The 72,089-nt window shown below is 38.7% G+C and overlaps 3 protein-coding genes across 3 annotated transcripts; all 3 read left to right on the plus strand.

The window, feature by feature from the left end:
• Positions 1-31,381: 31,381 nt before the first annotated feature.
• On the plus strand, positions 31,382-35,335 carry LOC143587817 (peptidyl-prolyl cis-trans isomerase CYP21-1-like). The gene is made up of 7 exons (XM_077068996.1): positions 31,382-31,691; positions 32,446-32,524; positions 32,648-32,695; positions 32,811-32,834; positions 33,268-33,450; positions 33,551-33,626; positions 34,936-35,335. Exons 1-7 carry the CDS (start codon positions 31,590-31,592, stop codon positions 35,117-35,119), a joined length of 696 nt encoding a protein of 231 aa, XP_076925111.1. The 5' UTR covers positions 31,382-31,589; the 3' UTR covers positions 35,120-35,335.
• An 8,786-nt stretch (positions 35,336-44,121) lies between these two features.
• Positions 44,122-44,772, plus strand: LOC143587816 (uncharacterized). The gene has a single exon (XM_077068995.1). The coding sequence runs from the start codon at positions 44,122-44,124 to the stop codon at positions 44,770-44,772; it is 651 nt and encodes a 216-aa protein (XP_076925110.1).
• Positions 44,773-56,060: 11,288 nt separating this feature from the next.
• On the plus strand, positions 56,061-58,722 carry LOC143587818 (actin-depolymerizing factor 5-like). The gene is made up of 3 exons (XM_077068997.1): positions 56,061-56,175; positions 56,431-56,690; positions 58,452-58,722. Exons 1-3 carry the CDS (start codon positions 56,155-56,157, stop codon positions 58,600-58,602), a joined length of 432 nt encoding a protein of 143 aa, XP_076925112.1. The 5' UTR covers positions 56,061-56,154; the 3' UTR covers positions 58,603-58,722.
• Positions 58,723-72,089: the final 13,367 nt, after the last annotated feature.

Consider the following 72,089-nt stretch of genomic DNA (forward strand, 5'->3'; position numbering starts at 1 on the left):
ATGGTGAGCCACTATCCCTATATCTAGCTATATCACGTAATCTCGTGAGCGTTGTGCTAGTTAAGGTTCATGAAGGGCAATAACATCATATCTACTATGTAAGTAAAAGCTAGCTTGATGTTGAAACAAGGTATTCACATTTAGAAAAAACTAATTTTAGCTTTAGTAATGGCCACTACCAAACTAAGACACTATTTTGAGTCACATTCTATTCGTGTTAAAACTAATTATCCTATAAAAAATGTATTGAGAAAACCAAAGATGTATTGTAAGATGGCCAAGTGGTATGTTAAGTTGAGTGCTTATGATCTTATCTATGAGCATAAAATAACAATCAAATACCAAGCTCTAGCTGACTTTGTGGCTGATTTCCCTATTGATTTCCAACTAGAGGTTGACCAGGAAGCTCAACAACTAGATCAGGATAAGGATAAATGGATATTATATACTGATTGGGCCTCACATTTCAGAGGAGCAAGGCTAGGGAACATCCTGGAAATTGCCACAGGGGGACATAATACTCCAAGCAATTAGATGTGATTCCCAACTACCAACAATGAAGCTGGGTATGAAGCTTTAATTTTGACCTTCAACTATCTAAGGATATTGAAATTAGAAATATTCATGTATTTGTGGATTTGATGTGCGAAAATATATATAAATATATATATATATATATATATATATATATATATATATAAATAAAACACAAGTCGCAACTAAGCTTTAAAAACCAAACAACCTATCATAGTTCACACAAACGGCAAGTGTACCGGTCGCGTATAGCACAGATGAAGAAAGTCCGGATATCGAACTCGAAGACACGTGAAAACGTTTATAATCACTAAACTCTAACCAAGAATCACCAAAATATTTAATTGATTTTTTTAAGATTTAATTTAACTATTTAACTTAACTAAATGAAAACTTTTGACAAAACATCGGAAACTTTGACTGCAGTGATAAAAACGTCTACCTAGATAAGAATCATATTGAAGGAGATAACAAGACAATGGATTGAAAACTCTCACGACACCGGTTCTAAAGGATGACACAACTAAGGTTCGTCAAGAAGGTCAGATCACCTCTCGGTCTCACCAACAAACTCTAACTTATCTTAGTTGATTTTAAGAACAAACCGGGAAAACTAATTATTAACGTGTTCTAATGCCGACTCACCTCTCAGTCTCACCGACACACTAGCCTAATGGAAACGAATACTACGCAACCAAGGATAGAGGAACAATTCAACTTAATTTAAACTAGACCAACTAATCGCTCAAACACCCAAACCCGACAAGAACAAAACACGCTCTCACGCGATCTTAATTCTAACAAGTAAAAGTAATGAGACGAGTTTACTTCTTATCACCTCTCGGTCTCTAAGAAGGTGTTTCACAACTGATTTTATCTAATTAATTTACCCACTTATCCCTATGGTTGTACTTCCCGCAAATAAACCCTAAACACAAAGTAAAGAGCCTTAAACATGCAACAACTAATCAAAACCGATTCAATTAATTAAAGCACGAGGTTATTAGGTATAATCAAACAAAACACAGCCACTAAACACAATCTAATTTACTATTAAATCAAACTTTACATTAACAATTTAAGTCATGATCATTAACAATCCATATTACTAGTCAAAACCTAACAATATTCATCAAACCTAGGTAGAACTAACAAGATTAGCTACTCATTAAGTTTGGACAGCCATTAACATTCAAGTTAATTAACTGTAGGGCTTACATGTAGCGTGTCCCTTGTGGTCCGTTTCTTAATGGTAATGAGACGCGAGCAAGGGTACCCCACATGGCTAACAGCGTGGATGATCAAGTCTGTAGTGTATTTGTACTTTTGTACTTTTGTGATCATGTTTATAGACTTATAAGGGTTTGCTCTTTGGCTTTATTTTAAATATCCACAACCCCACTTAGGAATTGTGAATACCCAGATAAATAGATTGCATACAGACCCATGGTCTCCGGACCCGAAGCATCCCATCAATACAGGATTTAAGGTTATAAAACCATACGCCAATGAGGTGTAAAACACTAAACTAGCAGTTTAAGATTTATATCACAGGCTACACGGCATACTCTAACGTTAAACCTATCCAAGCATCATATGATAACGTATTCAAATTTTTAAAACTCATGATATTTCCACTTTTTCATACCAAAATTTGAGGCTTGAGTATGGCCCGACCTTTCATTGCTTATTTTCCACGGACAAAACGCTTTACCCACAAAAGATTTCCGTTTAACCGTTTTATCAAATTTGCCCTTTCATTTTCAAGGCTGAGCCTACCGACACATCCCAAGTTAAATGCGTTTTCTTTTATTTATCTCATATTATTAGTAGTTTCAAAAACCGATTTCCGATAAATATCATCATCTCCCACTTTAATGCAAAAGAAACTAAAAACAAGGGACATTTTTTTTAACATAAACAACGTACGAAAACGAAAAACAAGTGAAAACTTTTTATTTTTTAAATTTTTTTTCTACAACTAAGTAAAATAAATTCTCATCCCCACACTTAGAACGAAATCGTCCTCGATGAGAACAAGGAAAAGAAACAAAATAAAAATAAAACGTAAAGCATAAAATTAAAACTTGAAAGAGCAGAAATTAAAATAGAGAACGGGTTACTCCCCTGGTTTAGATGCAGATTCTTTATCAGCTGTGTATGACTCGAACGAACGACCGTATAGCATTTCATTTGCGGCCGCAACCTCGGGTGAACCAGTTCCAAAACGCCATCAGAGCTACCATGCGCATAATAATAACTGTAAAAACTCAAACTCGCTCGCATGTAGCGGCGTACGAAACAGAAAACAAAAACATAAGAAATAAACATATTTTTGTGTTTTTGAATTTTTTAATTTTTTGATTTTTATTAAATATTTATTTTTATTTTTTTTATAAATATAAATAAGAATAAAACAAATAAAAACAGATAATAAATAGAATCATAATACAAACTCTACAACTCGGGCTGTCTCCCGAGTGATGCATCCATCACGCCTATTTCTCGGTGAATTAGTCAAGGTAGAACACCTCGACTGTCTGATCAGTTATCGGCTCTCCTATGTAGTGCTTCAATCTATGGCCATTCACCTTAAACTTCCCGCTTCGATCTTGTATCTCAATCGTGCCATACGGGAAAACCTCGGTGACCGTAAACGGTCCCGACCATCGGGATTTCAACTTTCCTGGGAATAACCTCAACCGTGAGTTATACAGTAAAACCTTATCCCCACACTTGAACTGCTTATTACCCTTCAATTTCCTGTCATGCAGTTCCTTCGTATGCTCCTTATACCGAAATGATTGCGCGTATGCGTGATCCCGGAGCTCCTCTAATTCGTGTAATTGATGGAAACGATTACCCTCTGCGGTGGGTAAATCAGGATTAACCCTTTGAAGGGCCCATGAAGCGCGGTGTTCCAATTCAACAGGAAGATGACAGGCCTTCCCATAAATCATCCGAAATGGTGTGGAACCAGTCGGAGTCTTGTAGGATGTACGGAAGGCCCACAGAGCGTCATCTGATTTGTCGGACCAATCCCGACGATTTGAACCAACCGTTTTCTCGAGAATACGTTTGATTCCCCGTTTACTCACTTCTACTTGCCCACTAGTCTGTGGCTGGTAGGCGGTCGCAAGCCGATGGGTGACCCCACAACGCTTCAACGCCTTATCCATCTGCGAGTTGCAAAAGTGAGTATCTCGATCACTGATCAAGGCTTTCAGGACTCCAAAACGAGCAAATAGACTTTTTAGAAAACGGACTTCCACTCGGGCATCATTGGTGGGTAGAGCTTTGGCCTCAACCCACTTAGACACGTAATCGACGGCCACGAGTATGTATTTGTTTCCACGCGAAGATGGAAACGGTCCCATGAAATCAATACCCCGAATATCAAAAACCTCACAAACTTGAATGGCATTCTGGGGCATTTCGTTTCGCGAAGAAATGTTGCCGACACGCTGGCAACGATCACAACTCTTAACGAACAGATGAGCATCCTTAAAGATAGACGGCCAGTAAAAACCAGAATCAAAGATATTCTTTGCCGTAGAACTCACACCGTGGTGACCTCCAGTCGGTCCCACATGACAATGGCTCAAAATTTGCCATCCTTCCTTGACATCTACACACCTTCTAATAAGCTGATCAGCACCAATGCGGAAAAGATATGGATCGTCCCAAAGGTAAAATTTGATGTCAGCAAAGAATTTCTTCTTTTGCTGGTAAGGCATCTTTGGGAAGTATCCGTCAGCAAGATAGTTCCCGAAATCAGCAAACCATGGAAAACCTTCCTCTTGTGCAGTAGAAAACATCAGACTCTCCGTCGGAAAATGATCGTCGATCCGAACCCCCGAATCTCCTAAATCAACTCCCTCTAGACGTGAAAGATGATCAGCCGCCACATTCTCGGCCCCCTTTTTATCACGGATCTCTATATCGAACTCTTGAAGCAACAGGATCCATCGGATAAGACGAGGCTTAGCATCCTGCTTGCTGAAAAGATATCTAATAGCGGCATGATCCGTATAAACAATCTTTTTGGACAAAACCAGATAGGAACTAAATTTGTCGAAAGCGAACACCACAGCTAAAAGCTCTTTTTCGGTGGTGGTATAGCTTTCCTGTGCGCCATTTAAGGTCCGGCTCGCATAGTAGATCGGATGGAAATGTTTATCCTTCCGTTGTCCAAGAACCGCTCCGACTGCGAAGTCGCTCGCGTCACACATCAACTCGAATGGTAACGACCAGTCGGGAGCAACCATGATTGGGGCGTTAACGAGTTTGTCTTTTAGAAGATCAAACGCCTTGATACACTGCTCAGAAAAAACAAATGGAGCATCCTTCTCCAACAGTTTGGTCATAGGTCTCGCGATTTTAAAAAAATCTTTGATGAATCGGCGGTAAAACCCGGCATGACCTAGAAAGCTACGAATTGATCTCACAGAAGTAGGCGGGGGAAGTTTAGAAATGGTCTCGACTTTTGCCCGATCAACCTCTATCCCTACACTTGAGATCCGATGACCTAGAACAATGCCCTCGCGAACCATGAAATGACACTTCTCCTAGTTAAGGACTAGGTTGGTGTCAACGCAGCGGGACATCATCCTCTTGAGATTTGATAAACAATGATCGAAGGAACTCCCAAATATGGAAAAATCGTCCATGAACACCTCCATGGAGTCCTCGATCATATCATGGAAAATGGCCACGATACACCTCTGAAATGTGGTCGGAGCGTTACAAAGTCCGAACGGCATACGTTTGTAAGTAAACGTTCCGTAAGGGCAGGTGAAAGTGGTTTTCTCCTGGTCGTCGGGAGCTATCGGAACTTGGAAGTACCCGGAGAAACCATCTAGGAAGCAGTAGTACTGCTGACCTGCTAAACGCTCTAACATCTGATCAATGAATGGGAGAGGAAAGTGGTCTTTCCTGGTGGCATCATTCAGTCGGCGATAGTCGATGCAGACTCGCCATCCCATCACAGTCCTCGTGGGAATAAGCTCGTTCCACTCGTTGGTGATGACAGTCGTGCCACCCTTTTTAGGAACCACTTGGACTGGACTCACACGAGCACTATCAGAAATGGGGAAAATGATCCCCGCATCAAGGAGTTTAATGATCTCCTTCTTTACGACCTCTTGCATTTTCGGGTTAAGCCGCCGTTGCGGCTGGACGACAGTTTTGAAATTTTCCTCCATGAGGATTTTATGAGTGCAAAACGACGGGTGATACCCTTGATGTCGATAATCTTCCAAGCAATAGCCTCCTTGTGCTCTCGTAGCACCCTCAACAACTTCTCCTTCTCGACCTCGGTCAAAGCAGATGCAATGATAACCGGAAGCTTCCTCTCTTCATCTAAAAATGCATACTCAAGGTGGGAAGGTAAATCCTTAAGCTCTAAGGAAGAATGAGGACTCTCGACCGAAGGTCGGTCCATCGGATCGTCTCGTACGATCTCAGCAGACACGCCAGATTCAGGGGTATGCGACTCGGTGTCGTCATTTAAGGACTGACTGGTTACGGCAACCATTTCAATCTCCAAAATCTCCCTATCGAGAATTTGGGTGTCGGAGGCAGATCCTCCACAAATTTCGCTGAGAAACTCCCCAACATGCTCCATGATGGTATCAATGAAGTATAAGGAGTCATCAGCAGACTTGGGGTGTTTCAGAGACTGTCGAACGTCAAAGGTGACGTTCTCATCCCCAACTCATAAGATTAATTTACCCTCGCAGACATCGATCAATGCATATGCAGTGGCAAGGAATGGTCGGCCCAAGATGAGTGGGACACTATCGTCATCGTTCATGTCCAGGATGACAAAGTCCACCGGGAAGATGAACTTGTCGACATGAACAAGCATATTCTCGACCACCCCTCGGGGGTATTTCACAGAACGATCAGCAAGCTGGATACTCATACGGGTAGGCCTCGGTTCGCCTAGACCCAACTTGCGATACACTGAATACGGCATGAGATTAATACTGGCACCAAGATTAATACTTGCGCATGGACGACCGTATTATCACTCAAGATGCAGAGAATTGTGAAACTCCCAGGATCGGACATCTTTTCTGGTAACTTTCTCTGCAAGACTGCAGAGCAACCAGCACTCAGAGGAATGGAAGAGACTTCAGCTAACTTCTCTTTGTTCGAAATAATATCCTTAAGAAACTTTGCGTATTTGGGCATTTGCGTAAGTGCCTCAAGGAAAGGAATATTAAGATGAAGTTTCTTCAGAAGATCAAGAAATTTGGAGTTCTGCTCCTCGTCTCTATCCCTACGGACTCTCCCGGGATATGGGAGTCTAGGTTTGTAGAATCTCGGTGGTGTGCTGGGTAATGGTTGGTTCTCAGCCTGTGCTGAACTTCCGGGGCTGTGCCTCTGATGCACCTTGGCCGGTGGAGACTCCAACTGAATCTCCTCGTCTACCTTCTCCTCTACATCTACCGCAGGCTCGTTAACGACTCCTCTCGTCGTCTCTTGAATCACGGGCTCGCTACGTGCCCCTGCACCGCTCCTTGTCGTCACAGCCTTCGCGAACGCCTTCGGATTTTGTTCAGTGTTACTTGGAAGTGTACCTGGCGACCTCTCATTTAGATGACTTGCTATCTCTCCCATATGACGATCAAGATTTTGAATTGACGCTCCTAGATTTCTCATGAATGACTCGTGCTACCGGAATTTCTCTTGAGTTTCTTTGTGACGGGAGTCCTCTCGAGTCATGAGTTGCGACAGCATCTGTGTCTGCTGTGCCATCATCTCCTCTAACGTGGGCTTCTTCTCCCCACTACTCGTTCCCTCACCGGAATCCTGGAATAGGCTCTGAAGTTGCTGGAAGCCGGAGTGATTTCCGTTCCTCCAGTTGGAATTTTGGTTACCTCTCCACCCCGATTTATAAGAATTGAAAGAATGTTGATTTCGGTTTGGATTATTAACGAAGTTGACTGCATCCTCCAGGAAACCTACGGGGCACTTAACAGTATCATGTCCCCCTCTACAAATCTCGCATAACTTACTTTTCCTTCACGATCTTTGCTAACGCTTCAACTTGTGCCGCAAGTGCGGTGCTCGTGTCGACCGAATGCATGCCGCGTGATAGGGAATCGACGGTTTTGGTACTCTTAACTGGTGGTCGCTAGTATCCAGTCATGGCTAAACCGTTAAACAAGGCAATGCACTCATCCGTATCCTTCGTTGTCAGTAGGTTACCTCCCGCAGCTATGTCGAGCATACTCTGAGTTGCGTACGTCACTCCGTTGTAGAACTTCTCAACAACCGCCCAGTCTTGTAGGCCGTGGTTTGTACATAACGCAAGTAGATTTTTGAACCTTTCCCACGCCTCGTAGAAGCTCTCGGTGTCCTCCATCTGGAAAGAATGAATTTGGTTACGAAAATGAGCGGCCTTAGCCGGAGGATCGTATTTTTCAAGAAATTGGGTCTGCATGGCAGCCCAAGTAGCAATGGATCCCTGTGGGAGGGACTCAAGCCACAGACTCGCATGATCAACGAGTGAGAACAGAAAGATTCGGAGTTTGATGGCGTCTTCGGATACGCCGGCAAGATGAAACGTGTCGCAAATTCGTGTGATGCGAGTGATATGAGCATGTGGGTTCTCATGGAGTAACCCGTGAAATTGAGCAGAATGAGCAATCGTGTTCAAAACATTAGATGGAATCTGCCAAGTCGTTTGAACTCTATAGCTGGTGGAGCAATGCTGGATCTCGCGCCAGCATCGACCGGACGGGCCCGGTCTGCAACTGTCCTCCTCGGTGGTGGATTCGCGTCGCCCAAATTCCTATCCCTAATGACGGGTTCAGAAAATGTAGGAGAAGAGAACGTATTACCGACGGATGTAGATGAACTGGAAGACGGTTTTGTACGACGTCTCTCAAAAAGCTCTCTCTCTAGTTCGGGAAATCCTTCAATTTTTGGTGGTCATAGAGATCGAGTACGTCGCATACAACTATTAAAATAAATAAAAGAAACTATAATTAGCTAAACTATTTTAAACTAACAAACAAAACAAATAAGAAAGACAAGTAGTAAACAAGGCAAGTCCTAACTCGAGTCGTTCTTAATACGCCTCAAACCGTGTCCCCGGCAACGGCGCCAAAAACTTGATGTGCGAAAATATATATATAAATATATATATAAATAAAACACAAGTCGCAACTAAGCTTTAAAAACCAAACAATCTATCCTAGTTCACACAAATGGCAAGTGTACCGGTCGCGTATAGCACAGATGAAGAAAGTCCGGATATCGAACTCGAAGACACGTGAAAACGTTTATAATCACTAAACTCTAACCAAGACTCACCAAAATATTTAATTGATTTTTTTTAGATTTAATTTAACTACTTAACTTAACTAAATGGAAACTTTTGACAAAACTTCGGAAACTTTGACTGCAGTGATAAAAACGTCTACCTAGATAAGAATCATATTGAAGGAGATAACAAGACAATGGATTGAAAACTCTCACGAAACCGGTTCTAAAGGATGACACAACTAAGGTTCGCTCAAGAAGGCCAGATCACCTCTCGGTCTCACCAACAAACTCTAACTTATCTTAGTTGATTTTAAGAACAAATCGGGAAAACAAATTATTAACGTGTTCTAATGCCGACTCACCTCTCGGTCTCACCGACACACTAGCCTAATGGAAACGAATACTACGCAACCAAGGATAGAGGAACAATTCAACTTAACTTAAACTAGACCAACTAATCGCTCAAACACCCAAAACCGACAAAAACAAAACACGCTCTCGCGCGATCTTAATTCTAACAAGTAAAAGTAATGAGACGAGTTTACTTCTAATCACTTCTCGGTCTCTAAGAAGGTGTTTCACAACTGATTTTATCTAATTAATTTACCCACTTATCCCTACGGTTGTACTTCCCGCAAATAAACCCTAAACACAAAGTAAAGAGCTTTAAACATGCAACAACTAATCAAAACCGATTCAATTAATTAAAGCACGAGGTTATTAGGTATAATCAAACAAAAACAGCCACTAAACACAATCTAATTTACTATTAAATCAAACTTTACATTAACAATTTAAGCCATGATCATTAACAATCCATATTACTAGTCAAAACCTAACAATATTCATCAAACCTAGGTAGAACAAACAAGATTAGCTACTCATTAAGTTTGGACAGCATTAACATTCAAGTAAAACATTATAAACATCAATATAAACATAATCAAACTCATTCAAAATCCAAGAATAACTAAATCAAAGTCAAACAATCAATTACTTGCAAAACAATCCAAAGAAAAAGATCAATTCAACTAGTTAGGGTTCTTGAACAAGAAACAAAGTTTATGAGTGATTACTTAGGGTTTATAAGCTGAGTTTATCAGTGTTTATGATGCCTAGCAGCTGCACAAGACTCTCCTTGGTGTTCTTCTTCCTCTCCAGCCGTCTCTGTAGCCACCACAGCTGCCACAAGCTTCTTTTCTTTTCTCCTTTGCTGCTGCCGATCGCAAGTTGTAGGAGTTAGGGTTTTTATTTTTTGATTTCGGTTTTAGGGCTGGATAATGGCTGAAAATTAAGTTAATTAACTTAATATAATATCATGTAAGGCTTATAACTTGTGGGCTTGGGTCGGGCCTTGAGTTGTAGCTTTGAAACTTGACCAAAAAGGCCCCTAAAGTCTTCCAACTTAACTCTTTTTTCACCATCTTTCATAAACCTACAATTAACATTTAAACTTTGTAAATTATTGCACTTAACCCCCAATACTTTCATAAAATAAACAATTAAGCATAAAAACCATGATAAAATCATAAGGAAAGTAAGTATGTTTTACAACACATCAGGATTCATTGTTTCTTTCTAATCACTTCCATGGATCCTATGTTGTCAAAAGTGAGAAACTAACCGAATATCTCTAGATAGGTAAAAGTGTGGCAGAAAAGTTCGAATCCTTTATCGTTAAGTATGTACCAAGAGAGGAAAATGTTGAAGCTGACACTTTGGCAAACCTTGGCCCGACCTTTAGGCTCCCGACGGAGATAAAACTCCAATCACACATATCCTAAACTAAGCAATATATATGCCTTAGTATAATGAGAAAAAAGTGATGAACATTGAAGATGATGTTGATCAGGATCTCGAAGCCATTCATAAATCTTGGACCAACCTATCAAAAAAATTTACAACACAACGAGATCCCTAAGTGCGAAAATTCCAAAGAGTTTCATATAAAGGTATCTTGATTTGGTATCTTACATAATACCCTCTACAAAAAATTTGTTTCAGGTCCATACTTAAGATGCTTTGAGGATCCCAAAATCCAAGAAGTCTTGAAAGACATCCACGAAGGTGATTGTGGGAATCACACTAGAGGCCGATCTTTGATTTCCAAAATCCCGAGTAAGAAGGGAATGCATTCGTAAGGGTTGGCCACCTCTCTACGTTTAAGGTTCTAATCCCTTCTAATGTTTAAAGGTTTTCACCTTTCTAAGAATTGGGTTTAAACATTCCGCATGGGTGCACGTTATCTACAAATACATGAATATTTCTAATTCTCGTATTCTTAGATACTTTAAGACCAACAATTAAAGCTTCATACTTAGTTTCATTGTTGGTAGCTTGGAAATCACATCTGATTGCCTGGGGTATTATGTTCCCATGTGGAGATTTCAGGACGATCCTCAGGCATGTCTCTATGACATTTAAGGCCCCATTAGTATACAATATCCATTTATCCTTGTCATGCTATAGTTGGTGAAATTCCTTGTCAACTTCTAGTTGGATATCACTACTAAAATTAGTCACAACATCAGCTAAAGCTTGGGACTTAGTTGATGTTCTAGTTTTATAACCAAGATCATAAGCACTCAACTTACCAGACCATTTAACCATTCTACCAGACATTTCGGGTTTTCTCAAAACATTTTTAATGTGATAACTGGTTTTAACATGAATAGTATGGGTTTCAAAATAATGTCTTAACTTGGTAGATGCTATTATTAAAGCTAAAATTAAGTGCCCTTTTCCTGTAAAGTAGTAACTACCTGAGCCACAAAAAATGTGTTTTGACCAATAGCTACATAAACGCATATTACATTTTGGCCTTGTTGATTAAGAATTGTACTTGTTGCTACTGCTATTTTAGCGGTTTGTATATCCCCAAAAATTAATTCTCACTTACCACGTCCTCTGGGAATCATTGAATCAATAGAAATAAGCCTTGTTCAGTTAAAGTAAGAATTGCTTTTGGTCCAATCATCTAGTTTCCTTTTCCGGGACGTGGTTCATTTCAAGATTCGTCGATTTGAATCCTATTTTTAGGCTGCCATCCTGGATTTGAACCAGAGACCTCTCTCGTGAAGTAAGTCATCGCACATATGGTCCAACCAATTAAGAGAGAATCAATAGATTCCTTTTCAGAAGCGATTCATCCTTCCTGAACACAACATAGAACTCTCTGTTATATTGCGCTCTCCTAGTGGGCCTCCCCCCCTTCCTTATGGCAAGTCTTTGTGAAAAAACTCTGATGAGAAGAAAAATAAAGGCGTTAAGAGACCCTCTTGGCCCAGCCCTAGACACTCTAAGGTCATTTTTCAATCTTGCTCCCATTTCGAGTCAAGAGATAGAAAAATAGACACATCACATTTGATTTCAGCTTTCACCAGACCTTGGGGAAAAGCATGAAAAAAAGGCTCAAATGGTATGATCCCTTTGTCACCCGAGAATGAAAGGGGTGATCTAGTAGTTCTTTGTCTGTGAAGATGCGTTGTTAGGTGCTCCATTTTATTTTCCCATTGAGGTCGAACCTAAACCTATGCTTGAGAGATAGATGTCCATACAGTGATACATATATAAGTGAGATTACATGGTTTCAGAATCAAGCAAGGTCTTACTTACATACTATATAGGATGTTGTTGGAATTTATGATCCTTGGCTAGTACTGCATTTATTGTATCTCGATATACTGCTATATATATGAATAGTGGCTCACCAAATTCAGGCTTCATGAGTGCTGATATAAGTAAATGCCTTCTCATGCTTTTATCCCCACTCAAACTTCTTTTTCTTCTTCAGGATGTCGTAGAGTTCTTTACGTCTTGAAAAGGATCTTAAGATGAACTTGTTCAAAGCTACTATCATGTTAGTTAATCTTTGAACATCCTTGACATTGACTGAGGCTTCAGGTTTGTGATGGCTTTGATATGTCATGGACTTGCTTCTGTTCCTCTCTTGGTGACCATGTACCCCAAGAACTTTGTTGTCCCCACTCCAAAATGGCACTTGGACGGGTTCAACCGCCGAGGGGCTTCATGGAAATCCTAGTGATGATCCCCATTTTTCTTTTACTTCACCACTATATCCTCGATGTAGACCTGCATTTTGTCCCACAACTTTACCTTGAAGATCATGTTGACTAGCCTCTAGTATGTTGCACCTACACTTTTTAATCCAAGAGCAGAGAAATATAATAATATATACCTGTAGGGGTCATGAATGCAGTATCCTCCTTGTTCGATGGTTCCATATGAATTTGTTGAAATCCCGAGGACGCATCAATGAATGTTAATATTGCTTGTCCTACGCTTGCATCTACCATCGAATCTATGGCATGCACAAACTAATACCGAAAGAAGTTAGAGCATCAATAACACATAACTTCTGGATAGAGTTACCCTCTTGACATAGACGAGTAAATTATTCTCTCCAAATGTGCTCCTTGCCTCACCACTGAAACCCACTAGGTTCGAGGATCTTGTCACAATCTCATATTCGATTCAAAAATGTTCATCCTCTTCAACGTTTGAAACTAGATGATAATTACTAAGCTACCTCCAACCACCAGGATCCTGCATACAAAACATTTAAATACAAAGTAATAACCAAAACATCATGATGATCATTATCTCGGTCTTCTTCGCTGAATGATACTTCTCTTCTATTTGTTACTGATGTCTCTTGTTGGTACTTTTGGTCTTTCAGTCTTGGCTACTTTTACATGCTTCTATGCTATTAAGGTTCCACATATGTTGGATCCTCCTGACATGAAATTCACTACGCTGGAGGTGGGGATTCTACCCTTCTAGATGTTTTATCAGGATTCTGGATCGTGTCCTCCTTTTTTCTTAAAATCTCCTCCAGATGACATTTGCTTAAGTAATAGCGTATCTCTTTTCGCAAGGAAATGAAATCTTCAGTTATATGGCCAAAGTCCTCATGGAATTCTCACCATATGGACCTATCCTTCAATACATAGCTTCTATTATTCTTCATGAGCCATATAGCTTTGTCACCAAGATCCTGCATAGCATACATAAGACCTAGAATATCAACAGAAAAATAATCAATTATTTTAGGATATTTTTTCATGTTATCCTCATCCTTTACAAATTGATCCTATAGTTGTCAGGTTTTGAGTATGGCTTTGACTTATGAAATTTATAGGATAATGATTTTGATTTTCGATTGAGATGATCATACTTGTTGGATGCATCAAGTCTTCGTTGAATCATCTTATCTTCCCTAAGTCTTATGATTCTCATCGCTCGATTCCAGACTTTATCAAGATTCCTACAGGGATTCATAAGAAGATCTTCACAGAATGTGCAATCTGTCTTCAACTCAATCTTGAAGGCTTGAATCGCAATGGCCATGCCAAGGTTTGGAATTTCTAGATATTCCTTGCTAAACTTGCTCATGAAATCTCTAAGAGGCTCATCGGGATTCTGAGTTTTCTGTGCAAATCACTTGTTAGTCTTTTTAAACTCTTGTTTCAAGGAAATTGGTTATTGAATAGATTAATCAAGTGAGAAAATGATTTAATAGAAAAGGCAGGGACACTTGTGCCATTTTAAAGCAGTTGTTGTCATAGTAGAACTAAATCCTTTGCATAAGTAGGCCTCCTTGAGATGCAACGGGGGGTGCGGGTGATTGATCTCCATTCTTTCACGATATTGAGCAATATTGTCCTCAGAATCCGTGGTATCATCATTCAGAATCATTCATATTCGGAATATGGAACCGCTTCGGGATCTCGGCGTCACATATAGGGGGTGTGGATCTTAAGATCCTGTGATTACTTCGAGCTACTTCTGGTATCCGTTGGACTATCCCATGGATTCTATAGGTCAACTCTTTGAGTTTTTTCAACTCTTTCTGCACCACTGGACTTATACCAGTATCATGCGAAGTTTCAACATTACTCATGGGCATAGAAATATTATTATTGAGGATACCAGCTGAGGATCCTGGAACAACACCGAAATCCCAAGTGGCAGCAATTCTTGTAGCTTGAACAGAATCACTTGTTCTTGTCGCAGATTGGATGGGTAGGAAATCATTCTAATGATTTCCCATGGATCTTTACGCCTCAAAAATCAGGGTTCTTGGCTGCAATGGAGTGAAAGAATCTTCCACCGGTTTCTTCCCTTGCATCGGATATATCGGAGTTCCTTCATCAAGGAGTTGTTCGTCTCCTTTTGTTGTTCCATGTGTTCCTTCATCTGCATTAAAACATCAAGTATTTCATTGTTAGACATGAGGACATGAATCACGTTAGAGGGTCCTGATCCTTGAGGCAGCACACCTGTGGAAGGCCTTACTGTTGGTGCAGGCATGCCACTTGAACCCCCGGATCCCAAGATGTTCATGTCGGCGTTGGTTGTCTTTATCTGAGCAGCATGTAGAGGAGGAAGTGGTTGAGAAACTTTAAAAGTTGAGGACGGCATGGATGAAGATGTGGGTTTGGATTGAGATGCCATTTTTTAGTAAGTTTTGCAAGGTAATGGTTAAAAAGAAGTTTAAGGATGGATTTGAATATGAAAAAGACCACTTGACCCATGGTGGCGCCCCAAACTTTTTTGCTCAAAAATTATGGAAGCAATTAAGTGATCAAACTTAGTATGCGAAGTAGTGTGTTTTTCACAATAATGACAAGTAATTGCGGTAATGTAAATGGCTGACACATGATATAGCGAGGAAAAACCTTAGATCCTGGTGATGATCCTTGGAAAAAAACCTCAGGAGGGGAAAATTATCCCCTGCCTCGGATTTATTAAGTAAAAGACAATTACTACTCAACAACCGGTTGCAAACGACGTCGAGAGTACTGATTTAAGTGTTATGAGTGAGTACAATGTGTCATATATCGTTCGCAAAGTCTCCTTATGTAGAAAAAGAAAAAAAAAACTATGCGAATAACCCGGAATCCCTAGCCTTGTGGCGGTTTGAGCCTTGTTGCACACTTTCATCACATGTTTATTGACTATAACTCTGGTTCTTTAGGTAGACTTAGTCAATTAGCCGTTGTATAACAGTTCACATAGAGTAGCCTGTAAGTGTAATTAGTAAATAGAAGTAACTAACTTCGAGGATCCTGAAGCTTTACTTGGTCAACACTTTTATCCACTATAACTCTTTTCAAGATGATTTTCATTAGTTTTTTAGTGAGCTTTTATCGTGAACTACGTCACCACCGTTCAGCTACAAGTATAAATCAACGCCAAGATCAAAATCAACCGTTAGTATCCAGGATCCTAGAAAAAGGATCCCGACAAGGATCACGAGGAGATTAGGGATCATGTAGAATCAGGGATCCTGAGTCATAAAATTAACCCACAAAAATTATCTATTATATATGATGAACTCTTATAAAGCCCATTCCTTTTCATCAATTCAAGATTTTGTAAAGCTGCTTATATTTGGGGGTATATCAATATAATTATATTAGGTTTGTACGTAAATGGAATATATATATGTATATATATTGAAATGTATATTCTAGTGGAAAAAGGTATTAACACCAGTTGTAGCCTTTTGTTAAAAGTTTTAAACACCGGTTAGTTGCCCGTTCTAATTCTTTCTCAACAAGGTCAATATTTCATTTAATTTAGCTAGTATACAATGGTTTATTAACGTTGTAAATTACAAATATATACACCGGTTAGAGGCCTGTTGTAATTTTTTAGTACCATCGTTAATTGTTAACTAGTCGCTTAGATATAATACATCGGCTGTCGAACGGTTTCAAATATCATATACTATCTTTTGCAATGCAACATATATAACGGTTTATAGACTGTTTCAAAAACTCTAAATAATCGTTTTTGAAGAAACGTGGATCTACTCACTGGTAGCAGATCTACTTTCCTCGGGTGTGATTATACTATTTCACCGATGGTTCTTCTGGATCTGTGTTCTTCCACCTACAAAATGAACAGCGCCGTTACTTACCCCTCAGAAAGGGACAGAGGGGTCCTCTTTGGGGTAACCCTCCGGCGTGAGAATAAGTATATGTAGGAGAAGATGATAATGTGAGAGTAAGGGAATTTGGAAAGTATTGCTTAAAATGCTGAATACTTTATGTTACTCTGTATGATTGTGTGATTGAATATGCTTCAATGTGAATCAATGTGTCTGTAACTGTGTACGTTATGATGTATTTATAGTGCTAGGGTTTCCACTGATTGAGCTGAGACCAGATTAGGGTTTTGTTGGCCTCCTCCAATCGATTTGCGCCACGTGTCCTCGGAGACACCTGGTGCTTTTTCATTGGCTATAATCACGTGGTAACCCATGAGTCATGCTGAGCTGTCCACCTTTCATTTAGCAGCTGTCAACATCAGCATATCCTTATTCCTTAAAAAGATGCCTTCTGGAAGGTTGTCTGACGTGCACAATCAAGGTTGCCCTAATCCTGATTTGGATAAGGACGAGGTTGATTATGTGCATGTGTGATATGCGCCCATCCTGAGGATGCGCGAGGTCTTCTCTTTATTCTCACGCGCAGATGTGATACGCACAAGCATGTGATACGCGTCAAGCGCGGATGCCCCACGCGCAGATATGGGTGGGCATGTATGATGCGCGAGCATGTGATATGCGCCGCGCGCGGATGCGCCACGCACGATGTGATATGCATAAGCATATATGATGCGTGAGCATGTGATGCGCGCGAGCATATGTGATGCGTGAGCATATGTGATGCTTGAGCATATGTGATGTGCGCTGTGCGCATAAGTTTTGGCTTTGTGCCTTGATAATATCTTTGATTTCTAATGTCTTGTATATATCTTGTGGGTTGACCCGCCCCGCTCGATGTTGAGGCGGGTACATACCTCTTCAAGCCCCCCCCAGTCTAATGTGTGTCTTATCTCGCGCGAGCGCGATAAGATAGATATTAGACTTACTGATTTGGTCTTTTAATGGGGTTTTGTCGTTTTGTTGGTTGTTTCCACCGTTGCGCGAAGTTCTATCCATTTGGTTGAAACGAAGGGTCCAAACACGTGGTTAGTTGGTGGTGACGTGCGCCGTAAACGTGTCAGACGTTTCGTGTGCTCGAGGTGCTACAGTTGCCTTTCATGTCCCCTCGCACAGCTGTCTTGAACACGTGTCGCGCTCGCATTGGTTTGCACCTGCGAGTGGGGGCGCGTCTCTGCTCCGTGGCAGTTCCGTTACGTTTTTATGTCCCCTCAACAGTGTTAGTGACACGTGCCGCGCCCGTGTTGGCTTACACCTGCGAGTGGGGGCGCGTGAAATCCGATCAGTTGCCAATTTTCTCTCTCCTGGGCCTATAAAAGCAGGCCCTTAGGAAAAATTTTTATCTTCATCTTCATTGTTGTGTACTCCAAAGCTTCTATCTTTCCGATTTTCTGGTTATTGCTTCCAAATACCCTGTTATCTGTTGCTGTTGTTATTGTATGTCTGATAGCTCAGACTCCTCTAACCCCTCAATCACCTCTATTGCCTCTCGAAGACGCCGTGTGAAATCTGTGGTGATGTCGACATTGAAGCAAAAGGGCAAGGGGAAGAGGGTTGTTGAGACCACATCGGAGGAAGTAGGGAGGACCAAGGCCACAAAAAGGTGGAATGAAATCCCCTGCAAATTGAGGCAGGCCGATCTCGACAGCCTCATCGCCTCTCAGGGCTTTCCCACCCTGTTTGGCTGCATGTTGCCTGGGGCCGGGCAAACGGCGGCGGACCAGCCTCCCGGCTATATTTCACTGTACACCCATTTTTTCACCCACTGCAACCTTCGTCTTCCGATGACAAGGTTTGTAGGCGCGGTGTTACGGTTTTTCGGGATTCATATATCCCAAGTCCATCCGTTTGGACTTGTGCGCATGAATCATTTCGAGTTCATGTGCAAATCACAGCGCGAGGAGCCCACCCCTCGGCGCTTTCAATTTTTTTACAAGCCCAAGCTCCAAGATTCTTGGATCTCCTTTATTCCTCGCAGTCAGAAGGTTAAGTGCAGCACCGTATCATTCAAGAGCCATCATGACTGGTCTGAGAGGTTCTTCTACATCAGGGCTGGTGTAATCCCCATCCGCATGACGATGCGCGCGATCGATTCTGCGCCCGCGGATGCGGATGTTATTAAGAACCCAACCGGCGCCTGGGTTAAGAAACTGACCGCCGAACCATCCCCCGCCAAGAAAATTCGCGAGGAGGCGCTGGTGGGGGTCGGCATGAGTAAGCTGTGGGCCGACAGCGCGCTTGAGCCCGTTATCCAAGTCGACGGGTTGTGTAAGTTTATTTCATTGCTTTATTTCTTTTTCTGCGCGAACATGATTCTTTTTGCTGATATCACTTGACTTGTTTTTGTGCAGTCACCAAGGATTATATCCACGCCGCTTATGATGATCAAGTGGAGGGTGGCTCCGTCGCGCTTGGCGCTGGGGAGGTTGGTTTCCCAGATCGCTTCGATGACATGTTCATCCCTGTGGATCTGGAATTTGATTTTGATAGCGACGCGCCTGGTAAGCCTTCGCACTTATGCTTATTCCTTTAGAATACCAAAGTTTATTAACAGTTCTGTTGCTTGTATTTGCAGATGCGCTCGAAAACTACGAGCTGGAGCTCGCGGAAGAGGAGGAGGAGGAAGAGGAGGCGACCCCACTAAAACGCAAAGCTAAGGGGAAATCTGGCGCAGGGGCCAGTAAGAAACAGAAGAAAGATGACACCCCTGTCGCTCATCCCCATGCTCAAACGAAGGGACCTAAGGAAACCCAGGTGTTTACCACCAAGGTTTCTTTAGCTTCCCTGCCTGTGAGAGTGGGCAGACCTCCTGTCCACTTTAGGTATGGTGGCGTCACCTCCTCCGTTCGCGCGGCTGAAGAGAGAAGCAGTGCCGCGCCTGCAACAGGTATACTTTGCTTATCTTCATCTGATTGAATTATTATTAAATCTTTTCGCATTTGAATGTTTGCAGGACCGGCGACGGTAGCAGATCAGCCGCAGGCGCAACAAGGTGCTGAGGCTGCGCCGGGGGCTGCTTCGAAATCCCCTGTTCTACCCTCGGAAAGGGGTAGAATAAACTTTATGGCGATGTTCGCCGCACGAACAGAATTGCGCCAAGGTATGTTTTGCGCATTTGTCTTTTGAATTTTTTGTTTTGATCAAGTCATAAACCATTTTTTGTTGTTGATTTGTTCATAGGAGTTGCAGCTGGCGTACAAGCTGCTGGTGACACTCCTGGCGCCGTTGCCGGCGCCGTTGCCGGCGCCGCTGGTTCTGCTCCTGCTCCTGCTAGTGCTGAGTCTCCCCTTATTGGGATTACAAAGGAGCAGGAAGCCGTATTGCGCGCCGAACTGGCGGCGTCGAGACCTCCCTCGCCTCCTCCTACGCGCAGCCCTCCCCGCGAGACTGGTTTGGAGCCCTCCAGGTCGCAGGAGAAGAGGCCTATTGAAGAAGATGAGGAGGATGAGGGGGCTCAAGCTGAAGACTCCTTGGGAGACCGCGCTAGCCCTGCGATGCCACAAGACTTCGCAGCGCAGACTTCTGGTGGGGCTGGCGCTGACTTTTCTGCTTCATCCCCGCAAGTATGTTATAATTTGTTGCTCCGCTGCGCGTACCTCCATATAAGTATGTTTTATGACTTAGAACATTTTTTTGTGTTTTGCAGGAAGGTGACCACGTTTACCGCCCGAGATGGAATATTAACGAAGACAGTTCCTTCCAATCCATGGGTGTATGCGAGGACTTCTGGGCTCATGCCGTGCCTCCTACTGAAAGGAGGTATCAGGAGGGGCGCACCCGCACTGACTTGCTCAACGATCACATTTTCGCTGGGTCGGCTTTCTTTGCTGCCTCCCAAGAGCTTCATCGTGATTATATTAAAGTACGCAATGCTCTTGTGGCAGCCCAGCAAGAGGCTAAGGTGGCCGCCTGGAACCTTTCTGATGCTCGCGCACGAGCTGAGAAACTCCAGGCGGAGCTCAGCGAAAACCGAGCAAGTGCCAACACCGCCTTTATTAAGCACGGGCATGAGCTCCAAGCTGCGCGGGAGAAGCAGCAGGTGGCGGAGGCCGAAGTTGCCAAGTACGCGCGGAGAGTGCGTGTCTTGGAACAGCAGGCGGAGGCGCGTGACCAAGCTATCGTCCAGAGTATTACTGAGAAATCATCACTGGAGAGTGAGGTTGCGCGCCTGAAGAAGGAGTTGGCGGCCGCGCAGGCCGATAGAGATGAGGCCTTGGCGACGGCAGCGTCTAGCCAGGAAGCACTTGATGCTGCGCAGGCGGAAAAAGAAAAAATTTTGGCGGCTAGCAGCGTCTGATAAAGAGGAGCTAAAAAATACCAAGGAAACTGTTGAGTTATTAAACTCCCAGGTTCCTGCCCTCGAGACGTCTGTTGCTGGCCTCGCGCAGGATCGCCAATGGCTGGTGTCACAGGGCATGACTCGTTGCGCTTTGGCGATGAAATATTCTGCCGAGTTTCAGGCCCTTGTGATGGACTGCAATGCTGCCGCGCGCTTGGTGGGTCGAGCTGAAGGGTTTACGGATGGGTATGAATATGGCATGTTGAAGAAGAACCCATCCGAGTACCCTTACAAGAGCGACGCGGCCTGCGCGGACATGGCCGCGGTGGGGGAGAAGTATATGAATACTCCCATCCCCATCCTTATGCAGGTACCTTGACCTTAATGAGTTTTACTTGATTAATTTTCCAAGTGTTTTGTACTTAATACTTTTCTAATGATTTGCAGATAGCTGCGCTTGCTGACCAGCCCGACCTCGGCGCGCTAAAGAAGTTGCTCGATGAATGCGAGAGGGCTGGTGGCGATGATGGTGGCGCGGGGGATGTTGCCCCTGCCAGCGGCTCTGGCGCGGCGAAAGAATCTGCTCCTGACACCGTCGTGATAGAAGACTCCATTGAGGAGGAAGAACTTGACTATGGTCAGTTCGGAGATGAGGAGCGGGCCGCGCCAGATGCTGAGGGAGATGATGAGGGTGATGAAGTGGCTGATGTCGACGTGGAGACTTGAGAAGCCCTTCATCAAATTTTATATATATTTTTTTTTTTGTTATACTTGTAATTTGTAACTCATCATACTTGTAAATTTCAATGCTATGGAATGAAACTTGTTTTCCCTTTTTCACATCTTGCGCATTTCCATTCATCTCTTCATGTTTGCTTGTATAGATATAAGATATGCTTGCACGTTAAAATAAGAACAAGGTTGTAAGGGAATTATTCACTTAACCATAGTCCTATTTTGTAAGTGGTTTCGCAGTATCTTGATTATGCTGACACGCGCGATGACTTTTCACTATTCCTTTTTTGCGCGTCGTGGTCGCGCGTTTTTTAAATGGAATTATGAGTTTTAGCCATTACATGTCAGCATGTGTTACTCAGATATCCACTTTGATTCCGCGCGCGACCTCGACCTGAGACCTCAACAACTATGATTTGGCATGTGCTTTGCCTTAGTTGTGTTTAGGGATTTTTATGATCAGGCTGCGCGGGATGTAAGATGGATGTTTGTGAGTGTTTTGAGCTAAGGCTCTTTGTTTTGGGCTAAGGCCCTGACGTTTTTAGAGTTAAGACTCGTTAACGTGTTTGAGCTACGGCTCGTAGGTTTGGGCTAAGGCCCTGACGTTTTAGAGTTAAGACTCGTTAACGCGTTTGAGCTAAGGCTCGCGCATGTATGTTTTACTTCGTTTTATTTTGTTTTGAAGTCAATATAGTGTTGTCATATTGCTCCAAATTAATAAAGGAAGTGTGAAACATGTATGCAAAGGTAATAGAACAAATATTGAAAGATAGCGCGAATCATCATTCATGATGGCTTAAAAGCCTTGATTACATATACGAATTTTTACATGAAGCATTTTCTAAGCTGTGCTGCGTTCCACGCGCGCGGTATCTTTTTTCCATTCAAATCTTTTAAAGTGTACGCGCCTTTCCCCAATTCTTCTTAAATTTGATAAGGTCCCTCCCAATTGGGGGACATTTTTCCTGGGGGTATCGCGCGGCTAGCTTCATTGTTTCGAAGGACAAAATCATTTTTCTTGAAGTGGCATTCTTTAACGCGCTGATTATAATATTTTTCCAGCTTTTTCTTGTATTTGGCTTCATTGATGATAGCCGCTTCTCTGCGCCCTTCAAGCAAGTTGAGATCTAACCTTCTTTCGCGCTCGTTATCAGTCTTGCTCATCATGAGTACCCTATGGGATGGGCATCCAATTTCTGCTGGGATCATAGCCTCTGTCCCATAGGTTAGGCTGAACGGGGATTCACCATTGCTAGTTTTGCTTAATGTCCTGTGCGCCCACAGGACATTAGGTAACTCTTCGACCCAAGAATGGGATTCTCCCTCCAACCTTTTCTTCAGCCCATTTAACAAACTTTGATTCGCGCGCTCCACTTGGCCATTCCCCTGAGGGTGGTAGACCGAAGTGAAGATTTGGTTGATGTGCAATTCTTTGAGCCAGCTGGATATCTTCCTGTCAGTGAATTGTTTGCCATTGTCGCTCACAATTTCCATAGGAAGGCCAAAACGGCAAATGATGTGGCTCCAGATAAATTGCTTCATCGCCTCAGCTGTGATTTTTGCTAGTGGCTTGGCCTCAACCCATTTTGTGAAATAGTCTACTGCCACTACCAAAAATTTCACTCGCCCTTGCGCTTGCGGCAGGGGCCCCACAATATCAATGGCCCATTTGTGGAAAGGCCATGCGGAGGTTACTGGAATCAAGTTGTTCTTTGGCCGCATGGTGTTTGGCGCGTAGCTCTGACATGCCTTGCATTTTTGGATTTCTTTTAGCGCATCCAAGTACATGCCTGGCCAATAGTAGCCTAAGCTCATTGCCTTGGCAACCACCATGCGCGGGACAGCGTGTATTCCGCAGATTCCTTCGTGAATCTCCCTAATCACATAGCTTGCTTCTTCAGCATCCAGGCATTTCATAAGCGGTCCAAGATAAGAGCGTCGATATAATGTACCATCAAGTAGTTCATAGTTCTGCGCCTTGTGTCTTATCTTTCTCGCCTGTGCGCGATCGTCCGGTAACTTCCCCTCCTTCAGGAATTCCATTATTGGAGTTATCCAGGATGAAGGGGTTGTATGAATTACAAGGACAGATTGCGTTTGCACTGACGGGTTGCTCATCACTTCCACCCTGACATCTTTGCCAAAGTGATCAAGATTAGTTGATGCCATCTTACTCAACGCGTCAGCAGACTTATTTTCGCTGCGCGAGATGTGTATGATTCTGAAGAAGTCAAACTGCTCAACGAGCTTTTTTGCCTGCTCTAGATATAGAGGCATTGTGTTCTCCTTGGCGTCATAAAGGCCGTTGACCTGAGCAGCTACCAAGTAAGAATCAACATGGGCCTCTAGCCTTTTAACTCCAAACTTGCGCGCAATGCGCAGACCAGCCAGCAGGGCTTCATACTCAGCCTCATTGTTGGTACTCTTGAAGTCCAACCTAATAGCATAAGTATATTCATGATTATCAGGGTCCACCAGTTTGAGGCCTGCGCCGGACCCTTCGCTGTTGGAGGCTCCATCAGTGAATAGCCACCAAACATCTTCTTCATCATTTGCTCGCGGAGGGTCTACCTCGCGCTGAGCTTCTTCAATCTTTCCCTCTGGGATTTCTGTGATGAAATCCGCTAAAACTTGACCCTTTATTGCTGGACGGGGCTTATAGGTGATCGTGTGTTCACCTAATTCCAGCGCCCACTTTGTCAGCCTTCCGGAGAGCGCGGGGCGTCGCAAGACTTGCTGGATGTTGTAACCAGTCAGAACTTCAATAGGATGACCATTGAAGTATCTATGAAGCTTGCGCGACGCGTGTGTTAGTGACAAAACTAACTTTTCCATGATGGAATAGCGCGTCTCAGGGTCTGTCAGCACCCGACTCACATAGTATATTGGCGTTTGGATCCCCTTGCGATCCACCAATAATACTGCACCGATGGCGCGGTCTCCAGCTGACAAGTACAATGTTAGGGTTTCGCCAGGAAGTGGAGCTGTGAGGGCGGGCAGCTTTATGAGACATTCTTTTATCTCACTGAAAGCTTGGTCAGCCTCAGGCGTCCACTTGAATTGGCTCTTCTTCAAGCAGTTCCTCAAAGTGTTAACGAATGGAGTAGATTTGCTGGCGTGGTTCGCTAGGAACCTGTTGATTGACACCAATCTACCATTCAGCTTCTGAACCTCTTTCATGGTGGATGGTGAAGGCATGTCAAGGATGGCCTCCACCTTTTCAGGGTTCACCTTGAAACCATCCTTAGTGACCATTACACCAAGAAATTTCCCCTCTTCCGCGCCGAAAGTACATTTGCTCGGGTTGAGCTTCATGTTAACTTCCGTTAGGCGCTGAAGAGTTTCCTCGATGTCTTTGAGCATTTGTCTCTCCTCCCTGCTCTTGATCACCAAATCATCAACGTAGACTTCTAGATTTCTTCCGATTTGTTCACTGAAAACCGAATCCATAAGTCTCTGATAGGTGGCGCCCGCATTCTTTAAACCAAAGGGCATTTTTGTGTAACAAAAAACACCCTTGTCGGTTCTGAAGGCAGTCTTGTCTTCGTCTTGTGGTGCCATTTGAATCTGGTGATAGCCTTTGTAGGCATCCAGGAAACATTTGAGCTTGAATGGCGCCACGGAGTCCACCTTTGCGTCGATGTTTGGGAGGGGGTAACAGTCTTTCGGACATGCTTTGTTGAGGTCCTTAAAGTCAATACACATCCTCCATGACCCGCTGCTTTTCTTTACCATCACAGGATTGGCTACCCATGTCTGGTATCGGATCGGGCGGATGATGTTTGCGCGCAACAGGTCCTCCACTTGCTCATTCATGGCCCTCGCCTTTTCATCCCCCATGATTCTCTTTTTCTGAGCAATTGGCTCCACCGACTTGAACGTGTTAAGAGAATGTTGCGCCAAGTCTCGCGGGACCCCAGTCATATCGGAGTGTTGCCACGCGAAGACCGACGTGTATTTTGTGAGCAACCTTTTCATTCTCAATCTCGTTTCGTCTTAAATGGTAGCGCCAATTGTGACCGTTTGCTCTGGGAATTTTGGGTTTAAAATCCACTTCTCTAGCGCATTGTCCGCCATTGGAAGTTTCATTATCCCTTCCCGCGGCGTACTTGTCACTGCGCACAAATGATCGCGGTAGACAAATGTTACGCCTGTTGGTGTAGGGAACCCCAATGCGCCGTGCGCTGGCGACGGTACAGCATTAAATTGAGCAATCGTTCCCCTACCCAGGATCATATTGTGGCATGACGTGGTGGGCAAGACCAAGAAGTTGACAACTTCGGCTCGCTTGTGGTCATCATCCCCCATAGTTAGTTCAAACTGAATCTGGCCTAGGGGATGGATGATTTCATTTGAAACACCACAGATTGGTGCGTTCACAATTTCGAGCCGCGCTTGGTCTGCCGGGTCTAACCTTCTGAAACATTGCTCATACATAATGTCAGATTCGCTTCCAGTGTCCACCAGGACTTTTGACACTTCGTAATGAGCAATGTGTGTGGTGATGACGAGAGGACTGCTGATTGAAGGGCCTCCTCTGATTCTTGGGAAGATGACTTGCTGCTCGCGCCAATCTCCGTGGGTTTGCGCACTTCTCTTTTTTGACGTCTGCCCTTGTCGTCCCCCCTCAGCCACACAGATTCTTTTGTATTTCTTGCTGGCAGAGGCTCCTTCCGGTTGCTCATCTTCTATTCTTTGGTTTTTCACCAAGTGAGCCAGCCTGCCTGATTTTACATCCTTCTCGATCGCATCCTTTAAATGATGGCATGCGTCGGTGTTGTGGCCCGGGGACCTGTGAAATTCACAATATTTGCCACTGTTTTGCGGTCCCTTGTAGTGTAGTTGCTTGGGGGGCTTGAATTGGACATTCTCAGTACTTAACACCTGTGAAGGTGTTTTAGTGAGGGGAGTCCATATTCTTGGCAGAGGTCTGCTTGGATCTCTGCCGCCCTCCCTCTTGTCACCCTCCCCGCGATTACGAACATCTTTTTGGGGCTGGGGTGAGCTTGGTTGCGCTTGATTTTCTGCGGAAGAAAAACTTGTTGGCTGCAACCTGGACCATACAGAGTTCTGTTTGGCCCTCTTCTCTTTGCTGCGCGGTGATTCAGCCTGATGCGCTCTTTCTCTTGCCCTATCTTGGGCAATCTGTTTTTCATTTCTCGCGAAAACTCGCGATGCCTCCATTAACTTGGCCCACGTGGTGGGCATGCCATCTTTGCTTACGAGAGCTCGTCGTAGTTGATCACTGCGCGCGCCTTGTATAAAGGCCACGCGCAGGAGTTGCTCGGTTATACCTCCGATTGCCAGAGACTCCTGATTGAACCGAGTGATGTAATCTTCAATCGTTTCATCATTCCTGCGTACGCAGTGCATGATGTCATCAGGATCGCGCGTGTGCCTGCGCTGCTGTACGAAGTGGGCTTGGAACTTTTCTAATAGTTCCTCGAACCCATCAATTTGCCCAGTCGGCAAGCTCTCGAACCATACCCGCGCCGCGCCCGTTAGGCAGCGAGCAAACATATGACACCATGTTGGCATCGTCCAGCTCTCTAGGTTTCCCGTGTTGTAAAAACCTTGCAAGAAATCGTCTGGATCTGTCGTGCCGTCATATTTACCCAAACCACTTGGCATCTTGGTCTTGTGCTGGATGGGAGCCTGCGCGATGCGCGCAGTGAACTTTGAGTGTTTCACCAAGATGGCTGGTCTGTAGGGTGTGGTTACGTCCACTTGCCCTCTGACTGGTGGGCTGTACGGCATGTGCAGATCCAGATCGGCTCTGGCTCCAGGCGCCATGTTCACAGGCGCGCGGAGCTGTGAGCCTCCTGCATGAGTATCCCGCGTCTTCCTCATGCTATGCACTTCTTCATCACTGAACTCAGTGTGTGCAGTGTGAACAGAATGTCCTTCTTCCGGCGCGCGCGGCCTTTTTGTAGTCTGCTTATCAAACGCTTGCCTTTGTGTTTGGTCGGCTAGCTTCTTCTGTTTGATCATTTCATTGTACTTTTCCATCAGACGCCGCTGCTCGTTTATGAGCCATTCATTCGGATCATTTGTTTCTTCTTCTGGACCCATTGGTCCTTTCTGTTTCGCGCCGGCCAGATTTTGTAACGTGAGATCGTCTGGAGGAGTTTTAGTCTGGCCGTGAGGGGTTGTGACGAAGGGACGGTTGCTGGTGGTACGCGTAGAATCACGCGGAACCCTCAGAACCTGCTGTCCGTCGTTAACACCCTCACGTTCAATATCCTCCAGAGCTTGATCAACGTTACGAACGCCAGAAACCATGGTGATTGATTTTTTTTATGTAGATCTGATAAGATCTGATTGCCGATGTAACAGTGGATGGCGCCAATGAAGAAACGTGGATCTACTCACTGGTAGCAGATCTACTTTCCTCGGGTGTGATTATACTATTTCACCGATGGTTCTTCTGGATCTGTGTTCTTCCACCTACAAAATGAACAGCGCCGTTACTTACCCCTCAGAAAGGGACAGAGGGGTCCTCTTTGGGGTAACCCTCCGGCGTGAGAATAAGTATATGTAGGAGAAGATGATAATGTGAGAGTAAGGGAATTTGGAAAGTATTGCTTAAAATGCTGAATACTGTATGTTACTCTGTATGATTGTGTGATTGAATATGCTTCAATGTGAATCAATGTGTCTGTAACTGTGTACGTTATGATGTATTTATAGTGCTAGGGTTTCCACTGATTGAGCTGAGACCAAATTATGGTTTTGTTGGCCTCCTCCAATCGATTTGCGCCACGTGTCCTCGGAGACACCTGGTGCTTTTTCATTGGCTATAATCACGTGGTAACCCATGAGTCATGCTGAGCTGTCCACCTTTCATTTAGCAGCTGTCAACATCAGCATATCCTTATTCCTTAAAAAGATGCCTTCTGGAAGGTTGTCTGACGTGCACAATCAAGGTTGCCATAATCCTGATTTGGATAAGGACGAGGTTGATTATGTGCATGTGTGAATGCGCCCATCCTGAGGATGCGCGAGGTCTTCTCTTTATTCTCACGCGCAGATGTGATACGCACAAGCATGTGATACGCGTCACGCGCGGATACCCCACGCGCAGATATGGGTGGGCATGTATGATGCGCGAGCATGTGATATGCGCCGCGCGCGGATGCGCCACGCACGATGTGATATGCATAAGCATATATGATGCGTGAGCATGTGATACGCGCGAGCATATGTGATGCGTGAGCATATGTGATGCTTGAACATATGTGATGTGCGCTGTGCGCATAAGTTTTGGCTTTGTGCCTTGATAATATCTTTGATTTCTAATGTCTTGTATATATCTTGTGGGTTGACCCGCCCCGCTCGATGTTGAGGCAGGTACATATCTCTTCAGTTTTAAAATGGTCATTTTCCGTACTAGTGTTAATCCAGGGTAGTTTAAGATAAATATGATGTGGTCATGTAGGTTGGTCAGTGCTTAGGATGTTTATGGTACTCTTAGGGAACCACACACCCTCCACCCTAAAAGGGGTTAGATCCTAATAGGCGTTAATCTAACCTTTATTCAATTTTAAGATGCTACATATGGTATTTAATTAAGTTTATGTTAACCTACAATAACATCTTTAGAGACAAGATTGTGGTTTTCTTCTTCAAAAACAATAATTCAACTTGTTTCTTTAAGGGATATTGGTTTTAATACCCTAACTTTCACATGTTAGCTAATACCACTTCAAATTTATGATTCGTGACCCAGAATTCTCAACTTTCACCCTATTTGTTTCTAGCGCTTCCGAACTTAACGAATCCTAACTCAACTAGCTTCCGAGCTGGCGTGACATTAATTTAATAATAAAAAAACATATTTGTGGGACCTATACCACAACATCATCCTCTTATTTATACATAAAACCTTAACATTCTCCATAATCACCACTTCAAACCTTCAGCACTACCACCCACCCACAACACCAACTACCTCCCACTCCCACCCATCTAAAACCACCAGCCACCTCCACCCACTTGCAACCACCGACCACATTTGCAACAATTGTAATACAATCGAGTGCACTAGCTTATTTTTACTACAACTCTCTTCACATATCTACTCATCATGTTCCGATAAGTTCTTCCTACTCAACTCAATATATCCTTTCTTCGCTTTCTCCAACTTTAATTAAGCTTCGACACTTTGAATTCAAAGACGAGAGAGATCCACTAGAAGGATTTGGCCTTCGATGCAAAGTCTTTGATTCGTACATCCGGCAATCAGAATTTAGGAGTGATGTCATTAACATCGGTAAATTTAGGGGTAGGTAAAGGTGGATGAAGAAGGTTGATTTATTATAGATTGGTATAATAAGGTGGATGAAGAAGATTCGTTTATAATATATTAGATAAAGAATTAGGGTTCTTGAGGTTGGAAATAAGGTGGGAGTGCATTAGGGATTTGTATAAACATGGTAAAAGGTTTTTTTATTAATAATAAAAAAGGAGATATATACCACATGAGCATATCATATGTGAAAAAAAATGGTCCACATCAACAAGAAAACTAACTGGGTTATGGTCCGTTAAGTTTGTGAGTGTTAGAAACATATATGATGAAAGCTGTGAGTAGTGGGTAAAAGTTGGGAGTATTAAAAACCAATATCCATTTTTTTAAGAGTTAAGTGTCATTTTAGTACCGTTTTTGAATTCATTACAACTGGCTACCCCATTTTTCTAAACTTGCCATTTTAATACATTTTCTAACCTCGTCTATTTTTTTGTTAAGTTAGGGGTAAATCGCTAATTTCGTTTATTTTATCATTTGAGCTAAGTGTCATTTTCATACATGTGGTTTGTTCAATTACACAACTTTAGTACATTTTTTGAATTTATTACAAATAGATACTTTGATTACTTTTGGATACATAGACAAACCAAAACAAGACATTATATATTACAATTAAAATGTAACTAAAATACATTATAGAAGATGAAAAATAACATATTTGAGTATAACATATTTTTTAGCCTTTTGTTCTTAATTGCCAGTTCATTTCCAGTAGGTTAAGATATGAGTTCATCTTAGCCATTTTTCTTGCATTTATTTGAGTAACTTAACTAAGATAAAAATAAAAAAAAAGTCAAATAACCTAATTGGTACAATACTAAAAGGTTTTTTACAATTACATAAAGTTTTCCATTTTCCTAATAACATCATCACTATTCACTATGATGAAAATAAGAATTTATTAACTCTAAAAGAGAATAGCAAAAATGAAGCAAAAACCGAATACCGAACGCTTTGAAACCAGATAGGGGGTTCGAACCCTGTTCCTTCAACCGAACTCCGTCGTCTCATTTAACGGGCTCGGGTCGTTTTTGGCATGGAATAAATTTTGGATACCAGATATGTTTTGCCACTGACCCAAAACAGTTATAGAATATAAAATTCAATTTGGGCTTGTTTTAACGAAATCGTATAAGCGTTGTTTCGGGTATCCGTATTCTGACTCTGTGGACATTTTATCAAACACCTTGTGGGTGTGTAGTGTGAACAAACATATGATATCTCCGGTGGATACGATCCAGATTCAATAACTTATATAATTAATAATAAATACACGAACCGAAACGACAAACAAATCAATCAGTTCTCAATATTCTGATCAGTTGGGTTCAGCACCAACACCGGAGGAGGATTATAAGAAACGTTTATTATTATATTAATAATAATTCAGTATGCTGTAATCCACTCCAACAAGACAAGAAGCTTCTTAGTTCATTTCATTATTGGGTTTGAATGCATGAGATTCAAAACCACAAATGGCTCGAGAGATCTGGAATCTGCTACGGCCGCGATGTGTTGTTGTGCTTTTGATCGGTTTGGTTATTGTGTTTCTTATCTTCTCACCGTTCTCTCAACAGGTAATCTGTTCAACTTTTCGATCTGTTTGTTAATAACACTGTGACATATGCTAGTGATTGTTTCTCGAGATCTTTGAACATATTTCCATGTAAACTAACTATTTAGGGCCTGACTTGTCTTTAGATTCAGTGTAGGATGATCATACAAAATTAGGGTTTACAATTAGAATTGTTTCTGGAGGGTTGGGTTAAAATACACAGTCTTTTAAAAATAGAAAGTCCAATTGAACTCAAACTAGCGGCATTGGGACCATCTTGTCGAACTCCTAGGTTTCAGAATTTCTGTTCAGATCATTGTGTTTTTTGTTAATTTTCGTCACCGTTGTGTTATAATTTGCAATCCATTGTACCCTTTCTAAATTTTGAAGACTATGTAGGATAACTTAACCCTGTTTCTGAAATATAAATTATTTTCTTTGCTTTCAGGATTATTGTCAATTTCTAGCTTTCTCCTTTTGCTTCATAGTTTTAACACTCACAAAAGTTTTGGCTGTTTCTTTTGACAATTTTCTGTTTTCACTTTTGATATTACTATTAGTGTTGGTATTTTATATGTTTTACGTTTTATACACATAGTGTGTGTGTGTGTGTTTATATATAAATTTTGCATGATATTAAAATTACTGCTATCCCACTGCGTTAACCTATATCTCAAATAGCGTCCCTTGAACGCTATTTGATTTTCGACCGCTTTAACTTTATTGAACATAATTATATTTGTTAACTTTCTTTTACGGATGACTTAATTATATAGGAGGAAGATACAGTGGAGGAGGTGCATAAAATTACACACAGAGTATTCTTGGATGTGGATGTTGATAAGCAACGTTTAGGTATTGTTTTTTATGTCTATATACAGTTTATGTTGTATTTTGACTAATGTACCCTTCGTATACATTTTTCATTATATTTTATTCGTGTATGTTATGTTCTAACCTTATATACTTATACTGTAGGAAGAATCGTTATCGGGTTGTATGGTGATGTTGTGCCAAAAACTGTGGGTAAGCTTTTAATCTTATTTTATCCTTTTGTAATGTTAATGGTCATTTTGCTTCTTTTTCTTGACCTAAAATATTAATCATACTAATTTATTCTTCATTGTTTTCATCTTTGCAGAAAATTTCCGTGCCCTCTGCACAGGTAACTTTGGTTCCAACTTCTGTTAGATTTATAATATTTTATCTATGCAGAAAACCGTCAAAGTTGCTATTAGTTTGATTTAAAGTAACCAACTTCTTAAAAGATTAATTTAAGAATAACCAAACTGGTTTATCTTAGTGATTGCCTTAATTCAAAATGTTTAAACTTTGATGGTTGTTTCAGGCCAAACATAAATCTGTAACCCAAAACATAACGACTAAAGTTGGCAACTCTTTTATACATATGGCCCTTTATCTTGAAAATTGATTTTCATACTGCAACGTTTTGTTTTTTAATTGTAAACATTTTCACAAAATACTGAAAACATTGTGACTTCAAGTCCCAATAATAAAGTTAAATTCATGTTCAAACACTATATATATAGAAAGTTATTTTTTTGTATTCACTTTTTCTAACCTTTTGTTTTTACCAGGAGAATTGGGAAAAAGTGCAAGTGGTAAACTGCTACATTATAAAGGGACACCATTCCATCGTATAATACCGGGTTTTATGATTCAAGGTGGAGATATTATCTATCATGATGGGCGTGGGAATGTATCCATATATGGTGGAACATTTCATGATGAAAATTTCAAAATTAAGCAGTCACATCCAGGTTTTTGACTTTTTTTTTTCTTAATTATTACTGTTCTCTACATTTTTTCCCTTTTGAATGCTTTATGTTAGATTGTTCTGAAGCTATGCTTTTTTTGCAGGTATGGTGGCTATGGTGAATTCAGGACCAGATTCCAATGGCTCACAGTTCTTTATCACCACAGTTAAGGCCTACTGGTAAGTATTTTGAGCTTGTATCCGAGTTCACATGTTTTTACATAAGTGGTTTGATATCGCCACTTCTAGTTCCTGCTTTTAGCAATTTGTTAAAAGTGATGTGGTGCAAGTAAATTAATCCGGTTGACGAAACTTCATGCAATGGAAGTTCAGGTCAACTCTGTTGATTCTTAAGGCATAATTGATCCATCCCATTAAAATTGTAAACCATTAGAGGTATTAGGACATTTTAGTATTAGTCAAAAAATAATTTATGCTATGTGCTGACAGATTCTTTAAAAAAGAGCTTCTGTATATTTTGAATGCCTAAAAAGTAAGAGTTTGTGGCCAAATTAATACCATCAAGTAAATTGGCAATGAGCCGTGTATGGAACGGGTTTTGGTTATTCCAGTCCCATACATGGTCTCGTACTTGTCTTATATTAATTTCTGGTCATTATTGGTTAAAAGTTTACCTGTTGGGATGCCCATACCCAAAAACCAGTTTAAAACTCACCTTAAAAACTGACTTGAAATATCAAACACTCAACTACACTTCTGACAGTTCTATAATTAATTTCAACACTATTTATTATATTTTTTAAGATCATATAATATAATAATATGTTCGGTTACATTGCGGGTAAATGTGTCCGGGTTATCAGGCAGGTATCATCTACAATACCATACCTGTTTCAAACCCGTGATTTTTTTTAAACTAATCTCGTACGCATTGGTCCCAAATGTGGATTTCGGGTTGGGTTTTTTTCCTTTTCCCATCCCAAAAAGCAGATTGTTGTAATATCGACAAGACCTTACTCTAATCAAGGGTGTAAACGAGCTGATTTGTAACTTCTAAAAGTCGAGCTCAGCTCGTTTATTATTTTATTTTATGTATATACATTCATAATTATTTTTATATGTGTTTATAGTTATATTTTATATTTTAAGATAATATATATTATTACATTACTGTTACTTCATCATGTATTAATTATTATTATGTAAATATATATTAAATATATTAAATAACTGTCATATAATAATAGGAACGTTTATGTTTGTGATCCTAATCTAGCTTGATACGTGAAGCTCGGGCTTGGGCTCGTTTTTTTAAAACAAGCTTATTATTAGGCTTGAGCTTGAGCTTGAGCTCATTTAAGCCTGGCTTGATTCAATTCAAGCTTCTAGCGAGACGATCTTGAGTTGCTTACGAGTGGCTCGGCTCGGCTCGTTTACACCCCAAGTGTACTGTAAATTACCAGGAAAATCGGCCTTCAAGAACAGTTAATATCTACATTTCCATTTTGACGTTGATTTCTTTTTCCAGGTTGGATGGAGAACATGTTGTGTTTGGCAAAGTGATAGAAGGGATGGATAATGTGTATACCATAGAAGGAAGTGCAGGTACTTATAGTGGCAAACCTCGTAAAAAAGTAGTCATTGCTAATTCCGGTGAAATCCCAAAAAGCGAATGGAATGTTGAAACACGAAGCACGACAAGTGAATCGTGACAGTTACGTGACACATTTTTGCCAATATAATTGTGTTTCTTGGGGCTTTACTTTATAGATAGCTTTCATGTTCTTTATATCATCTCTATCTACATTTTTTCTTGATGATGATGTCTTATAGTGCAGTCATTAGAAACTTTAGACAAGTGCATCTTTCATCTTTGCACTTTTTTATTACTCATACATGTTTATTTTGTAGTAAATTGAGGGTTACAAGTATTGTTTTTGTATGTATAATAAATAAATAAAAGAAGGTAAATGAGCGGCCTGGTCTTAGATCTATGACGCTTATAAACTTTACTATCAAAATGGTAAATATTATTTGCGGGCCTTTTTAAGATTCAGCCCGAGAACAGAACCGTCAAACATAGACCTAGGTTAAAAAGGAGTTACCAGAACACATATTGGACTCTACTATTAACTATAACAAATAGTCTTCCTAACAAATTACTAACGGATTGCAACTGGATCATGCTCGTCAGTCAACAAGACAAACGCTGTTAACCACACTAGAAATGGGTTCTTTTAATGACTGTCATCTGGTGTGAGAATCAGTATTTTCCTTTGTCTGGGCAAAATGAAGGTAAAGTACCTGAGGGTTACTTATTGAATGCCTTATTTTACTTTGCCTTGGAGTATTTATGGCGGATGAGTTAGGGTTAATGATATTATCACATGGCGGTGGGCATGTGTAAACGGTGTAACCGTTTATGATGGTGACATGTTGAATTATATTGGCTAACTTGAGTGGACCTTCCTTGCAATGTAGGTGTAACAGAATTTGTGGATTGGGTCGGGTACTCGGGGGTCTGTGGGTTGAGTACCTCTACACTAAGTGACATAAAATGTGACACGTTTAAGAGAGAAAGCAAAGACTTTTTTTCAACCTTCAGGGTGGCCCCTACTCCTGGGTTATCTAAGAGATTGAGCCTGAGAAGATAATCGTGGCATGGTCATGTAAACTGACTTCAAATATAACCTTAACTCCAATCACTAGGAGCCAACATGATTAGTTTTAAGTAGGTGCCATTAGAAAGAAGTCAAACGCACATGTAATAGACATGGCATTGGTGTTGATTTGGTGGTGTTGGTTCATCTCCATGAGGGATGTCTCTTTTACCTCTTCTTCATTTCTTTAATGTCTCTTTGTGACTTGGAATTTAATGTTTGTAAACTATATGGAGAGGTGTGTTTGGTGTATAATGCTCATGCTTTAAATCAGAAAACTCTTGTATAATGTTTATAAAACTTGGCTCTTTTTATTTTCTTTTGTGGTTTAATGTAATCCATATAGTTAGGCTGTGCTTTTAGTTAAAAGGTTTGTTGAACTAGATAAAAATAAAGGAAACTGTGCTTTTTAGTTTTTACATCATTACATCTATTAACTTAGTTAAAGAGTTTGTTGAAACAGTTTTATAATCTTAAGTTATTCAGTCAAGTGAAAACAACTTTTAGAAAGTCATTCCGTACTAAAATGAAAGTTCATACGATATATTTCTTGAATTTTTTTCATTACTTAAAATTGGTAATTATCATTCATTTTAATATTGATGTAGTAAGATTATAATACATCATAGGGATGTAAGAGCTTGCATAATATACATGATTCAGAAGACCGACAATTAGAATATTGCTCAACTATATAAATTCCTAGACATTTCCCTCGGGAACTTTTTAATAACTTTGAGATTGTAACAAATGTTTTTGGGGGTTCATGTTATTATGATTAAAAAATTAACAAATAGATTACTTAATCATTATGCTTTAAAAGCAAATTAGCTTAAAGAAAACAACTACAATATATCATAGTAAATAATATTTCTAAAACTCGCATACAAGATAAACAATTTGTTTACATCTGTTTATTGAATTAAGTTTCCATTAAATTAAACTAGTTGGCAACCCGCGCGTTGCAGCGGATTAAACCTAGTTAACATATGTATGAGTGTTGCTCGACATCAATACTATAATAACAAAAGAGCACTTGAGTTTGCTAGATACATATTAGTTACCGTATAGAGTACCATAAACCATAATTACAGAAGAGTAGTTGTTATCCTACCCACATTTTATCTAAAAGTTGTGTAGCTTGGATAATATATTTGTCTAGTAGTCCTAATAGCCCATATTTGTGGCAAAACAACCCGCCTCATGGGTTCTAATTGTTACCACATTTGGTTACAGCCTTTGCTCCTTGGTATCAATTTTTCATATAAATATGCACAGTTATAACACCCAGAAACCTCATGGACACTGCAATTAAAGAAATTCACCAACTAAATATGGTAAAATTAGGTGTTAATTTCATTTGTTTACAGATGGAGATAACTGAATAGGTAAACTATTAGGCTAGGCGGTAGTTTCATTTGTTAATGGATTTGAAATTCAAAAAGAAAGGATGTGATATCTGCTTTAACTCCACAGACAACGCGACTTCTTCCGGCGAACCGTCCGTCGTTTCAGACAACCACGACCACCAAACGTATGATGGCGGTGGCGGCTAAAGAATCAGATCAAGGGTTTCGTTGGTAACTGGCGATGGTAACCGAGCGGCGTCTAAGTTAGCGACCTCGATAATCGCGTGGAGTTGTGGTGGTGGCGGCGGGGTTGCGCGAGAGGGAGGAGGTGATGGGCTTGTACAGAAGTAGAGAGGAGTTGTGGTTTGCCACACCTGTCGTAAGCTAGACTCTCTAAAGTCTAAAGTCTAAACTACCATCTACAAATTTAAAAAAAAAAAGAACTAAGTGAGATAATTACATACACACGTGGCTTAAATACATAGGTGATTTTCATGAATAGTAATATGTGAGAGAGAGAAAATGTTAGTTTTTGATATATATATATAATTTCCTTTTTATTTCAGAACCAAACTTGAGCAATAGCCTTTTCTAGATCGAATGTAAAAGGTGCGGTATTTTCGGATTGACAAATAAACCTGAAAATCATATCAGACACATGAACTCAGATATTAAACAGGTTTTCGTGGGGTGACATGATATGAGTTTTCCAATGAAAGGACGATCCGTATAACCTATGAACTTATAAGAACTTATAACAAAAACATACAAATGTATATATAATAGTTTCCCTAAACTTATACAATTTGATTCTTATTTCTCTTTTACTTTTTAATTTTAAAATATAATAGTTACACATCTAAAAAATAAATGTAAAACAAAACGGTTCAATTGTTCAGTATGTGAACTCACAAATCAAATAGACATGATCCATTTAGGTAATTGTCTTCGTCGATTCCATATGAAATTTTGTAAACTAACTCAAACATATAAACTTCGGTTACAATCATGATTGCAGAAGTTGATAGGCGTTACCAGGTAGGGCGACCGAGAAGTAAGAGTACTCGGCATAGTCAGGAAGTAATTTGAAATTACTCGCCGACTACTTGGCCTAGACGGGATTTACTCGTCGAGTACTCGACCGTCTAGACCTATGTTTACAACACGCGCAAATGTGTCTGACCCTAACCCTAAGTCTAGACATGCTCCCAAAAGAAACGAAATACATTAGTAACATGTTGTTTAATGAGTATATGGTATGTTTGACAATGAACTTTTAAGAACTTCTAGCTTCAAGCTTTCAAGAAAAGCTCATATTCAATAAAGAACTTTGTTTGGTTAAAGTAGCTTCAAGCTTTTATGTTGGTAGAAAAATCTTCAAATTTGAACGCTACTATTACTAGCATTTGATAAAAAGCTAGCTACAAGCTTTTGCATTTTAATTTACAAGTTTGGTATTTGAACTTCTATCGACTTTTGTTAATTTATATATTTGTTACACATTTAACCCTTATTCAAAACTAACTACCCCACGACTTTTTTAGGAGCCGTAACTTTTTCACACGTTAATAATTTTTTAAACAAATTACATTATAAAAACTAGTATTTTATTTTCTTTAGTTTGAGTATGATATTGTTATACTTTTTTAACTTTAAAAAATCATGAAAACTTGTAAAATAGTTTTATATAAACCATGCTACAGTCATGAATAATAATAAATTTTATAGGGTCTTAATTGATAAATACATAACATATTAATATACCTTTTGGAAACAAACTTGAATAACATACTTTTCATGAAAACTAACTATTAATGCATTATTTTTATTAAGATACTTGGTAATTTTCAAAAATCTAAATATATGGTTGGTAATTAAAGTGAGAACAGGGGACATCTTTGTATCAGTGGATCGCGAACACAGTTCCCCGCATACGTGGATTTCTAGGATCTATCAAAGGGTAGTTTCGTCATTTTGGAATTTGCCTAAGATGATAGTGATATTGGCACACCCTTTATCTATTTACACACCCTCAATATGCTCCATATTAGTTAATATGGAACATATTTTGTTGCTTTGGTGTTGAGTAATATGACCCATATTGATTAATATGGACCATATTAAAAGTGTGTAAATAGATAAAAGGTGTGTCAATAGACATAGCCTTATCAATTTATCATAGATTTTCTGTATCAAAACTTGTCTAATCTTGGATTCTTGTCAACACAATAATACAACCTCTAAGACCATGTGGTAGCGGAAGGTGATGTGGCAAAGAATGCTGAGAGGAACGCCACACTTATTCACTCTCTCCCTCAACTTTTTGTGGTGAGAATGGCTCGGGCGAACTATTCTATTCCATGAGCTAAGATGATAGATTTCTATTAGTTTAGGCTCTTTATTTTTATTTTTAGTATTTAAATTAAATTACAAAAAAAATATGAATAAAGAATGATATGTATAACATAAATTGAGATGACGATAATGTGACATAAAATAAAGAATGAAGAATGGTATATATGAATATATTAGTGGCTAAGGCTTTATTTATTAACTTTTTTTTAAAGATTGAATATATTAAAACCAAAACGAGAACCTCCAAACAGCTGAGAGCTCATGGAACATACAAAAGGAAAGAAACAAAACGAAGATACATATGCACAGTAACCACACATGCTTACAAAGGAAAATTAATAAAATCAAACATGCACCAACTTTTCTAATTCGAAGTAGATGTCTCATCTCGTTTATAGGTCATTTAACTAATGAACAAGTTAAATTTATGTTAATTACATTTATATGTTTAAGAGTTCATCTCCAACTAAATTTTACCTCTATATTAAATATAAATAATGCAAAACAATTTTATTGATCCATTTTATTTCATAAATAGTTAGAAAGTATCTTTGAAAATAAAAAAACGTAGCATGTTTGTTATCTATTTTATAGCGACCATATATATTTTAATGAACTTTTCACTAGATATTTGGATATATTAGTGGCTTTATCGAAAAGGTAAAGTCAATAATAAAAATGATACAATTTGTTATGATTCTGCTCGCAATTTAAAATTTAAACCGGTTAAAAAATTCAACTCTCATTGTTAACGTATATTAAGAAAGGGAAGCTTAAAATCTGGTAAAACATCCCATTTCAATGATATATAAAACGGAAGAGGTAGGCTGATCCTTTGAAGCTCATACTTAGGTTAGGTACTCTAAACAAATATCAAATTTAAGGTTTCTCATAGCCAATTGAAGGTGCATGTAAGAGTTGCAACTCGATGGTCTCTCTTTATGTAACATGTTTGCTACGATTGAGAAAAACAAAATCAAATTAACACCTTAATATTTGACTATTTTTTAGATTAACTGCAAAGGTAAGGATGATGAATTTTAATATCATTCCTTTCACATTTTAAAAGTTAAAGCGATTAAAAATTTCCTCTCAATACTATAGTAAAGAACTGAAGGATCAAAATCAGACCTAACATCTCATTTCTTTACTTTATAGTACAAAAATTAAAGAGGAAGGCTAATCTTTTGAAGCACACCAATGCACTATTATGATAGGTCCACTACAACTAATATCATATTTAACTTTGTCACAACCAATTGAAGTACATGGATTTAAGGGTTGCAACTTGAGGTCATCATTTATATTTATAGTAATACTTTTGCTACTATTGACGTAAGAAAACTCAAATTAATATCCAAATATTTGGGTATCTCAATAGCTTTACTGAAAAGGTAAAGTCCTTATTAATGCAATTTGATACGGCTTCATTCACAATTACAAATTTGAATTAGTTGATAATCAACTCTCAAGGTTAACGAAAGAAAAGCCTACAATCCAATTGAACATCTCATTTAAAGGAATTATTAAAATGAAATGTATAGAGATTTATTTATATATTGTCATTATAATCATTTATATAATATTAGATTATATTCTCAAAGTTATTTAAGTTGGAAAAAATATAAACTGTGTGTTGGAAAAATTGGTGGCATGACGAGGCCCGTTAAAAAACTTATTCCCAAAGTTATTTAAGTTGGAAAAATATAAACTGTGTGTTGTGAATGAGAGGGTCAGAAGGATTGATTCTTTGATTGAGTGGATGTGGGAATGGAGAAGACAACCGACTGCGGAGGAGGAGCTTATTGAATGGGAGGAACTTTTTGGCCTGTTGGGTGTGGCTCTCGGGTCTGGAGGAGCTGATCGATGGGTTTGGAGAGGGGACATTGGAAAAGATTTTTTAGTGGCTGCTGTGAGAAGATTAATTGTGGAGGATCGAGATGTGATGATCGGTCTAAATGGGTTCCGAGATACGTGCTGTTCGTTTGATTCGTTTTCATCACTTTCATACTGATCTAGGATTACCTAAACGAATCCGAACCTAAATGAACGATTTCTAATTGTAAACGTACCTTAAACGAGTCGATCCACGAACACGATCTAGTATTGATGTTAGTTTGGTCCGTCACAACGTTCTAGCACCAACAAGCTCGGGCTTTCACCTTCGGATCTTGACTCGGGATATAAGATGGTGTTTGTGTGTGTTTTTGATGGTGTAGGCTATGGTGTAGAGATAAATAAAAATGGAAAGGTTAGGGTTTAATGGGTATTTATACTCCCTTAAGCCCATGAACCTAAGACCCATTCCATTTCTCATTCCATCTTCTAAAGTCCAAGCCCATTCTCTTAGAATTTATTATCTAAACCGATACACGACACATTATTGAATAAACGAAATTTCATTTATTATTATAACCGAAAGTAAGATGTTACATAAAGTTCATGGACAAAATACAAGTATTACATTACGCTTTAGGTTCTCCAAGGAGAAGTCTCACTACATAAATATGCCACTAGACTAAGCATAAGCAACGAGAGTATCCATAACTTTAAACAACACCGGCTAAAATAGGTAGCATATTAATGATATTTAAGACTGCTAATCATAATATTCCAAATAACACATGATAGGTTGAGTCTAGTTCTATATATTTCCTTACAAAAAATCAACAAATAACTAACATGAGGGTTAGTGATAAATTAAATTTTAAGGCTTTTAAAACCATAATTATTATCTTCTAGTTACAATTTATGATACCGTACAAAATTCAGGAGATTATTCAAAATCCAGTATCAATACTTAAGCTACAATATGACAGTTGTGAGATTTTCAAAGTTAACATAAAGTCACGCTTACCTTAAACACTCATATTATTTGTTATCAATATCTGGATAGAAATATTTATAATATAAAACTAGATAATACCATACACTTTCACATCTTTTGTTATCATGCAGATGGGAATTTAACATAAGACAAATGAGACATAAAAATTTATTCCATTGAAACCAAATTACATGAGAAATCATGACATGGTTGATGTTATGGGTAAAAATCTAAGGATCCTGACAGGAAGAATCCTCATAAGGATCCTCGCAGCGCATTAGGATCAGAGACAGAAGACAATATCCTCAGTAATTATCGTTATTTATTGACATTATCCTTTCACCCATGACTTGGTCGATGAAGGCTTGGTCAACCATTAAATATACGAGATGTTGGCGGCATTTACAATCGGTTAATGATAAGGATATGCAATCTGTAACGGTCCCATGATCCTCGCTGGGACAATCAATGCTTGTTATTAGTAGTTATAGTTATTGCAACTATAAATAGAAGGAGCATGATTTCATAGGACACAAATTACACACACCCTAAACACTTATTTGTACTCATAGCAATGATCATAGTAACTTCCAACCTTGTAATCACTTATTTTTATTAATATAATTGAGGCAGTGGGATAGTTTTCCCCTCCTGAGGTTTTTTGTTGGAGATCCGTCAAGGATCAAGTGTTTTTCCTCGCTACATAGCTTTGTCACTTGCATAATTCACTTATTATTTCATTTACACCATCAAGCATCATCCCTCACAATCAAAGTTTGGTTACTTGATTATCCTTGTGTAATTTTTTGCCAAAACAGCTTGGTGCCCACCATGTAGTAAGTAGTGCTTTGCACGTTTGGTTCCTCAATTTTCTGATCAATCACTACCTTTTAATCATCACCAATGGCATCTTATCCGAAGCGATCATCGTGTTAAAACAAGTTAACGTACCCGTCAACTCAATCTTCAAGTGCGGGTTTGAGCCATTCCTTTCCATTGATGCCACCACCCCCAACAAGGCCAGATAACTCCGCAAAGAATGCATCTGCTAGCTTGCCTTACCCGTTATTTACTCGAGTTGAGGATCCTATCATAATTTCAAATAATGATATTCTTACTTTGTTCACTCAAGTCCGGAAGAAAATGGCAGAGCAACAAAAAGGCAACAAATTATTCTTGGAAGAAATATAGAAACTGAGATCAGAAAAACTAAAGCAGCAAAGCCAATAGCTACCCCGCAACCTAGGATGCTAAACCTTGAAGCCTCAGGATCCAAGGGCAAAGGCAATGAAGAGTTCGACATATTAGGATCCCGAGGGAAGAGCATTGAGGGTTTCATTCCAATGAATCCTTCGCTTGAAATTCAGAATCATGAATCATCAACCTTGATCACAAAAACAAAGATCCCTAAAAGGACCCCAGGATTATCACACTAGGATCCTAAAACCGGTAACACCCATCAAGATCTATTTTTAAATTCTAACAAAGCTGGATTTTTGCAGGATACATGGATAAGTCCTATGATGGTTAAAGAAGTACAAAAGTTAAAGAACATGATTTCCAGCATACCCGACGTAGTTCAACCTATACTAGAGATGACTGCTACAAGTACGAAGGTTTTGAGGTTTGCATTACCAATATGTGATGTTGAAATCCCGAAACGCTTCCAAAACCCCAACATGAAGCTTTATGATGGAACGACGAATCCTGAAGAACATGTGGCTCAATATATAGAAAGGATGGAGATCATACCCATCTCAGTTGATTTAAAGGAAGCATGCTTATGCAAGGGTTTTGGATCAACCCTTACAAGATTAACCTTAAAAAGGCTATTTGGGGCCCCTCCTAATTCTATTACTTCTTTTGCACATTTAGTTAATTTATTTAATAACCAATTTTCTTGTAGCAGGTCATTTGAGATATTTATTTATTATTTATACAGGATCACCCAAAAGCATGAAGAATATCTTAGATATTATGTTGGCAGGTTAAGAAGCGAAACATTGGACATCCCAAATATTGACATGGATACAACAGTCCAAGTTTTCAAGATGGGATTGAAGAATGGTTATCCGTTTTACGAGGATATTGTGATGAGTCCTTGTAGAAACCTGGATGAAGTCAGAAACCGAGCTCTACGATTCATTAGGTTGGAAAACGATCAAAGGATCTAAGAGAGGATCAATGCTTCGGCACCCAGCTATGATCATCCTAACTGAAAATCAGAACCATCATCCCGACCATCATACAAATCCAAGCCTTACACTAAACCTAACAACCATAAAATTAACTCTGTGGAGGATGAAGACAATGAAAAAGAAGTATATCCAAGGATAAGCGATTATTGTTTTTCTGTTGATACATCTGGACTAATGTTTGCTATGCAGTATCTTGAAGAAAAGGCTCGATGGTCGAGGAAAAACAATCAAACGACATCCTGGAAGGATCAATCCAAGTGGTGTGCTTATCATGAAGACATTTTCCCCACAACTAAAAATTGCATCGCTTTGAGAAAAGAAATAAGCCACCTTTGAGAAAAGGATACTTGAAGGATCTCCTGGGAAACAAAGGGAATAAAATGTAAGAGGAAAACAACCCCACCGAAAAGGGCACAATCTCCTCCTCCGGATGTAAGAATAGTTAACCTTATATCAGGAGGATCAGATATATGTGGTACCTCCTACTCTACACCTTAAGAAATGCTAAAAATCCATATCCGAGAAAGAAACCAAACCTACAAGAAAGACGACTCTCGGTGATGAAAACATTCTGGATCCTCACCACTGTTTTGGTCAAAAATCACCAAAGCAATAATTGAACAATTTCGTTAAGTGAGGTAGTGTGTTTCTAAATAACAAGCTAAGTAATTACGGTAAAAGTAAATGTGAACACAACGATCTAGCGAGGAAAACCCAGGATCCAGGTAAGGATCTTTAGAAAAAAAACCTCGGTAGGGGAAAACTATCCAGTGCCTCAATTTTTTAATGTAAAAAGTGGGTTACAACTGAGAAACCATATCCGTATGATTATGATTACAATTACGATCAAGATCAAGTCACTTGATATGATTATACGATTAGGTTTATGTTGAATTACTTTAGGTTGTTGTGTGTGAGAGGATTTGGGTAGCATAACGAGGTGTTTACAAATAATAACGATAACTGCTTACATTAACAATACTTTACATACTATATATAGACGATGAAGCCATTCATTATACAGATCATAACGAACGAGCTTCATTCGTCCTCATACGCTAGTCTATACTTTAAGACAAACAAATAAACCATTTGTTGTCCTCATTCGTTAACAGCTCTAACGAATAGACTAAAATAATCACGCATGAGCTCATTCGTTATTATCTACTCTAACGAATGGCTCATTCATGTAACAGATGTACCTTAGTACATTTACCAAAATGCCCTTTTACATTATAAAGACCAAATACAATTATAAACAAATCCGAGACAACAAAACGTGTACTAACAAACCCCCCCACTCGTGCTTTTTGTCATGATCACTTGAAGCACTTGGTATTCCAATATGCACAACTATGAATCCCAAATCATGGAAAACATGTACCACACGTTGAAATTGCATTGCAAGATCATAATCTTTAATCTCGACCCACCTGATGTGATTGTTGAAGTGTTGTTATCAGATTCAAATAAATTAACTAACCACATTGGGTCGATTATTCGAATAAACTTCGTCTTCAGCCCTGATCCCAACATGATCACATCTTCACCAGTACGGTTATCATAATACCACATATTAAGTTTCTTGGAAAGACTTTGGAGAAAAGTCTCAACATGAACTCTCTTCAACGTACGAGGCGGCTTTACTTTAAGCACAAATTTTATCCAACCAGTTCTCAAGGCTATCTCATCAATGTATTTCCGAGTTGGAACCTGTGGCTTGAAATATTTAAACCCATGTTTTACCTCATGTAAGAAATGCCTGTAGAACCAATCCACCATCTGGTTTGCATAATGATTCAAGAACAGTCTGTTGGCAAGTGTACGCACATCCCACCTCGGTAAGGTAAGATCATCAACAATATGTTGAAAATATTGGATGTCGTGCCCTCATTTGATAATACAAAATTTCAGCTCAGAATCATATAACCATGAGATTACATCACCCTTCACCGTCTCCGAGGCTTTAAACTTCGTAATCTGATAAGTAGAGGCATGGTCTTTCAACTGCTTTTCATCATCATGGTCAGCATATCTTAGAACACCAATAAGTTTATTCATAAGTGACTTATTGTGCTCGAACATCCCATCGAATATGTTAACTCCTAATCCTTCGATCCAAAACCAGCTTCACTTACTTTAGCCTTCTTTTTCTTCTTACCCAAACGTTCTTCAACCGCTTTATAATGCTCAGTAGTGAAGAATAGAATTCCTTCATCTGTATTATTACGAGTATACAAATCAGGGTATTCCTCGGCTGTCACGCCTTCAACTTCCACATCGTTATAATTAAATGGCGTATTCCCAGTCGGAATACTCGTATAAAACCGTACAGCTCGGCCTCAAGCTTAACACAATTAACACTCTATTACTGAGTAAATTGATGTTAAAACAACACCTAATCGACAATCAATCGAACAGTGGATCCGATACCACTTGAGATGCCATATCCGTATGATAACGATTACAATTACGACCAATATCTAGTTGCTAACACGATACATCAATACGATACACGAGACGATACGTTAAAGAATACTTTATTCATACTTTAAGGATGAATACATTATGGAGAGAATCTGGCATGGTAACAGCATGAATACATTAATCACGAATCTCCTCTCCCCAATGAATATGATCCGCCTATTTATAGCCATAAACCCCATTCGTTAACATCACTAACGAATGGGGTGATCCCATTCACGAATGAGCTTTCATTCGTTATATCCCATAACGGATGAGCTCTTACTTTTACGAATGATCCTCATACGCTAAATATCCTTAGCATATGAGCTCTTAACTTAACAAATAGGCTACTTAGTCTTACGAATGGACCCCATTCTGTATAAAATCCATAGAGAATGGGCCATATTACATTATAGCCTATTGACTAAACTACCCTAGCATATTCGATCAACTACGGGCATCAAATCATCCACTAACATACTCCCCCTTTCTATAGTTGTCGAATACTTTAACTACAAATCACCAGTCACGATTAATGCATGTATAACGTGTGATAACGTTTTACAACTGGTATCAGAGCCAATATATAGTCTCTTACACAATACACCAATACGATACACCAGACAATACGTGAAAGAATACTTTATTCATACGTTAATGATGAATACATTATGGAGAGAATCCGGCATGGTAACGAAATGAATAAATTAAGCACATATCTCCTCTGCACAATGAATAAGATCTGCCTATTTATAGCTACATACCCCATTCGTTAACATCACTAACGAATGGGGTTATCCCATTCATGAATGAGCTCTCAGTTGTTATATCCCATAACGAATGAGCTCTTACTTTAACGAATAAGCCTCATACGCTAAATATCCTTAGCGTATGAGCTTCTAACTTAACGAACAGGCTAGTTCGTCTACCGAATGAACCCCATTCGCTATACAAACCACAGAAAATGAGCCATATTACATTGAAGTTTATTGACTAAACTACACGTAACCTCTTCGATCAGCTACGGACAACAAATAACATACTAACATTTTTTTAAACAAAAGTTACATTTGTATTAACTAACACATTGTAGCAACCAAAAGCCTCAAATCCATTTTATATACATAAATCATCTTACATTTATACAGTAATGGTCTAAGTCGTAAATAAAAACTAGACAAATATATATAAAATGTTATTTCTACTTTCACGCATTTGTTCAAAATGTTTCTCGGATAACATCCTTAAAATCTTTAAAATCGCATCTGCATATTCTTCAATAGTTGGAGTAAGAAACCCTTATTTCCTTCCCTTCTTCTCATAACATTATGTCCATCTTCGGTCCAGCTAAGATAAAAGCAGCGTATATCAATTCCACTAAACATAACAAAATTAGAATGTCTATCAACATAAGGAAACCAACTCTATAATATATGTGAAAATAGATCACTTAGCATTTACTTCAATATTAGTAGGTGACACAAATTAAGTTTAGGTGAAAGCTACTTTATGTGGCTTAACAAGTCATATTCTATTAGATAATAACAACATAAAAAAAATAGCTTCAATGTTGTTTATAGTCACTTACCTGTTCTTTCTTGGGTATGGTCATCAATCATCATTCATTCTCTTTAGCTATGAGTAATTTCTAAGTGTAACTTGTTTTCCCATAATACATATATAATATGCAATAACCTAAAACATTATTTTTATAACATACAATGTTAACCACTAACGTTCCCCTTACATGGTGTAACAATATATACTTCCTCATTTAATATTTTTATCAACACCAGGTCTGCATTCTGCTTTCCTTTAATTTTATGATTCTTTCATTTTCAAAAAACTCCAAAAACAATATATCCCTTCCATTTCTAAATATATTTACCTAAACAAATAAAAATCCAAAAAGTGGAAGAACGAGAGACAAACATTAATGTAGTTGTTTTGGTCAAAAATCGTTTAAGGATCAAGTAACCAAATTTTAAGGTGAGGTCTAGTGCTATGATGATAATAACGATTATGTAAAGATTGTAAACGCAAACACAAGGATTTGTTACGAGGAAAAACCATTTATCTTGTTCGGATCCCCGGCAACAAAACCCTGGGTGATGAAAAATTGTCTATCACCACTTTATTAATCAAAAAAATGAGGTTACAAGGTTGGGAGAATATGATCAGTAATACAATGAAATCTACGTGTGTGTGAGCTACTAGAGAGAATTAGCAGTTTAACTAGAGTGTGCGAGGTGATGAATGAATAATCTAACTGATCATAATCTCGGTTATAAACAAAAATAAAAAGTAACAAAATATCCTATAAATGTGCCACTCTTCCCCCTACCCATTCCTATCTCTTTGACCATGTGCGGGAGAAGTACAGTAACGATTAAATAGGGTGACCAAGTCCTGGAGTCGTTATATCTATCAATCACAACACCATTCAAACACAATCATTAGTAAACAGATAATACCAAGGATCCTTGATCCTTTGTAACCTGGAATATATCTCAAGGATAAATGATCCATAAGTCACACAAGGAAAGAGGATCCTTAGCATAAATTCTATGCCCTAACAATTGCCCCCAAAATGGCGGGTGTTAATGCATTACAACTGTCATTTTAAATATTGAATCCCTGCAAAAGATAGAACGATAAGACTGGTGTCAGGAAACGTTATTATCATTAACCCTTCTTATCAATTATAGCCGCCTATATATGCGATCATCCCAATCCTTTTATAACCACATAATCCGGCAGCCAAACAGGTATCCTTCATCCTTCATCTGTCATTTCCTTTGAATAATATTCTAAAAAATGTCTACCGCCTCTTCTTCTCCTTCCGATCACTCTGACCATTCCGAGTTATCGAAGATGCAATCACAGAACCTTATCACCAACCCATCCATGGAGATCTGCAAGTTTACCAATCCTGAGATTGATAAACTCCGACCACTATTCCCGCCAGAAATTGTTTTCCGGCCATTCGACTCTTTGATCCGGTGCGATACCTATTCAAAGACTTGGATCTACTTCCCTGCCTATCCTTTACTTATCGGTTACACATATCCATCCTCTCTTTTACCCAAAGTTTCTTCGATACCACCGGAATGTCTTATATTTAGGCCATGCTGATGATTTGGAGGGTTTTGCGTACCATCGAGAGGTTAATAGAGGAGGAAAGCATCGAGTTCAGTGTTCAAGAGTTATCATACCTTTACAACCTAACCACCGACGGGTCAGACCGATTCGTCTTGAAATCCAAACCTAGACAACGCATTCCAATTTCCAAAGTAACCCAGAATGGTTTCCTCTGGAAGAATCATTTCTTTTTTGTAAATCGAAGCTCCATTTCTAGTGGGGTTGATTTACCTTTAACATGGGTTAAAAAGGGTAGGATCCTAGATCCTTGAAAAAGAAACGGTTTAGAATAATTTATTCTTTCATTTAACTGTTTTTCCTTGTTTATTTTTCTTTGAAGTGTATAACTTTGCTCCCTTGGCTAATTTACCCGGTACAAGAGAAAAAGCAAAAAGATTTCTTGCCCTAGATCCCGAAGTTCAAAGTTTCCAGGCCAAATTTATTGAGGCTTTTTGTGAAATCTCTTTGAATTCCAACAACAACATGTCAAGTAAGACTTAAACTTGTATAAAAAATAAAATAAAGTAGAAGACTTATCTGTTTCTTGTGATTTACAGGTGCTCAGAAATCACACAAGTCGGTAAGCAAATTCTCTTTGGAGGACATTGATAGTCTGATAACTCCTCAAACCGTCAAGAAAAAAGCTTTAAAGGCAACCACCACTTCCAAACCAAGAACTACAACCACCAGGGCCAAATCGGCAGCTTCCAAGAGGAAAAGATCTTCATAGCCTTATAATCATTTTGATATGATTATTGCTGTAAGTATCCTTTATCCTGATATCCCTTTTTTATGAATCAAGTATCCTTCCAACTTTGCACAATTGTTTGGTACAGGCTGTGAACGCTTCCAGAGATCATTATGAAAAGATCGTGGGACAACTGGGGGAGAGCCAAACTGGAATGGGGAGTGCAGCACTAGCGAAGGATAAGGCTCTAGCCCAACTCACCAGAGATAAGAAGCGCTTGGAGGATCTGTTATCCACCACAGAAGCCCAGCGTCAACATGAGGTGAAACAAGCTACTGAGGAGGCAAAAACGTGGGCGGCAAGGTCAGTGTTGCAAGCCCGGATCAAGCTTGTTGCAGAAGCCTGTGATCCTGCTTTCGATAGGTCAGCTTGGGAGGTGAAAAAATGGAAGTAGGCTTTGGAGAAACTTGGTGGAGGTGCTGACGAAGAGGAGGTTGAGATGGCTGATGGAAGCGAAGCTGGGACGAGTGGAGTGAAGGATGTGGATGAGATGGACGAAGGGAAGGAAGCAGCAACAGATGGTGAAGAAACTGCTTAAGCGGGCGATGAAGGATAATAAAGACAAGGCCTGAGCCCGTTTTTCTTATTTTGTTGATGTTTTTAAGGATATTTGATAATGGTTTGTACTTGAACAATAGTAATTAGGGTAAGTGATCCATGATCCTTAAGACAATTTCCGGGGGTAGCAAAGGTGGAGGGATCCTCTGTTTGTAGGAATGAAGCCTTTGATGCCCCTGTTTTTATTTTTCTGCACTTTATGAACAGTTAGTAACACCTGCTTAACCCGGGTGGATGGTCCATCTTTTCGAATGGTGAAGTCCGGGTTAAGGATTTTGGTAAGTCCGAGTGACATAATAATAATAACAACTTAACTTTTGTCTATTTGCGTGTTGTTTGTTATTCTTAAACTAAGTTTGATATGGTTTTAGTCTTGTTGAAAGTACTAAGAAATATCTTTGAGTAAAAAGTTTTAAGGATAGAATATCCTTGTTAAAAAAACTATGGATCTTGATTCCTTACAAAAAGAATTATTAAAAGATTTTAGCCAAGTAAATGTAAACTGAGAAGTAAAAAACATACCATAAGGTCTAGTTAGACCTAAGTTACCATAAGTATTAATCCTTCCGTGATCCTTGTAAAAATAAATTAAGGATCTTGAATCCATAAATGTTGATCCTTCTGTGATTCTTATAGTTGAACTTAGGATACATGATGCAAATAACTATGATATTAATTGAGATTATACCCAACAAACTGGGGACAAGCCCAAATAAATTGGGACAAGCCCGTGCAACTGGGGACAAGCCCGTGAACTGGGGACAAGCCCAAACTGGGGACAAGCCCATGAACTGGGGACAAGCCCAAATTGGGGACAAGCCCAAACTGTGGACATGCCCAAACTGGGGACTGGCCCAAAGATACGAATGCCAACTGGGGACTCACCTAAACCAGGATTTAGCCCAAATGTGAGTGACGTGAAAACGCCAAAACCTTAGCTAACATGACAATGTTAGAAACCTTTGTCTTAAGATAACATGTAAATGTTATAAACCAGTGGTATGGTAAGTCTACCATAAATCGTAGGGTCCTCCATATAGTGGAAGACAACGAAACTGTCAGCCACTAAACGTGTACTGGTCCCGCTGCCCCGGACTATACATTGGATAACGTGTGCTCCAGGCGAGAGTGTAGAAACTCTAATTTATAAGAAAGGTGAAAACCTTTAAACCTTGGAAGATTTGACCTTCGGGGGTCATACCTTAATCGTGGGCTAGGCCAAGAAATATAGCAATGTACCTTATGCGTGATGGAGAGGTGGTCAACCTCTTGGTCACTGAACCTCTTACTAGAATCCTTCATTGTTATTTAAAACTTGGAAAAGGGAAATGCTAAAAAATACATTATCCTTAAATTAATAATAATAATAAATCGAAATAAATAAGTGATCAGATAGATATTACCAATTTCAGGAACCTTGACCCTTGATGGATGCTTGATTTTCTAAGGATATTGGATCCTGACTAGAAAAAGTATTTCTTGAGATGGATAGCATTCCATACTCTTGGTAACCTGTTGCCTTCCATAGTTAGTAAATGATATGCCCCTTTTCCAGCTTCTGACTCAATCAAGTAGGGACCTTCCCACTTAGGAGCTAGCTTTCCATCGTCCGGATTAGTTGTATTTTGGAAAGTTTTCCTCAAGACTAGATCTCTTTCTTGAAATCTTCGAATCTTGATACTCTTGTTGTATGTCCCAGCTACCCTTTGCTGATACAATGCCATTATGATATTGGCTAGATCTCTGAGCTCTTCAACAATATCTAGGTCTTTGAGAAGGATTTCATTATTGGCTTGAGGATCACAGATGTTTGTTCTGGCATTGGGAACCACCATCTCCGTAGGGATTACTGCTTCTGAGCCAAACACCACGGAGAAGGGTGTTTGACCTGTCGCATTCTTTGGTGTTGTTCTATCAGCACAAAGAACATAAGGAAGTTCCTCTGCCCACTTGCCTTTCTTGGATCCTAGTTTCTTCTTCAATTTGTTGATGATAATCTTGTTACTTGACTCTGCCTGGCCATTAGGTTGAGGATGAACTGGTGTGGAGGTAATCATCTTGATGTCCCAGCTGTCACAAAAGTTAGTGTTTCTTTTCCAGATAAACTGGGAACCATTGTCACAAATAATTTTCGAAGGAATACCAAATCTAGTAATAATGTTTCTTTTAATGAAGGATATCACCTCTTTTTCGCAGACTTGTACAAAAGCTTCTGCTTCTATCCACTTTGAGAAGTAATCAGTCATGGCGAGCATGAACACTCTTCCTCCTGGTGCTTTAGGTAGCTTACCCACAATATCTATGCCCCACTTCATGAAAGGCCATGATGAGGATATAGGATACATAGGCTCTGCTGGCTGGTTCAGAATGTTTCCGTGCCTTTGACATGAGTCACACTTCTTTGAATACTCCATGGCGTCTCTCTTCATAGTTGGCTAGTAGTATCATGTTCACAGAATCCTAGAGAATAGGGCTCTGCCTCCAGTGTGATTACCAGAATCATCTTCGTGAAAGTCTTTGAGCACCTATTGGACTTTCGGTTCTTCAATACACCTCAAGTATGGATCTGCAAGAGATTTCCTATATAGAATATCATGTAACAAAATGTATTGTGATACCTTAAGTTTGAAGGATTTAGGATTTTCTGTTGCGGGAATTTCCCCATCTTGAATGAATTTCTTGATTGGGAGGATCCATGATCCTTGATTATTTGAGGATAATGGATCCCATAGCACAATCTCTTTGTTAGTTGTTATCTCCATGACTTCTTGCTCTCCTATTGTTGGTGAGAGTATATGGATGATCGGGATCTTCATAGCTTCTAGAATCTTCAAAGATGAAGCTAGATTTGCCAAGGCATCTGCCCCAGCATTTTCTTCCCTTGGTACCTGTATAATACTAAAAAAATGAAGAACTTTGACAGTTCTTTTACAATGTCTATATATTTGGTTAGTTTTTCTTATTTAATAGCATATGGGCCATTAAAGTGGTTAGCTATCAATAACGAATTTATATACACTTGAAGATACCTGATCCTCATTTGTTTAGCCAATTGCAAAACTGCGATCAAAGCTTCATACTCTGCTTCATTATTTGTGTCTTGAAACTCACAAGCTATGGACTGGGGTATTATGTCCCCATGTGGCGATTTCAGTAGGATACCCTCCAGGTCTTCTCAAGGAAGTAAGGTATAGTATCCCTTAACTTGTTTAAGTTTGTTTTTATACATTAGGCGAATATCCAAGTTATTATCATTCAAACCTCGGTCATGATTAGTTTAAGAAGTTATAATGAATGTTTTAAGCATATATAAAGTCTTATGTAACACCCCGGCTAAAGCGAAATACGCCCGGGTGCGACATATAGTTGGTTCAAAACATGTGTGACACTTTTATTCATACCTCTGGTTAATTTAAGTCTTCTGACATTTGTTAAGTCTCCTTGTCTATATAGTACATTGTTAATGAGGAGTTGGTAACACTTTATGGGGTCAAGTATACTTAGAAGCAAAGTATGCTATGGTTAATCAAGCTTATGTACTATATGGGTATATATTCTACCACCTCCCCTTGACCTTGGATCGCGTTTACCTCCTCCACAATTCTGTCGATGATTAAAGTGTTGGAAGCTGCTATGGTCGTAGCATTAGTTACAAGTGAGTGTGTCCTAGTGCGCGTTCGTGTCTTACGAGATCAAGAGTACATCTATTAGTCAACCTTGCTCGTGTATGACTGGATATTCTTGTGACACGTGTCAGTTTATGGTTAAACCTTACAAGTTTTTTCCCTCAAAAACTAATATCTTACCCTAATACATGTCCATGATTTACCATTATTTCCCATATTCAAGCTTTGAAATAAATCTTCAAATCTTGCTTCCCTTGTAGAAACCTAACTCAGAAGAGATATAAAATCTGATGGTTACCAAATCCTGTTACTTGTTCAACGAAGAGAAGAAACGTGTTACAATAAAACAATGTAAATAAAATCGAATATTAGGTGCAAATTTCACGAAGCAAAGAAAACATTGTTATTAGTTATTACATACAAGTGTTTGAGCAAAGTTGTAATTAATTAACTACAACCACAATGGCATTTCAATAATATAACATTCATATAAACTCCTAATACTCACAAACATTAAATTACTAAGCAAACTTGATTAGAAAAGTGTTAATAAAAGGATATAATAGAGTCGAATATTAGGTGCAAGTTTCACGAAACAAAAAAAAAATATTGTCATTACAACCAACTAGTGTTTGAGCAAAGTTGTAATTAACCTCAACCACAGTGGCATTTCGATAATGTAACATTTATATAAACTCCTAATATTCTCAAACATTAAACCACCCGCCACAATCTCCACCTCACAATTTTTTTTCTCACACTAACAAAGTAACACCACTGTAAATCACACGCTTCTCTCTCTAGAAACAACTTCCCACCATGGCTATGGCTTTCAAGATGGTATATATTCCTCTATTTATCCTTTTAACTTACAAATTAAACATCAACATATGTGTGTGTAAAAACATTTTTTTAACAAACTCTTTTAGACTTTTAGATTTTCTAGAATAAATGCTGTTTTCTAGGATTTGATCACTTGGAGGGTTTGATCAGTTAACTTTTATTTATGAGACACACCACCTGAGCACGATAAACAAAATAAAATAATAATTTTCTTATTTAATATGAAACAAATGATTTAATTAATAATCGCAGGCGACGACGGGGATGTGGGTGGCGGATGAATGCAAGAGTTCGTTCATGGAGATGAAATGGAAGAAAGGTCATCGGTATATCGTGTTTAAAATCGATGAGAAGTCGAAGCTGGTGACTGTTGATAAAGTTGGTGGTGCCGGAGAAGCATATTCCGATCTTGCCTCCTCTCTACCAGATGATGACTGCCGTTACGCCGTCTTTGATTTCGATTTTGTCATAGTCGGCAATTGCCGAAAAAGCAAGATCTTCTTTATTGCATGGTTAGTCACCACCCATCTCTTTATTCTATATTCTATATATTATTCTTTCTAGCGTATTAGTTACTACTCTAAAGATTATGTTTGGTTTATGAAAACAAAAAATGGTTTATCATATATAATGTCGTGAGCTTTCTCAGTTTTTGATTATATGAAATTAGAAAACTTCATGCGTAAGAATATTTTAAAAAATATGTTGTTTTAAGAGTTGTTATATCTAGTTCTTAAATATTAGAACTGTATAGACGAGCAAGTGTCAACTGTAAAATTCACATATATAAATATCAAACACGTACAAACATCTTTTTTGAAGATATACAATTTGGAGGTGGTATTTTCCATGCAATCTTAATGTTACCATGACTTAAGTAAATACTATCAGTTTAGGCAAAGCTTGTTTCATATGGAATGACTAAGAGAAGTGGCTTGAACTCGTCTAGCTTTATTAGTGATGTTCAAGCCTGTTTCCTTTAATGATTTTTAGGTTTAATTGTAAATAAAAACTAAACCCTTCAATGTTAAAATTATATATAGTACTAATTTGGTTTTATGATTTGAGCTTTTGGATCCTATAAAATATGTGACTTTAAACTTTTTAGATCAATCTTATCCTCAAACGGTTCGGTATGGTTTGTAAGAAACCTACAAAACCAATTACTTTTTCACCAGCTAGTTTTACTACTTGAACTCTGAACTCGATCCTTGATTCACCCATGCAACAAATTATAACACATATCTCACATATGTAATATATTATTTATGAAAAAGTAGTGTTTTGCGTCGGGCAGTTAGGTATAATTCGGGCATTGGTAAAAGTGAAACCCAAGCATTGTAGGTCCCGGCTTTGAGGCGTTAAGTCGACACGAATTCGGTCAGTTTTGGTTGTGGGCGTGAACCAAAACAAAAAATAAAAAAACAATTTATAAACTGAGGTGGACCAATAGGGTGGCGTCAGTCAGTCTAGCTCGGGCGTTGGTAAAACTCTAGCCTTGTCGATCCTGGACGTTTAGGCGATGAGTCTACACAAATTTTTGTCGGTATCCGTCGCGTTCATTACGGTATCAGAACTGTATAAAATAAAAACAAAAATGGTATTCGGTGAGTTTTCATTCCTTTACAAATACTAAAACAAAATGTGATGACAGTATGCAAATTCGTTCGGTTTCACACAACACAACTATCTGATTCACGCCAATGTTGATGTTAAAAGACAAACCATTCTAACATACACAAAAACATAAATAACACACTTACAAATGAAACCCACATTTGCGGCATCAAAATCGAAGATTCGAACTTAGGTTCTAGACCAGTACAAGCATTTACCCATAATAACAAAACCATCCGGTCAACACCAATGCATATGCTAGATATCAAAACCATTAGTACATATAAAAAACAGATATAGCACACTTGATGTCACTAAAATTCTATCAACGTAATGAATACTAAGCGGCACTCTTAGAAGTTAGAAATATTGTTATCTTTCAATTCGATTTAAATATATATATGTAAATATTTGAAAAAGAAAAAGGTTAATAATCCTACTTTAAATAAAGGTGTGGAAACGTATGAATAAGGGAAAAAGACAACTGACTTTGTTGCAAAAAAGTGCAAATGAGATCATATTGGACCATGTAGCTAATTCCATAACATGATTACAAGTTACAACTATATAGCTTGCATTGATTTTCCACAAGTAATTATTATTATAATTTTATCTATTTACTCATCATTAACTTATATTCTTATAAATGTATGTAGGGCTCCTAGTGCATCAAAAATAAGGGCAAAAATGTTGTACGCAACATCCAAAGATGGAATAAGAAGAGTGTTGGATGGCATTCACTATGAAGTTCAAGCAACTGATTCAAGTGAGATGGGGTTTGATATCATCCAAGATAGAGCAAAATAATATCAACAAAACCCATCATACCCCACTCCTACCCTCCCATCATAATATATATTGTCTAATAATCAATCACACCTACTAATTATCATCATGTTTTTGGCACCTTTTATATGTGTTGAAGTCTCTTCTATTTTTTTTCCAAATTGATTATTTATCGAATCGACCAATTCTATTATGACTTGTGCTTTGTACGGTAAAAGAGGCAGTTTCTTTGAATTTGATCCCCGTGACTGACTTAACGTTTTTCTATCGATCGATTTCATAATGTTTTCTTCAAAATGATGTATGATCCGTACATGATCATCCAAAAGTCTTCGAGTTTGATAATCTTCAACCGTGACAGAAAATCATAGAGGCAAACAAAGTATTTAATTGTATATGCATCAATACAATTAAAAGGGCCTGTGGAAATAATTCCGTCACATAAATATTAGCAGCCATCACTTGCACCGCTAATTATTCAAGACGAAAGTTAACTTGCGAGTAATATTGGAGACTATAACTTACATTACATATTCTGAGACGAATTTACGACGGATATGCTACATGTAACTTGGTGATGGAATGGTTTTTGATGGAATATTCTAGTATCATGATGCAATTGATTTGCGATGACAATTTTTTGCGACAAATTGTGACCGATCTCAGTCTTTACAATCTCTAACAAATACCCTCTATGTAGTAGGGTGTCACAAGGTCATAGCAAAATATTAGTGATATATAAAACCAAAACTGTTCAAGATGTCATTGTCACGATAGTAATTATTTTAAATTCGACGGCAATTTTAAGTTTAAATCCTAACAAAATGACTTCGTTAAATAGAAAAATAGCAACCTTTTTGAACTCCTCTATTTTCAAATGTTAACTCACATCGCAATGTACTTTCATAGAATTATTATTATTATCAAGTCTAATTTAGGAACATGTAGTATAAAGATTTTCTTTTGTTAAATATCTGACAGTCACACAACTAACTCAAAGTAAACACCATAAAATTCTATTATATCATTGTTCATGATCTAAGAACCTAAAAACACTAAGTGAGAAAGTCCTCATCTAATGCATGTTTATACAAATAAGCGTGAAATTTATACAACTCCACCATCTGTTAGGGGTAGTCATGATAGGTTAAATGAATTGATTAATTGTTATCCGTAACCCAGATGACTTTTTTTTTAAACATAAATGGAAAAAAAATGGTTAGGATTTTTTAGTTTTTTTTGTTCGGATTCCCATGTTAAGCACTTAACAAAGTAATCAATTAGCACCAAATAGGAATCAACCTCGAGTCTTATTTCTTGTTTGCCATAACTAATCAAAAAATATTAATTTGTGAATTTATATAGAACCCTAATTGTATAGTAGGTTAGGCTAGTCGTAGTGGGGCGATTAAAACGGACGACGGGGCGATTTTGGAAAGGAACACCCCCCCGGTGATAGGGATATTTATCGCCCATTCTGCATTTTGTTTTGTTATTTTAATGGTATGTGTGATATATATATACACACACACACATCTACATCTACATATTAAAATAAAGTAAAATAATTGTAGACACGTGTCAGTTTGTGGTTAATCTTTACAATTTTTTTCCCTCCGAAACTAATATATGTACAATCTATAATTATTACTTTCCTTTTACACTCCATTTATATTATATATGTAACATGATTAAATTATTCACTTTTCATTAAACTCTATTTAATTATATCTATACACTTTTATAAAAAACAAATATTTACATATTATACTACTATACATTGATAAAATATATTTCACAACATACTTTGTGAAATCCAAAAATCAACAACAAACCGTGTTTGTAGGGGTGTACACGGACCGAACCGAACCGGACGAGAGCATGTCCATGCCCATCCTCTAAGCTTTTGACGGACAAACGGACGGTTCACGAACACTCTCCGGAAAGAAAATTCTTGTTCGTGTCCGCCCATTAAGAAATTGAGTTTGTTTGTGTCTGTTCGTTGATATTGTAAATGAACGTTAACAGATAATAATGAACAAACGAACACTAATGGATAAACATAAATGGTTACATATTAATTCCAATATAAATCCAAACAACTCACCAACAAACTTAGAATTACACCATGTAATATCCAAATATACTTAAAACTTAATATAATAACAAAAAATGGATCACTATAAGAGACATCAGACATATCTAGCAATACAAAAGTGTGATTAATAACACTTGAAATTCCATAAGTAAATTACAATACTGTATACATCTAAACATTTACAGTATCGGACGAACATTACAGGACGTAATCAGACGAACGTGACTGGATGTTCACGAACACTATCGAATGGATTTGGCCCTTGTCCGTGTTTGTCCGTTAAGCTTACCGAACGATATTTTTATCCATGTCCGATTCTTTTATTAAACGAACGAACATAAATGAACTTATTGCTAAACGGATGACCGGATGTCCGCCTGACGTCCGGTTCGCTTACAGCCCTACGTGTTTTTTAAATATTGAAAAGAATATAATTTTAAATTTTGAAAGATTGTAAATGAAAAAAAAAACTCTAATATACTTTCGAATTTACGAAGTAATTTTTTAATCATTAAATTATAAATATAAGCTTAAAAGTTAATCAATTTTTTAAATCTAAAACCATTTATCTATTGGTTTTTTGAACATTGTCATATAAATTTGTAAATTATAAACATATGATTTAAATCTACCCTCACACCCTAATTTAGGGTCTAGGCATACTGTGACCAATAGTTGGTACTTGTTTCGTAAATATATCAAAGTTTAAGGTTGTAAAGCGGAAGTTATTATTAAAATATTAATATATTCCAAAAGAGGGAGTTAAACACCCGTTAGTTGTTATAAAAGTGTGTGAAGAAGGAAAACCACAATTTACATTATTTTAATAATAAAACTGCGATTGAGCCATCATATCGTCTAACTACTATCCTTCATCTTCAAGAATCTAATCTTGATTTCCTGTAAAACAATTTATAAAATACGTCAGCAACTCATGCTGGTGAATACCTTGACACAAAATATTTTAATACTTAATTATCCCCTCGAGACATCGTAGGCCTCGACCCAACGTGGCTTAGGAAACAATCAAGTTCTAAAAGTTTGAAAAACTATTACAAACTCCAGCTCGGCTCGAAACCGCTCAGCGAGCACCACAACGTTCAAACATCGTAGGTCCGGCCCAACGTGGCGGAGGCATAATCAAGCGTGGTGCGATGTGCCCACCATCAAACCAAATATGAAACGATCCAGACTGACGTATACGATAGCCTGAGAGTCGGGCCAACGATTTCCTTTGTTTATAACATTTTAGGGATACGTAATCCCATGTAATCATTTATAAGACTCGATTTATAAAGTTGTAAAGAGTTTGGACATATTCACCCTTTTTATGATTAGTGTGTCTCACTGACGTACGCTTTTTGTTACCTCGAACCTATATTACGAGAATAACCTTTTATAAATACTGAATCAACGATCTAGCTGTAGATCTTTAGTCTATTTGCATAATCATTACCTTGATAATAATTTCTCTTTTATAAAATACTTGGACCTTTAGTCCAAGATATTCCATTATTTAAACACTACGTTTCTTCTTCACCGAGAAACTATATACTAAGTTTCTTCTTTCTAAGAAACATTATAAAATCTTTATAAATATAAAGAAATTATATTTTATCTATACCCTCATCTTTTGATAACTATATTTCACTTATTATTTGATCAAGGTATAGACTATACCCCCGACAAGGATCTAAGCCATATATAATAAAATAATCGGACAGAACTCCTACCTTGTATGACTAGTTTATGTGAAATGCCTAGGCTTGATGCGGATAACACTTCTACTTGTCGGTGGGTAATCGAAAGAATAAACGACCAGAATTCTACACCTTGCACGTCCTTCGAGAAATGGATGTCGGAACTTTGGGATCGTAGAACGTATTTTGATGTTAAATTTTGTTATAAAGTCCATGGTTATCTTTTCCCATTTCCAAACGGGAAGTTCGAGTTGTTGAAGCAAACCTAAAAGCTTTTGATTCTCGGCTTTTACTTGGAAACAAGTTAGACATTTGGATACGTGCAAAGCAATGTCTTTCTTCATTCTAATCCACCACTAGTTAGGCTTAAGATTTTGGTACATCTTATCACTATTGGAGTGCAACATGTATTTTGATTTATGAGCTTCATTCATTATCTTTTCACGTAGCTCTCAGATTATTGGTACCAAGATTATATTTCCAAGTCTGAGTATACCATCATTTCCTTTGATTAAAGAGTCAATTGTGCCATTACGCTTTTCTTCGGAGATCTTGTTTTCCTCAATGGATTGTGTTAGGGCATGAATTTTACACTGAGGATCTATTATTCTTGACTATCTTATGGATAGATTATCCTTGAGATATGTTTCAGTTTATGAAGGATCAGGGATCCTCGGTAATATATGTTTACTAATAACTGTGTTTGAATGGTGAAGTGTGTTGGTTCCCGGATTAACAGTCGATAACAATAAACAGATCTCAGATCTGTGAATATCCGATTACCACTATTAAAGATCTAGCTCATAATTAACCTTGATTTAATGTTATATATGTGTATATATTATCAATAGATTAAACGAATAATGTTAAGGTGAAGCTTGAGAGAGAGCAATTACTCAAAATTCCTTTTTAAAACTTTTCTCCCAAAAAACTTTTTATTAAAGTGAACAGTAGTTCACTATATATAGAAGACGACCTGGTTCACTAACATCCCCTAGCGAACCAGCTTCCCCTTCGTTAAATAATTTAACATAGCGAACTACCCCCTGATTCGTTAACATCCCCTAACGAATCAGGAGGGAATACATTATAATGTCTTAGTTCGCTAACATCCCTAGCGAACTAGACTTAACTTTAACTAACTAGTCTTAGTTCGCTAACATCCCTAGCGAACTAGACTTAACCTTAACGAACTAGTTAATAATAAACATTAAATATTACATTAATTAATAAATAAAACATTAACGATAAATACAAAGACTCTAGACGCAAAACCGTGCACTAACAGACACCCCTTCGTCTTGAGCTCTTTGTGTTTAACTTATCTGAAGCGCTTGGACAGCCAGTCTTTGCAACTATGAATTCCATGTTTGTGACACACACGAACGACTCGTTGGAATTGCATAGCCAGGTCGTAATCTTTTTGGCGTTCAAACAAAATCTGCTTCCTGTGTAGCACGTCGTTGTCTGTCTCTGATAAATTAACCAACCACATCGGGTCGATTATCTTGATGAGCTCGGTCTACAGTCCTCGACCATGAACAATAACGGCCTCGCCAGTACGATTGTCATAGTACCAACGGTTGAAAGACAGATAAATATCTTGAGGCATTGTCTTCACAGGAACCTTTTTCATTGTCTTTGGCGGCTTCACTTTCAAGACAAGTTTCTTCCAGCCGGTCCTTGGATCAATCTCATCAATGTGCTTACGTCTTGGGACCTGGGGCTTAAAGAATTTGAAGCCATGATTGACCTCGAACAGTAAGTGTTGATGAAACCACTTAGCCGTTCGGTGACCCCCACGATTGATAAATGGACGTCTCGCCAGGGTACGTACATCCCAACGCGGTAGAGTTAAAACATCCATTATCTTCTCGTAATACTGGACACCCTTTTCCCACTTGACTATACATACTTTAAGGTCAGAGTCATAAGCCCATGAAACAATATCACCGTGTACCTTTGAAACAGTCTTGAAGGTAGTTACCTGATTAGTCTCAATCCAAGCAGCAGCAGTATCTTTTCTTTCTTGATCTACATAACGATAAGCACTGATAATTTTACCCACTTTATGACGTTTGAACCATCTTTCTATGTCATCATCAGTCACTTCTTTGAGTGAAGGAACTGTTCGCTGCACAACCTTTTCTAGTTCATCCTCAGTCTCTTTAATTACATCTTCATGAAATACCGGAGCACCTTGATCAACGTTTGCGTATTGATACAAGTCCGGGTACTCTTCAGCTGCCACATCCTCCATCTCAATCTCTTCATCCTCGTAAATAAAATCCGTATCCATACACCACGGATCAACTTCCAATTCTTCCTCAGTGATCACTTCGACATCGGGCCCAGTCTCTAAAGCAGTCAACTGATCGTCATTCAGTCCTAGCAGAATCGAAATCTGCTCCCGTGTCAAGGATCTAACCACAAACTCACCAACCTCTATCTTATCTCTGTTTACCACACTACGAACCACCTCTGATCCATCAACAAAAATCACTGTGTTAGCTGCAATCATTTCAATTGGCTTGGCAGCTGTTGGATCTTGATAGGTAATTATCTGCTTGCTCGAATCCTCACTGCCACAAACACCAGCACCAGAGGATGAACCATGCGATTGTTTAGGCTCACCTCCTGCATCAAATTCGTCAGGATCATCATCGTCATTCTTAATTTTCTTGAGGGCATCTTCTTTACAATTTAATTGTAAAATCAACTTTTCTTGTTCCTTTAATTTCACCCCCTGAGACTCAACAATCGTACGTAACGATTTAGTCTCCTTCTAACAGAAAGAAATATAAGTCATCATTCGTCGTTGATTCTCCATGAGTAGTTCTTGAGTTTGACGGTCAGCTGCCATTTGATTTTCATATAGATATAGCAGATTTAGCAGTATTTCAGTTTGACGACCTGGTGGCAAGTTGTATACGGATGGATGAACAGGTTGAACAGGTTCTTGAGGCCGAGTAATTCTCATGAAAGAGATATCACTAGGCAGAGGTGGAGGAAGAGTAGTTGTTGGCGGAGGAGGAGGTCTCATTGATGTGATAGGAGAAACTGTAGACAATGCAGCAGAAGGCCTCGGTATCTCGGTCAACGCCATTTGAGGAATTAGACCGAGCCTCTCATGTGACACCAACGTCGTTGTCAAGGTAAGCATTGGAGTGCTAGTAGTTAGCGGCACCGCCGAGCTTTGAGTAGTTGATTGACGTGGTGGTGGGGTTCCAATGATTACCCCAGCCCCCAGCAGACACACGGGGCTTCTTTGATGGTTCACCAGTAGCCACATCTTTACCCTTTCTTTTTCTTTCCAGCTGTGCTTTCATGGTGGCAGCTAGAGCAGCATCGACTGCATCCTGTTGTTCTTTAAGAGCTCGTTCACCAGCTCCACCATCATCATTGTCACCATCATCATCTCCACCATCATTGTTCCCACCTTCTCCCCCTTCACGCTCGGAATCCGAATCATCGTGGACCAGCGCTCATTAGGAGGACATACGTAATCCGGATTGATTATATGACCAATCATCCGTTTATCCAGTGGCTTTTCTTTTCTATAGATTAACATAACCGTTTCAGCTTTCATATGTTCCATATCAAGAACATCGTTCACCAAAGATCGATCAATCACTAAATTCGGAATCAAATCCTGAATAATTAGCTGTAAAAAGCGAGGGTACATCAGGAACTTCTTTGACGGTAGAGTTTGCTGAACTTGCTCTTTCAGATGATCAAAGATGAGTTCTGAGTAGTTGAAGGACTTGTTCAGGATTAGAGCAACAAATGCCGATTGCAAACTTAGTCTACACTCATCAAAACCACCGCGACGTCCACTAATACAATGAAGTAAAACATGCAGCAGATACTTGTATGGTGGACACAACCCATTCTTGTTCAACATAGATTTACGAATATCACCTCCATAATTCAAGCGTGTGAATAAACCCCTAACCAATGTCCTGTCAAATTCACTCGGGTTATCATCATTATCGTCAAATTGAAGTACCCGACGAATGACCTCAACATCAATCGTAATTGGAATCTGATTAATTGTAGCTCGAACCCAATTATCTTCCTCAACATATTCCGCCGTGTTCCAAAACTGCCTGATTATACTAAGATACACTTTAGGTTTAGCAATGATTGCATAGTGTATCTTTGAACGTCATAAGAAAGTCAACATAGCTCCAAACGTTCTCAAATCAGTCACATCTTGATCAACATAAGCACAAATGTTGTGCTTCTTATCGAACGACAATAAGATCACTTCAGCTTGTTGATCTTGTTGTTGTGGTTGTCCTTGTGGAGGTTGTTCCTGTGGCGGTTGATTTTGTTGTTCTTGATCAGCCATGTTTTACTGTATAAATAAAACCGAATGTGAGAATAGATATCAGAATATATAATCAAAAGATATGTGTAATTAATCTATTTACGTATTATACGATTTAAATCCTATAATTAAAATAACTTAAATTTTGTAATTAATTTTTTTTTTAAATTGTCATTCGTTGGGAATCACACTGATACGTTATAATAAGATAACGAATTAGGCGATTCGCTATCAAGTAAATGATTTAACGAATTGAACATAGCGAATTACTATTTAATTTTAGCAAACTACACGCTAGTTCGTTATATTTTAAGCGAATTCAAATCTGATTCGTGTAACATCTTATTCGCTTAGCTAGTTCGTGTAAAATCTTAACGAATTGGACACGAAACAGTTCCAATTCTCTAAGACTAACGAATGGTCATAATTAAGACTTGTTCTTTGACTTCACAAAGTCAAGGTCAAAATTAGGATGAACACAGATAGTCAACAATATGAACCCGGGGACGATTAGGCCATAACTATCGTCGAATCATCACAATAATGAGCTCGTTGTACTCGGAATTACATAGATAATCGAAGATGTATGAGATTAAGACTCAAAATCTCTAAGTACATAGGTTAGACGAACCCACAGTAAACACCAATAACACGAAACAATAATTAACCCGGCAAACAACAATCAAAACATGATTGAAGCCCACCAAGGGTATCGGAATATGATTCCGATCACAATGACATAAAAAACTTACAGTTATTAACATAAATTACACACAAATAGGTTTCAAAACTTCGGAAACCCTTAAACTCTTAAAAGTTTATAATTTAACTATCAACTCTTAGCCATTTTTGACGAAATTTATATCGCCAGGATCGGCTATACCTTAGATACCCAAATATATCTTTGAAATATCCAAACAAGAAAGTCGAGATTTCAGAGAAAATTTGAACAGGGTTTCTTAAAGATGAAGGAAGAAGGCGAACAGTGAACGCTTGTTAATTTTCTTGTCTTATATAACATAGCACGCAACCCAAGGTATAACTTGGACGAATCATACGATTCGTTTAAATTAAAGTTAACGAATTGGTCCATTCGCTAACTCAATTCGTTACCTTATGTTGGCGAATCGCTACTTGATTTGTTAAATTAAAGTAGCGAATCAAGTCTTGATTCGTGACGCGATTCGTTAAATATACATAACGCATGGATGATTCGTTACAGAGTGTGGAAGAGAATTAGGTTAGCGAACCAGAAGCTAGTTCGCTAAAGAATCACCTACTTCGTTATCCATAAATAACTAATTAGATTTTAACGAAATAAACTCTTTTATTTAATTTTAAATTAAATAATTAAATGAATTAATTAAATGAATTAATTAAAGAATTAAATAAATAAATAAATTAGGTTATCGAGAAACCCTTTTATCCCGACAACCATAACTTAAAATTATTTAAGTATTTTGTACAAAGAAGACGAAAATATTTTTGGTATTTTGCAAAAATTTAAAGAATGTATTTTTAAAAAAATATCCGGTCCACTAAAAAATAGACAATCTTTTTTGTGTTTTTCAATGATTTTTCAAAAACAGTACATATTTTTGTATTTTTGTTGAGTTTGAGCAGAGAATCATATTTATCAAATTGCCCTTCCATCACAGTTTTATGTTTCAGCGATATTATGACTAGCGATAAGTCGGTCATTGGTATTGTTATCCACATAAATCTAATAACACACATTCAAGTATTTTTGTGATATGATTAAATAGTACAATTAAAGCACAGAATATCAGAAACAACCAGCCTCTAATCTCGGTTCAAGCTTAATTTGATTTTTGCCAAATCACCCCAACTTGACTTAAACCATTATATTGTTGATCAAAATTTTGATACCTATTTTGAAATTTTGAGTAATGCATCAAGTTTCCTTTACTGTGAGTGAGTATGCACGAGTCCATCTGTCGGCTTACATACATTGTATCCCCTGCGGTCCGTTTCTTAATGGTATTAAGATGCACGCAAGGGAGGAACAATTGTATGACTATCAACGGATTTTGATTAAGTCAGTAATTTAAATTGTACGAAGTACAACGGTGATCAAGTTTAATGACTTTGGGTTTGCTCTAGAAGGCGAGTGAAATATTCATGCTTATGAATACCCAGATGGTTAAGCCGCATAAAGACTCACAATGTCCAGAATCTTAACGCTTGTAATTTGCTTTATTTTTGGGTGATCAACAAATATAAGGCTTGAGTATGACCGGTTATTACATTTCTGCCATCCTCACCGAGACTTTTGCTAGAGACTAACACCCCTTTCAATTTGGCGTTTCTTTATGTTTATATCACATAATTTACTCTACTGGGTTGTTTTAAGACCTACCAATGCACCAATGCAATTAAGCACACAGTCTTTTAAGCTTACTTTTTGCTGAATTTGGGGTCAAGGTAATCAATGTACTATCATATTCTCTTTTTGCTTCAAAAACTCAAAATTTTGAGGAGCATAAAATAAAGAAAAGATAAGTTTAATCGCCCTAGTTAACTTAAGTTTATAAATAAATGGCTAACCATAAATTCACAAGTGAATCATAGGACCAAGACATGCAAGCATGCTTAACAAACTTAAATAACCGACGTAATTTTCAGTGAGAAAATAATCTAAAAACGTCTGAAAAATCTTTTTGGTTTTTCTCTGTACAAACTTTAAAAACACAATATTTTTTTTAAATTTTGAAATTTTTTAATGTTTTTGGATTTTATCTAAACAAACGAAAACACACTCTTTTTGTATTTTCTAGATTTTCACCCCCTAAAACCAAAGTAAATTTTAAAAGAAAGATATGACAGAAAATAAAGATAGTCATCCTTGTTTAAGGATATCAGCAAGGGTCTTCAATCCGTTTAAATCAAGCAAAAATTTAAAACGCATTATGTCAAAAGCTTTAGTAAACAGATCGGCTTTCTGAATATCAGTATGTACTTTCTCAAGATCGATTAATTTCTTTTCATAGCAATCCCATATAAAATGATATCGAATTTGATATGTTTCGTTTTAGAATGTTGTACGGGATTCTTGGTGATACAAATAGCAGCAGAATTATCAATCAAAATAGGAGTAGTAAGAAACTTCAAACCATAGTCGCGAAGATGTTGTTGTATCCACAAAACCTGGGAACAGCAACTCGAGGCTGCAACATACTCAGCTTCGGCGGTTGAAGTGGAGACCGTTGTCTGCCTCTTACACTGCCAGGAAACAAGCCGGTTTCCTAAAAATTGACATCCTGCAGTCGTTGATTTGAAGTTGATCTTGCATCCTCCATAATCTGAGTCTGAGTAGGCAGTAAGAACGAAAGTATCATCCTTGGGGTACCACAACCCGATGTCTGGATTTCCCCTCAAATACTGAAGAATTCTCTTGACTGCAGCTAGGTGAGTCACTCGTGGACTTGCTTGATAACTAGCACAAAGACAAACAGCAAACATAATATCAGGGCGAGAAGCCGTTAAATACATTAAAAAACCAATCATGGCACAATAGAGGGTAGGATCAACGAAATCCTCCAATTCATCCTGTGATAAATTGTGCCCTACTGGAAGAGGAGTTGAAGGGATTTTTCCGGCAGAAATCTTGAATCGGCTCAAGACGTCGTTCACATATTTAGTCTGGTGAATAAAAATTCCATGAGCAGACTGGTGAACCTGCAACCCTAAAAAGAAATTCATCTCTCCCATCGAGCTCATCTCGAAATTTGTTTGCATGGACTTCTCGAACTCCTTACACAATGTGTCGTTTGTAGACCCAAAAATAATATCGTCAACATAAATCTGGACTAGAAGAAGATCGTCACCAACAGTTTTAGGAAATAAAGTGCAGTCAACAGTTCCTCGTTTGAAGCCATTATCAGTCAGATGGTCGGCGAGCGTGCCATACCAAGCTCTCGGGGCTTGATGTAGACCATACAGGGCCTTGTTTAATCGGTAAACACTGTCTGGATAATCAGGATCTTCAAAACCAGGTGGTTGTTGGACAAACACTTCCTCGTGTAATTCACCTTTGAGAAAAGCACTTTTAACATCCATTTGATAGACCTTGATATTCTTATAAGCTGCATAAGCCAGGAAGATTCGATTCGACTCTAATCTTGCAACTGGAGCATATACCTCTGTGTAATCAATACCCTCTTGCTGATGAAAACCTTGCACCACTAGACGTGCTTTGTTTCTGACAATCACCCCTCGATCATCCTTCTTACACTTAAATACCCACTTAGTCGGAATGGCTTTCTTGACCCTAGCAGGTTTGTCTATTAAATCCCAAACACCCAAACGTGCAAACCGCTGTAATTCTTCTTGCATAGCTTCTACCCAAGAAGGATCTTCAAGTGCCTTACGAGCTGTCATTGGCTCAACTTAAGATAGAAAGCAATTGAATTTAGCAATATTCACAATTCCCGAAGAATGTAAGTTAGTGTAAGCACACAATATGTTATTATCACTTGACGAAGCAACTTGATGACGTGTACGAACGCCCACATCAAGTTCTCCAATGATATTTTCCTGTGGATGATATCCATGAATCTGAAGAGTGGGATTCTCAGGAACAACAACATTATCAAATAAGTTAGTGTAATGTTCACCCAACTCGAGAGATGAAACATTATCACTGTCAAGATCAATAACTTGAATTTCAGCTTGATCATCATCAGAAGAAGTAGAAACATTATCAATAGCAACCGGAGAAACAACTTGAGATTCTTCAGTTGGAGCATCTGGTTGAGCTTCAACTTCATTAGAACTTGAAGATCTTGGAATGGTCAAATGATCTTCAAAGTATGCTCGAACCAGATCTTCATCGATGTGTTTAGTCGAAGAAGTAAAAGAATTAAATAAACTATCGTAGTCAAACATTCAGTCTGGACCTTTCCCTTGAGGAGGAGTTGTGTACATTTGACAGTCCGCATGGTACCATTCTTCAACATAACCAGATGTGAAATTAAAAACTCTTTTCTTTGGAGATGCATATCCCAAGAAATACCCTTCGATAGCTTTTTCTTCAAATTTACCCGAATCCTTCTTCAACATTGTACACGGACACCCAAATGGTTCCAGGTACTTTAAATTAGGTTTTCTATTATTTAAGATCTCGTAGCTTGTCTTCTTGAGTCGTTTCACTGTTAGAACTCGATTAAGCGTATAACAAGCTGTATTCACTGCCTTATTCCAAAATTGGACGAGAAGCTTTGAATCAGCGAGCATTGTGCGTGCAGCTTCAATCAGAGTTCTATTTTTCCTTTCAGCAACACCATTTTGTTGAGGTACATAAGGTGCACTATATTCTCGGTGAATTCCCTTTTGAATAAAAAAGAAATCCAATATA

The sequence above is a fragment of the Bidens hawaiensis genome, unplaced genomic scaffold (assembly GCF_021521415.1).
Source record: "Bidens hawaiensis isolate Kalapana, Puna unplaced genomic scaffold, B.hawaiensis_p1.1 tig00035896_1, whole genome shotgun sequence".
Lineage (NCBI taxonomy): Eukaryota > Viridiplantae > Streptophyta > Magnoliopsida > Asterales > Asteraceae > Bidens > Bidens hawaiensis.

What these genes read in the sequence shown, in the direction of transcription:
- LOC143587817 (XM_077068996.1), top strand. Translation starts at nt 31,590, where the DNA reads ATGGCTCGAGAGATCTGGAATCTGCTACGGCCGCGATGTGTTGTTGTG. An exon ending in TGTTGTGCCAAAAACTGTGG is followed by an intron (nt 32,696 to 32,810) that starts GTAAGCTTTTAA and finishes TCATCTTTGCAG; the next exon opens with AAAATTTCCGTGCCCTCTGC. An exon ending in TTTCCGTGCCCTCTGCACAG is followed by an intron (nt 32,835 to 33,267) that starts GTAACTTTGGTT and finishes TGTTTTTACCAG; the next exon opens with GAGAATTGGGAAAAAGTGCA.
- LOC143587816 (XM_077068995.1), top strand. Translation starts at nt 44,122, where the DNA reads ATGGTTAAAGAAGTACAAAAGTTAAAGAACATGATTTCCAGCATACCC.
- LOC143587818 (XM_077068997.1), top strand. Translation starts at nt 56,155, where the DNA reads ATGGCTATGGCTTTCAAGATG. An exon ending in TGGCTATGGCTTTCAAGATG is followed by an intron (nt 56,176 to 56,430) that starts GTATATATTCCT and finishes TAATAATCGCAG; the next exon opens with GCGACGACGGGGATGTGGGT. An exon ending in AAGATCTTCTTTATTGCATG is followed by an intron (nt 56,691 to 58,451) that starts GTTAGTCACCAC and finishes AAATGTATGTAG; the next exon opens with GGCTCCTAGTGCATCAAAAA.